The 72,089-nt window shown below is 37.0% G+C and overlaps 2 protein-coding genes across 2 annotated transcripts in view; both read right to left on the reverse strand.

Moving 5' to 3' along the window:
* Window positions 1–2,923: 2,923 nt before the first annotated feature.
* On the reverse strand, window positions 2,924–59,677 carry stard9 (StAR-related lipid transfer (START) domain containing 9). Its single transcript, XM_073826903.1, has 32 exons — window positions 59,631–59,677; window positions 54,896–54,965; window positions 44,146–44,274; window positions 29,829–29,945; window positions 29,717–29,749; window positions 27,899–27,957; window positions 27,661–27,773; window positions 26,218–26,360; window positions 25,678–25,745; window positions 24,926–25,023; window positions 24,650–24,850; window positions 24,471–24,568; window positions 24,298–24,375; window positions 23,160–23,237; window positions 22,379–22,558; window positions 21,662–21,710; window positions 20,979–21,104; window positions 19,479–19,561; window positions 19,016–19,077; window positions 18,522–18,694; window positions 17,552–18,023; window positions 9,935–16,792; window positions 8,529–8,726; window positions 8,261–8,444; window positions 8,016–8,156; window positions 7,834–7,927; window positions 7,583–7,749; window positions 7,436–7,500; window positions 7,155–7,357; window positions 4,794–4,873; window positions 4,544–4,702; window positions 2,924–4,169 (listed from the first exon to the last, which is right to left on the reverse strand). Exons 1-32 carry the CDS (start codon window positions 59,675–59,677, stop codon window positions 4,068–4,070), a joined length of 10,728 nt encoding a protein of 3,575 aa, XP_073683004.1. The 3' UTR covers window positions 2,924–4,067.
* A 2,659-nt stretch (window positions 59,678–62,336) lies between these two features.
* Window positions 62,337–72,089, reverse strand: part of cdan1 (codanin 1) — a 22,292-nt gene continuing 12,539 nt past the window's right edge. The window contains exons 12-28 of the mRNA XM_073827098.1: window positions 71,852–71,984; window positions 71,626–71,769; window positions 71,384–71,550; window positions 71,224–71,305; window positions 69,204–69,293; window positions 69,019–69,073; window positions 68,767–68,900; window positions 68,571–68,674; window positions 68,309–68,458; window positions 68,165–68,228; window positions 67,884–67,962; window positions 67,574–67,782; window positions 65,764–65,871; window positions 65,563–65,626; window positions 65,295–65,455; window positions 63,033–63,140; window positions 62,337–62,912 (exon numbers count right to left, since the gene is read on the reverse strand). Of these exons, the coding sequence (XP_073683199.1) occupies window positions 62,817–62,912; window positions 63,033–63,140; window positions 65,295–65,455; window positions 65,563–65,626; window positions 65,764–65,871; window positions 67,574–67,782; window positions 67,884–67,962; window positions 68,165–68,228; window positions 68,309–68,458; window positions 68,571–68,674; window positions 68,767–68,900; window positions 69,019–69,073; window positions 69,204–69,293; window positions 71,224–71,305; window positions 71,384–71,550; window positions 71,626–71,769; window positions 71,852–71,984 (1,948 nt within the window). The 3' untranslated portion in view covers window positions 62,337–62,816. The remainder of the gene's footprint in view (window positions 62,913–63,032; window positions 63,141–65,294; window positions 65,456–65,562; window positions 65,627–65,763; window positions 65,872–67,573; window positions 67,783–67,883; window positions 67,963–68,164; window positions 68,229–68,308; window positions 68,459–68,570; window positions 68,675–68,766; window positions 68,901–69,018; window positions 69,074–69,203; window positions 69,294–71,223; window positions 71,306–71,383; window positions 71,551–71,625; window positions 71,770–71,851; window positions 71,985–72,089) is intronic.

Genomic DNA, 72,089 nt, shown 5'->3' on the forward strand with positions numbered 1-72,089 from the left:
TTAAGGAAACCTTATAAAGCTCAGGACATACTAGCAATGCGTTAAAAAAATGCTAAAACATAATAGAAACATGCTTTGTGGCAGCAAAGTGGTAAAATGTGTTAAAAACATTAAACATGGTAGTAAAGTGCTAAAACATGCTAGCAACATGTGAAAATGTGTTAGAAACTTAAGCATGCTAGCAGCGTGTTAAAACATTTTCTGTCAATGTTAAAATATGCTAGTAACATGTTAAAACACATTTTACCTTGTTCTAGTTTTAAGAATCATTTTGTTAAACTACTAAAAAAGGTTTTAAGGAAATCATGCAAAGCCTTGGAACAAACTTAGAACATACTAGTAACGTTCTAAAACATGCTAACAGTGATAAACCAGTGAGGGAAAGAGGGAGATTGGGATCAGGAAATGATTCAGGCCAGATTCAAACCTGAGTCCCCATCAGCCACAGCTCCCATATGATTACGCCATCAGTCCTGTAATAAAAATCAAACAGACAACAAAAGTAATACGTTTCTATTTAATTAAAAGGCTAAAATTATACTTAACTGCCTGATCACTCACCTCACCTGTTTACCTTTTTTTGTGGCCTTGTTTTTGGAAAGGACAGAAGAGACAGACAGGAAAGTGGGGGAAAAGAGGGGGATTGGGAAATGACTCAGGCCGGATTCGAACCTGAGTCCCCATCAGCCAACTGCTCACATGTGATTAGGCCATTAGTTCTGTAATAAAGAATAAACAGACACCAAAATTATTATATGTTTCTAATTAACATTAATTATGTTTTTTGTGGCCTTGTTTTTGTGGCCTTGTTTTTGGAAAGGACAGAAGAGACAGACAGGAAAGTGGGGGAAAAGAGGGGGATTGGGAAATGACTCAGGCCGGATTCGAACCTGAGTCCCCATCAGCCAACTGCTCACATGTGATTAGGCCATTAGTTCTGTAATAAAGAATAAACAGACACCAAAATTATTATATGTTTCTAATTAACATTAATTATGTTTTTTGTGGCCTTGTTTTTTTGGCCTTGTTTTTGGAAAGGACAGAAGAGACAGACAGGAAAGTGGGGGAAAAGAGGGGGATTGGGAAATGACTCAGGCCGGATTCGAACCTGAGTCCCCGTCAGCCAACTGCTCACATGTGATTAGGCCATTAGTTCTGTAATAAAGAATAAACAGACACCAAAATTATTATATGTTTCTAATTAACATTAATTATGTTTTTTGTGGCCTTGTTTTTTTGGCCTTGTTTTTGGATAGGACAGTAGAGACAAACAGGAAAGTGAGGGAAAGAGGGGGATTGGGATCAGGAAATGATTCAGGCCGGATTCGAACCTGAGTCCCCATCAGTCAACAGCTCCCATGTGATTAGGCCATCCGTTCTGTCTTAAACAAACACCAAAATTAATATATATATATTTGTATTTAACTTTAATTATGTTTTTTGGCCTTGTTTTTGGATAGGACTGTAAAGACAGACAGGCAAGTGAGGGAGCAATGGAATCAGAAACTGACTCAAGCCAGATTCGAACCCAAGTCCCCATCAGCCAACAGCTCGGTCATCAGTCCTGTAATAAAGAATAAACAGATACCTTAATTAATACATGATCTTTCTATGTAGTTACAATGCTAAAATTATACTTACCTGATCACTCACCTCACCTGCTTACCTTTTTTTGAGTTGTTTTTTGAAAAGGATTTATGTTTAGTTACATCAGATCACCACCAGAGGTCAATATCGAACCATTATTGGCCTAAGAAATCATCATCTCATCTGCATTTACCATTTCATTCAAGCTGTCATTCACGTAGTTACTTTCCTGTTTTTTTTCACCACTGGAAAAATCCAGAAAGATCTTAACTTAATTCACTTACACTTATAAGGCTGATTCTTAGACCAGGGGAGTTGCTAGACCTAAAGCTCTACTGGGGCACAGTCCATTACTCGTTAATTCAGTTGTTGCATGTAGTTTAATGTCTTTATTTTGGGATTATCAACGTAAATTATAACTCAAATTTGAGATTTTACTGGGGCACAGCAAGTTTAGAGCATAAAATGTTTTTGTTCTGATATGAATATCACTGTAATTTGTTGAGTGTAGGGCTAATTTTGATCCACATTATTCTCTAACGCGTGAAGTAAACCTATGAGCGAGACTTCCACCAGAACAATAACGTGCAGTAAACAATAAAACTCTAGTAAAAATGTAACTGCACTACGAACCAGTGTGCTCATAATTAAGATAATACATTAAAAAAAACATGGTAAGACACACCAAACTGCACTATCAAGCAGCAAAACGACCTGTTTTTTTCCAGCTAAAAAAGCTGGACATGGATGAGCCAGGAAGCCAGCCATAAAATTGACCAATTCTGCGCACTCACTCTTATGGGAAGAGAAATTAAAAATGTTCTTACATTTCTGAATCTCTTTACACACACACACACACACACACACACACACACACACACACACACACACACACACACACACACACACACACACACACACACGTTGGGTTTACATGTTTTATGGGGACATTCCATAGGCGTAATGGTTTTCATACTGTACAAACCGTACTTTCTATCGCCCTACACCTACCCTACACCTAAACCTAGCCCTCACAGGAGATTGTGCATACTTTTACTTCATCAAAAAAACTCATTGTGCATGATTTATAAGCCTGTTTCCTCATGGGGACCTGAGGAATGTCCCCACAAGGTCAAAATCTACTGGTATTCCTATCCTTGTGGGGACATTTGGTCCCCACAACGTGATGAATACCAGGTACACACACACACACACACACACACACACACACACACACACACACACACAAATACTAAAATAAAGATGAAAAACAAGAAGCATATTTGAAAAATGGCAAATATATTTACTAAAAACATGTTCTGCTTCATAAATTAAAAGTCATTAAGATTTTGGAAACTCCTCCAAACCATAAAAATAGTCAAAAAGAACATTTTAACACAATACAAATGATAAATTATTTTGCATTTAGATAACAGGTTACATAATATAGAATACATTTACAGTATATCAAAACATATAATAAAAAATCAGAAATCATAAAAAAACTGAGATCATAAAAAAAGAAATACCCTTCATTTATACAGTACACTTTTTGTTTCAGTGAAACATTTTACAGATCAGCTGTCTAGATACAAATAAAACCACTGATCTTGTATCATTCTACAGTGCTTAAGCAAGGGCTCTTTTGATCACCACGTCAAAACAATGGGTTTAATGCAAATCTAGATATGTGTATACTCTTTACAAGCTGAAGCCACTGTAGAAAGCGTAATAGTTCATGTTGAAAATGATTAACTTTGTTTGCATTTCATTACACAAATTAAAAGAACATTTTGCATAAACATTTCACAAAAATAACAATTACAATACTGAATGTATCAATATCAACAATAGAATTGCAGTCAACAACAGTCTTATGTTAGTCAGCACAGAACGTGCCATAATTGTCTAAGCAATTGCACAAAAATTTGCACAAACAAAAATGGCCATGTTTATGAAAGGCACTGTATATTACAGAATGAAAGTGAAAAGGTCTCTGCAGCTGATGTAAAGTTTTACATACTAGTTATTTCTGAATGTAGCTTAAGACAATGCAGTGCATTAAAAAAATACTGTAATATAGTTGATTGCTTAGATTTGAATATCCCTTCCTACAAATAACAGAGCTATGCATAGTTTAGCCTTAGTCAAATGATAATCAAGTGATAACTATACACACACACACACACACACACACACACACACACACACACGAAAAATAGCTTTGGGATTTTACTTTGATCAATCAAAGTATTATAATCTTTTCACAATAAGCAATACTTTGGCACATGGGGGGCAAAGTTATCTAACAAAAATCAAGACGAGATAAAATAAGGCAAGATAGTGTTACACAATATAATCATACCATCAGTGCTGTGTAAAAAGAATCAAGTAAAGAGCAAGAACATGAGGTGCAAATCTGAGCAAAACCTTCAGGGTTTTAGTGTAAGTGCTTGTTGCTACATGAGTAACCTGATTTGTCATAAAGAGAAGAAAGAATCGAGGTCTGCTATGACAGCTGCTTGCTTCCTAGACACTGCATTCAGCAATCTAGGCAGCAAGGACGGGCTTCCCAAATCCACCTATAGGGGGAGACAAAGGAAACAATGAGGAAAACTCAGGTCATTTATTATTAAAAACATTATTAAAAACTGTAAAAAAAATAAAATAAAAGTATTCTGGTATCTTCATAAAATCACGGTTGAACCACTGATATCACATAGACTATTTTAACGATGTCCTTACTACCTTTCTGGGCCTTGAACGTGTCAGTTGCATTGCTGTCTATGCATGATCAGGGCTTACGGGTTTGGAACAACATGAGGGTGAGTAATTAATGACAGAATTTTCATTTTTTGGTAAACTATTCTTTTAAGCAAGCATAAAGCTAATGCAAATGCTAATTTATTAAACTCATACATGATGAGGGAAAGGATATAAGCTGAAACCATCTTACTTGTAACAAGTAGATGACAGTGACAACTTCTCGACCGTTACGTTGGCTGGGTTGAAGGATCCACGCACTGGGTAGAATCTCACCACGAATAGTGTCCATACTGGGACGGGGCAGTGTCTCCTCGAATACAGACTGCATGGCCAGCACCCACATATCATCCTGAAGAAAAGAGGATGGATCAAATTGAATGTGTGATTAAGGAAACGTATGTTTGAATAGAGTTAATCACAGAACAGAGTACACAGAACACCTGTTTAGATTCTGTACTGAGGCAGCAGAAGTCCCGCGGCTGTTTAAGCTGGCAGTTGGAGACGTCCGTCAAAAGATAGACTGATTGGAGAGAAAAAACAAAACAATATAATCAGTAAAGGTAAATTTGGCTTTTGCCTATATTTGAACGTAAGTTATTAGGGGTTCAAGCACGTAGCGCTGAAACCCTTTTGTAATTGCTAGGCCAAGGATCAGCAATCTCCACGTAAAACTGACTGTGCAGACCAAACCGTAAGTCATAGAGACTCGAAACTTGGAGGGATGGTAGTACTCACACCGGCAACACCGGCACCAAGGCTCGCCCCAATCGGCCTGACTGGGGAGCTACAGCGATCGAAAGTACGAAAGTACAAAAAGGCCGGACAAAACGCATGCCTCAGATTCGAACGTTAAATCGTTCGTTAAATTATTGAGAATGATGTAAATGATGTAAAAAAATAAAAAAGTACTAGTCCTAGGTTTTTCACTCATTCTGGACTCTCTAGATCAATAATTATAAAAAAAAAACGGTGGTAATTTACTCTTTGGAAATCTATAATGGGGTTGTTTAGAAAAGGGGCTGGTCCAAATTTCACCCAAAATCCTATAAAGCCTAAAGGAAAACTCAAAACTTCACGAAACCTGGTAAGCACATGCAGCAGGTGATTCTAAATAAGCATGCAAAGTTTTAAGGAAATCGGACCTGCGCTATGGCAGTCATAAACATTAAAAAACATAATATTTCTATGTTAAATTATTCTTTAAAAAAAAATTCTTTTTTTTTTTAAATCATTGATTTAGGTGGTTACAGGCTTTAAATACTATATTTTTTATATGTGCTTAAATGCCTTAAATCACTTGAACCTTGGTAATTGCTGATTGCAGCTATATTATTCATTATGTTTATAATGTTTATAATCATTTTTAAACCCCCAGAGCCATGTGGAGTACTTATGATGGATAAATGCATTTTGTTGGACTTCAAAAAATCAACAACCATTCATTGCCATTATAAAGCTTGGAAGAACCAGGACATTTTTAAAAATAACTATGATTGTATTTGTCTGAAAGAAGAAAGGCATATACACCTAGGGTGGCTTGAGGGTGAGTAATCCTTTTTTTTTTTGATTAACTATTCCTTTAATGCCATTAATGACTTTATGAATTTAGGACTTTCTGCTCTGATTTAAGATCTTTGAAGATTTAAGATCTTTTTAGGCCTTAATTTGTGGAAAGGCCAGTTAAGACTTGCAGAAACCTTGCACTAGTTCTTCCGTGCATGAGAGCTTTAAAGGATTTAGTTCACTTCCAGAACAAAAATGTACAAATAATATACTCACCCTATTGTCATCTAAGATGTTCATTCTTTTCTTTCTTCAGTCATAAAGAAATTACGTTTTTCTAGGAAATTTCTCCATATGTGACCCTGGACCACAAAACCAGTCTTAAGTCGCTGGGGTATATTTGTAGCAATAGCCAAAAATACATAGTATGGGTCAAAATTATTGATTTTTCTTTTATGCCAAAAATCATTAGGAAATTAAGTAAAGATCATGTTCCATTAATATTTTTTGTGAAATTCCTTCTATAAATATGTAAAAATGTAATTTTTGATTAGTAATATGCAGTGTTAAGAACTTAATTTGGACAACTTTAAAGATGATTTTCTCAGTATTTTGATTTTTTTGCACCCTCAGGTTCCAGATATTCAAATAGTTGTATATCAGCCAAATATTGTCCTATCCTAACAAACCATATATCAATGGAAAGCTTATTTATTGAGCTTTCATATGATGTATATATCTCAGTTTTGTAAAATTTAACCTTATGACTGGTTTTGTGGTCCAGGGTCACATATAGTGGACTTCAATGGTGCCTGTGAGTTTGACCGTCCAAAATACAGTTTAAATCCAACTTCAAAGGGCTCTAAACAATCCCAGCCAAGGAAGAAGAGTCTTATCTAACAAAACAATCTGTAATTTTCTAAAAAAAAAAAAAAGAAAAGAAAAAAAAAGTATATTCTTTTAAACCTCAAATGCTCGTTTTACTTAGCTCTGCCATGCGCATGTGTACTCTGTGTAATCCTCAAAAAATTTCTTTACGACTAAAGAAAAAAAAACATGAACAAATTTGAATGACAATTTTTGTTCTGGAAGTGAACTAATCCTCTGAGAATGCTTGCACTGTAGGGGTGTAACCCTAATTTTCTGATTCATTGCAAAGACCATTAATTCATCGTTGGTGAACATGTCACACTAGATAATCAAAGATGCACGATTTTGGCCTAAGACAACAGAAATCCTGAACAATTCCAAAAATTTGTCTCAGATTACAAAATCATATCATGTGCACTGAGCTTTACCTAGTTGCGTGCTTTGGTCCAATGGTCGTGTCCAGGCAGATTTAACTGACTCATGGTAAAGGTGAGTCTTTGAGTGATTATGAACTATAGACCACAGACTGGCCAAAGGCCTCTCTAGCTCTACTGCTCCAAGAAATCCATGAGCTGAGGGTCTGGAGGTAGCCTTGTGAAAGACCTGAACACCTCTCTCCACACCTTGATGCCTGGTGAGAAATGGAATGTGAGGACGGAATACATACATCTAAGAGGTTCATACATGCACCATATGCATATTACTATACCTCCAACCAGCAGCCGCCTTCCCAGCCAGCAGATTTCTCGCATCACCACCAGAGGCCAAATACACCTAAAACAGACAAGCAAGTCCATGAAGCATTTGATATTGACTTGCTCTTGCATATTTTGAAATGTGAGTTGCAGTAGCATACTTCTGAAATAGCACTGGCAAGAGTACAGTCAGCGATATCCTGATATGAAGTTGATATAGATGAAGGGGAACCAAAGGAGAGAGTGCGCTGTCGAGCACAGGGAGGAGATGATGGAGTGGAGGAGGACTCAGGCTCATATCCAGTGACAGATGTCTCCAGGCTGACATCTAGAGAGAATAGGGCATCTGATTAATTAAGTGGATTCAAGGCATAGCCTTTGGGTTTCCAATTGTTTACGGGTTATCGCTTACCCTGGACTGACAGCCATCTACGCTGGGCTTTTGAGGTCTGCAATGGGATTACAGGAGGCCGAGTCCTTACTTTGAATTCTGAGACTCCGTTTACCTGAGGAATGAGGTGAAGAGCTTGAAAAATAACATTTTAAATTAAAAGAACATGGTAGCATGTTAAACTTTTTAGTGTGGTTTCTTACCTGTATTAATGGTGAGGTAATGTCTTTCAGTAAGGCAGCATTGCTGCTGTTGTACCCTGAAGTGGGCCCTGAGGACAGACTCAGGTTTGAACCACTACATAAAGTACTGTTACTAATGCGTGTGCGGAACCGCAGGTCATCCTACATAAAAAACAGCGAGAGAAGGAAAGAATGTATTAAAGTATTTTAAAACAAGCAAAGGACAGCTATACTTGCTCATTCTAAAAATGAAAAACGTCAGTGACCTTCACTGCCTGCGAGAGAGCTTGCTGTTGTAGTCGTCTTTTCTCCTGTTCAGTCCTCTCACGGAGTCGGTCTCTTGCACGTGCAATCTCTGCTCTTGCCTCCTCACGTGCTCGGCTGTAGTCACGCAAGAGAAGCTCAATGTCAGATGGACACTGACCCTCCCTTCTTGGTGGATCAGGAACTCTGGGGAAGAGCATCTGGTTGAGTATATAAAATAATAGAATATTACAACGAAATGTAACTTTTGAAATGTAACTTTCAAATAACCTGCTGGTTTCGACAATCTCTTGTCTGATCTGTTGCAGATATTCTCTGCGTCTGCTTGGCAGGTCTGAAACTCTTTGAGATTGCTCCTCGTAACTTGCAGGGATCCGATGCTTACTGGGACTGAGGCTCCGAGCACGACGACACATCTGGAGACGGGCTTCTCTCTCTTTTCTCAAACCTTCAATGCTCTTCCTGTGCCTAATGACAAAATGGAATTCTATTTATAACAAGATCTAAAGACTAAGGGTGCTTTCACACTTGGATTGTCCCGACAAACCAAAAGTGCTAAGGTGAAAGCATCCTAAATTATGGAAGCACGTTTCTGCCACTATATCAAAAATATATTTTTAAAAAAGTTATTGTGACTTATCTCACAATTCAGATTTTTTTCTCAGAATTGACTGCAAGCTATAAAGTCAGAACTGCGTGATATAAACTCACAATAGTTAGTGATGAAGTCAGAATTGTGCGATATAAACTCACTCAATTCTGACTTTTCTCAGAGTTGCATGATATAAACCTGCAATTCTGACTTATTTAATTATTTTGTGATATTTAATTTCTCAGAATTGCGAGATATAAACTCTCAGTTCTGAGAAATAGTCAGAATTACATGATATAAACCTGCAATTATGCAACTGCAAAAAAATGTCTTACGGTGTGTTCACACAGGGTGTAAGCGTCAACGCTTAACGGCAGGCATGGCTGTCGTTTTATGGTCATAGCAGCGTCAGCCAATGAAATGATGCTCTTGAACAGGATGAACGTGATTGGCTGCCGCCTGGCCACCGTATTTGCATAGAGCGATCCTGATTGGCTGACGCTTCCGTCGGCGGCGCTTCACTGGCGTTGCTCACGGCAGAAGTTGAAAAATTCTCAACTTCTGCCACGAGCAACGCTAGTGAAGCGCCGCCGACGGATCCACAATTCTTTGCGGCAATGCTTGATGTCACCCATTCAAAGTCAATGGGAAGCGTTGACGCTTATGCCCCGTGTGAACACACCGTTAGTTTGTATCTCGCAACTTTAACTTTCTCTCAGTATAATCTTGCAATTTTGAGAAATGAGGTCAGAAATGCGAGACATAAACTCGCAATTCTGACTTTTTTTTCCTCAGAATTGCAAGATATATTCACATTTGCGATTTATAAAGTCCAATTTTGAAGGGAAAAAAGACATGTAAACTCAAACTTTGTGTTATAAAGTCAGAATTGTGAGATATAAAATTCAGAAAAAAGTAAGAATTGCGAGTTTGTAATTGCGTGAAAAAAGGTAAAAAAATTGTTGCTATTACCTTTATTTTTAATTCAGTGAAGGAAATATGCTTCCATACTAAATGACTAAAACTTCAAACATGCAGAACTTTGTACTACTTAAAATGATATTCAATCACAGATTATACAGACCTGTTAAGGAGCTCCTGTTTGTTCAAGGCTGAAGATGCCTCTTTAGAACCAGACTTAAGAATTTTAAGCAAAGTGTCTGTTTCTCCTTGGCTGTAGTGTAGCTTGGCCTCTGTGAGTTCAACAGTCAGCTGATGAGGGCTCAGATCCATATGTACAGAGGCTAAAACTCGCTCACGTTCTGTCCTCAGCTTCTTAATTTCTTGTGCTCTCCTGTCTGTTTTCTCTGATGGCTCTTGCCAGTAACTGGGGCTTAGCTTCGTGAAGTGCTGTCCAGTTGGTCCGTGTATTTTACTAAGTGTTGATGTTGGTTGGTGATTGATACCAGACCAGTTAGTAAATTTGTTGTGCATGGGCAGATCATCAGGTATCCACTGATGTTCTTTGAGCAGCATGCTGGTCTCTGCCAGAGGATTGATGCTGACCAGAACATCTGTGTTGCACTCGCTTGGCACCAGAGACATCACGTCATCTTCCTGCTGTTGCACAGCACTTTGATTCAAATGATCGCAACGTTTTATTATATACTCAGATGACCTGTGACTCACAGCTGACAAATGAGGGTTTCTTTCTAGAGTTTCCATTTTAGATTGTCTGACATTATCTGAAGATGCAAGCTGGACACCAGTGGTACTGCTTGGAGGCGAGAGCGACATTCTTTGTGGCTGAGATTGGGAACGTTTAATAGTCAGTTTACTTATTACCCCATCTTCAACTTTATGAGAGTATTCATTTCTCTCATTTTTCATGCATTTGCTGCGGGGACAGATCCTATTCGAGAAGTCATCAGATGCACCAGGATTTGGACAACTAAGGTCACTCAGGTTTTCATTGGTTGACACTGATGTAGATGCTGTTCTTGCATTTGTACTGTTGTACTCCTCTAGTAGCTTATTCCCATGGTTGGACATGTTATAACCTTTCAACGGCACGTTGTACACATTTGAGTATTGTTTCTCTTGTCCCTGGGTTGTTTTTACTTGTTTTTGCTGGGTGTATCTTGCAGCCTTCACTGTAAGGATAGGGGAGCATGCACGATCCATGAGCATAATTTGTTTATTAAAGCAACTTCTCTGGTCTACGTTACTGTGCCAAATCTGCTTCTCCTCTTGCTTTATATGCAAGCCTTTTGCTCCAATGTAGCTGGATGAAGACTTCCCACAAGAATGATCTACTGTGTTACCTTCAAATGCTTCCAAGGTTGGACCATCCTGATTTGGCACAACAGTCTCTAATGACAGAACCTTTTGGGACGGAATAAAAAAATTCTGACTCTCGGTTATCTTTGAAACTTTGGGACGTAAATCAGGCAGGCTTTTAATCTTTTCAAAAGCTTTATTTTTCAAGATCTTGGCATCACCATCAAGCTGGGACACATTACAAATATCTGAACCAATGACTTTAACAATAACATTTACTTCATGGGCCGCAGCGTGCTTTGACACTGAAGCATTCTCTGTCTGGACCCCTATGTCCAATGAAGTTTGTGTAGAACAGTCCCTTTTGTAGTTACTTCCAGGTGAAACCTGGAAACACTGTTTAGGATGGTCATAATTTAGGATGGGCTTTTCCCCTGTTCGCATACACTGTATGTTCCCCAGAAGATCAGAGGTGTTGTGTATCAGGTCAGAGAGATGTTCAGACATGTTCTGTAGACTTGTCCATGTGGTTGGAGCACCATTCCCTGGTTTAGACACTGGTGTCTGGGTGCTGCTTCTTCTATGACGGCTCTTTCTTTTAAGGTCCTTACTAACATCAATGGTTTGTGTGCCACTATCACATCTGCTTGGTCTCGGATGTTCTTGAGATTCATACTCAGAGGAGTAGATCAGCACTATTTCATCAACTTGACCTGAACTGTGGCGTAACTCTTCTGAGGCACCATTGTAAGAGTCACATTTCAAAGCTGTTAGGTTCTGCTTATTCGAACCTCTAGAGGAATAAAAAGCTGCCTTCAGCTGAGGTTCAGAAGAAATTTGATCTCTTGAATATTCATAACTACTCAGTGTGCTAGAGAGGCCTTTGTGATTTACATAAGCACTCAAATGGGAACTGAAAGGGGAGTCCTGAATGTTCAAGCCATTGTCTACACTACAGCACCTTGTCATATTCTTGTTGGAACTATTGAGAGGAGAATGTTTGCAGGAGATATTGGCAGCACTTCCAAAGGCCTGCTTTTTGTGGACTGCTGTGTTAACCGCCACAGTAGTTCTTGAATGTATAAATGGGTTAATATCACTTGAAGCAAAATGCATTGCAGAATCTTTTGTCTGTGGGACAGTCTCCTCAAATGGCTGAGCATGGTCTTCCACACAAACAGAAATGTCATCCTTTGTTTGAGTCATCTCTATCCTGTGCACTTCTTCAGTAGAACTATGATCTCGTTGACATGCAATTGTCTCAATCTCAGCTTTGTTGCGTAAGGTAACTCCAATCATAGAAGGTGGCATACCAGTGCTATGCTGTTGGGTGTATTTCTGTCCTGATTGTGCTTCTAACAACCTTGAACTAATTGCTAAAGGTGAAGGAATGCTTTGTTCATCAAGTGGAGGACTTTTGTATTTGCCAAGAGCATTTTGACTGGTAGGAAGCAGGTTTGTCTGAGAAGCAGGTTTGGTACGAGATGCATGAACTTTGCTGGTGGTACTTTCGTCCAAAGATATTTCAGGTGTAGAATCAGTGGATGAACTTGGAGGTGCTATAAAGTGGGCCTTTCTGTGTCGCTTTTGTTTTCCTTTCCGTCTTTCATCATTACCATTGCCAACAAAATGTTTCGTAGCATCCACTGCTGTGAAATGCTCTCTTTGGTCTGTAGATTTACATCTATTATAATATTCCCTTGTATTTTGACTGCAATGAGTCTGTTTTGCATTGTGATTCACCTCAACAGATTTATCAGGCTCTCTTCTTTGCATACAAGTTGACTGGTGATTTTTAGCCATATTTGGCTCTTGATTCTTCAGCGGTTGGTTATCAAAACTTTGCATTCTTTTGATGCTGCCATCAATATGCTGAGATGTAACCACCATTTCTGTTTTCTCCGATTGTGGATCCTTGTCGATTTTTCCAGTCTCAAAGGTTTTAAGCAAATTGTGCATTTGGGGTCTTTGTGGTGCCTGGCTTAAATCTGAAATAGTGGCATCTTTTCTTAAATCTTCTGAGGAACCATTGTGTATGTGCTCCGCAGGTCTTTCTTTATCTTTATCACAATAACTACTGATAGTAGCAGTTTCCAAGAAATGTTTAGCACAAGTTTTATCGTGGTTTACACAACCATTATGTTTTCCTGGACCAAATTCATAAAATGCAAGATTGCTTAAAGGCCGGGCTTCAGAAGTAGGGAAACTCCCATCTACTGTTGAGTGGTAATCTTCCATACTTAATATTGAAGAGTTACATGAACATGTCTTTTTATTTTGTGCCTCTATGGTTTGCTCAAATGCATCAGCCACATCTTTGGAGTGTACACCTGAGACAATATGTTTAATTGTTGCTTCAGTGGACAATGACACCAGAGGAATGCTGCATTTACTGGAATTTACTTGAGTTGAGACCTTAAGACATTTTTCATTTTCAGTTCCATTCAAAAGTCTTGAATGCTCATGTATTAGTGGTTTATCATCAAAACTGTGCAGTTCCACTGACGTCAGTCCATTTTCATTTGGTTCTGTTTTGTTGTTGACTCCCTGTGCATTCTGGTGCATGCACTGATTCACTTTCTGAACTTTTTCCAGCCCATTTGTCAGCTTAAGAGACAAAGTATCTTGTGCAGATGTGCAGGGAAGCAGTGGTTTTAATACTGTGGCTCTACCATCCTCCAAAACCCCTTCACTGATGCAATCTTTCCTTTGAACAGAGTTTGAAGCATCAACATAATCCTTTCTTAGTTGGGTGCAGACAATAATGTTCTCTCTTGATGTATTCACATCAATAATAGTTTCTTTAACACACAACTTCTGTTCCTCTATAGTGCAGTATAGTACTGATTCCATGTTATCACTAACATTTCCACATTTTGGATATTCTTGTTCAACTCTGTCGTTCTTTCTTAGAATATGATCTTCTGTGCCACTGAAGTTCAAGACTGCCTGATCCTTCATAGTCAAAGAATGTCTTGATTCTGTTTGTGAATCACTGTTCTCTGATTTTGACATACATGAACTATTAATTTCACCATGTCCAGCTTGAGTACTTTTGTAATTAAATTCATGTTTGTTCGTTTTGGACTTCAAATCATCCAGTTTAGCTAAAGAAGTGTTTTCTTTCTTTGTGCATGACGCCTGATATTCACTGTAGTCTTCTCTTAGAGATATCATAAAATGTTCTTTCACCACCTCTGATATTTTATCATTAATTGCAGAGTCGCTCATCTGAAAATATCGGGTATTTCTATCAGTCTTTCTCTCTGCAATCTGGCCTGCATATTTTTTATCTTCTTTACTGTTTTCAATAATGTTTTTAATCTCCGGACTCCGGACACTATTGCATATACTGCTGTGATTTCTAAAAGTATTAATGTGATCTTTGCTGAATAATGTCTTATGATCATCCCTGGCTAGTGATGCATTTTTAATTTCAATTTCTTTCTCGTCTAGGTCTTGATCCGAGTTTTTCATCACATCAGTTGTTAACCAGTTTTCCAAAACAGTTGTATTTTTTACAGATTCTGCATTGATAGTTGAACAAGCAGATGACTGTTCCTGATCCTTATTTAAAAATGCTGTCTCAGTGTCTGAAACATCGTCATCACTTTTCTTTGGAAGCTTCATATTTCCCACAAAGCCTGCATGAGTGTCTTTTATTTTGCACGTTCCAGTGATTGGCTCATTCCCCAACTGTACACCAAAGTATTCACTATTTGTGCCAAATATATTAACTACTTCATCATGCTTCTCTGACTGTTCGATTGTCAGTGCATAATCTTTGGTATCTGTTATGCAAGCCATTTCTGTGCACTGTTTAGTATAGAAATACTTGTTTTCTTCATTACAGTATCCAGTGGTTTTGCCATTGTTAGTGCTGTTTGATTCATCTGGAATCTGTGCTGCTTTAGAGTTCCTATTTTCTGGATCTTCTGCATTGTCACATGTTGAAACCTGATAACCTGCTGTCAGGTTTAAGTTTGACTTCAGAGAACAATCCTCAGGGTACACTGGGTATGATGATGGCTCCTCTCTAACATGTGAATCTTTCCTACTAGAGTTAATCTGAAAGCAAGTGGTACTTTTTGAGATCTCAACATCTTTGGAACAAGAGTTGATCAGCAATGCTTCAGTCACAGTGGGATTCAGTGGTTTACATTCAGTGGTTGGTTTGGTTTTTTCTGCTACCCCATCTGAATTGGTATCTGTGGAGTCGAAGACTGTGTGAGTTGTAGATGGTTCTACATTAGTAGTTAGTTCCTTAAAATCCAACTCCTGCCTTGGGATAAAGCTGAGATCACTCTCTAACAACAGGGTATTTTCAAAAGACGTGTCGTTTTGTTCTTCAAGAGTATTCGCATCTTGAGTGGAGTCAGAACGAGGTGAGCTCTGGCTTTCTGAGACATTCATGTTATCTGACAGATCCAGACTAGTAGAGCTTTGGCATCTACTGCTCTCTATTAGTGTGTGGGGATCCTGTTTGATCAAGTGTCGTGAAGCCCTGATGATTCTGGGACTGTCTGCTGCATCAGTAGATGACCAAGCATCAGTAAGAGCAAGTGGATTCTCCGTCTCCCTGATGCTTGCACCGCTACATGGTCTTGATTCATAGATGTGTGAAGACTCTTTAGCCATGCCTTGGCCATTCTCTGTTTTCAACTTATGACTACCATTAAGGCTCCAGAAAACCTCTGCAGGTACATCTTTGGATATTTTCATCTCCTCTTTATTGCCAGTTGCCTGGGAGCTGCATGAAGCCAGTGTTGTAGGGGTGGTTAAATGGCTTGGAATTTTATTAAACCTCAGCACTGGTTTGGCAGTCACATGCTTCCCACTGCTCTCCATAACAAGAGAATCTTGAGACATCTGGCTGTCTTCACTCACAGCGTCACTGGAATCACATTCCTCCTGCTGAAGTTGCTCAGCCAGAGCTGTAGCATAAGCTGATGACAGTGAATCCAATGAGAAGATACTATCACAATCTGATCCGTTGGGATCCTCCCAACCACTGTGTTCTACCCATCCAGCTGTTTCTTTTTGCCCTGCAACCCATTGTTTGGTACTTGTTAGAACTTCCGCACTACGCCACTTTCTCTGTTGCTTATGCTGTAGTGAGTTAAGTTGCTCCAAATTTTCATAAGACGTTGTTGGCTTGATAGAGCACTTTTCCTGTTTTTGCTCAAAGTCTTTCACAGTCTTGTTTTTGTTCTGACTTGTTGCTCTGTTCATAGATTTTACACTTCTATGTCCACGTAAGCCTGATGGTGGCTTGCGGAAAACTTTCGCCAAGGCGGTTTTGATCCCAGAGCCAACGGAGTGGGAAAATACCCTGCGGATTGACTCTAAACCTTTATTTCCACCTTCAGATAGACTTTTTGTTCCCTTCACAGAACTTTTCTGTTTTATTATTGGTAATACTTTTTTAGTGGCTTTGGGGTTTGAATCCAGACAATGATTGTCTTGGCCACTTGTGCTTTTCTTGACTATCAACCTTGAGGAAGCAGTTTTTAATTCTGTTGCATTTTTCATAGGACTTCTGATGCTGTCTGAAAAACTGGACCAACTTGAGGATCCTTGGTCATATCTTGAGGGCATTGTATTTGAACGTCGTCTTATCTTTTGATCTTGGAGACGTTCATCAGATTCCCATTTAGTGGCAGGAGCAAAGCCAGCAAGAGATGCTGTAAACTCAGAAGATCTATTCCTTTTGAGGAACTGGCTGTTTGGAGACAAAGGAAAATATATTTTTAAAAGTGAAAACAATTCACTGTGCTTGGTTGCAATTATAATGATCGTTACAATAAACATAACACATTGTTTGATAAAACTTACTACTATTCTTTAGACAGGTAAACTCAGGTAAAACATGCATAGTGCAAAATGGGTAGGTTTAGGAGTGGGTTAAGGGGTCTAAAAAATCTAAATCACTTATCGATAAAATGATAAAAATGCATTGATACAAATATCTTATTTATAAATAAAACTGTATATATTCAACTTTTTTTAGCTAAAATATGTATCAGTTTTTACACTGTAAACATTGAAATGTCCAAATTGTAAGTTTCAGCATCATAAACATACAAAAATTTATGTTTTGTGCTTGTAAACATTACATACTAATACCTACGTATAAACAATGAGACTAGGCTGCATATTCACACACAAAGGAGAACGTCTAATAAAAAAAGTCTGCCTAACACATATGTGCGCACTTGGATTAGTTCTTAACTTTGTCCTAATGTTAATAAACATTATTAATAATGGCTTTCCACATCCCTTTTTTGACATCCCTTCCTTTAGAGCCTTTAGTCACTCTCAGCGAACATATGAGGTTCTCTATAGACAAGCTTTTACCTGAGCAATGCCAATCCTCAAATAGAGTTCAAACACAATAAAATATTTTTAATACAGACCTAAGTTACACAGACAAATTATTAGTGAATGAGACTCCATGTTAGTTATTCACATTTGCACCCACCTGAAAATGGGAGTGTGTTGGGGGTACAGTCGGGACAGCAGATCAGCAGAAAACGAATGCCTTCGTAAAGTCATTGGACGTCCCCTGGACCTTAAGGGGTACTCCAGGTCTGAAAATGAGGCTTCATCGCCCCCTTGTAGAAGCTCATTTTCGAGCCTCTGCAGCTCTCGCTTGGCCTCCAGCAGATGGCGCTTTCGTGCAATCTTCTCCAGTTGGTAACGTAACCTTTTGCGGCGCACACGGTTCTCAGCTCTCCGCAACGCATGATGCTTCAGCAGTTCCTCCTGCACCACTCTTTTTCTGTCACCCATTAAAGGTGATGGTGGGACGCTTTCAGCAATGCCTTCCTCCTCAGGTATCTGACTTGATAAACCAGTATGAAGTATGAGATCTGTCTGAACCCCTGACTCCAATGTTGCCTTTTCCCTATGGGCTTCTAGCCGTTGCTTTTCTTGCGAGATCCACTGCTTGACTTTAGGTGCAAAAATAAACAGAGTTTAGAGGTATATAAGGCTGTAAACTATTTAATAACAATTTAAGAGGACCATTTCTTATTGTCAGGTTTTCAATGTTTATTTGTGACCCTTGACCACAAAACCTTAAGTCTTAAGTAGCAGGGGTATATTTGTAGCAACAGCCCAAAATACATTGTATAAGTCAAAATGATTGATTTTTCTTTTATGGAAAAAATCATTAGGATATTAAGTAAAGAACATTTGTATGAAGACATTTTGTTAATTTTTTACTGTAAATATATCAAAACTTATTTTTTGATTAATAATCTGCATAGCTAAGAACTTCATTTGAGCAACTTTAAAGACAGTTTTCTCAGTATTTAGATTTTTTGCACCCTCAGATTCTCAAATGGTTGTATCTCTGCAAAATATCGTCCCATCCTAACATAGATCAAAAAAGATGCTAAAGATGCTAAAAATGCATTTGAGTATAACTTAATGTGTTTTGTACTCACTCTCAGAGTGCTGCTGTCGGAGACGTGCCTGCTCTCTTTCCAGATCTCTCTCCGCTCTTTTCTGCTCCATCTGAATCTCCTCTCGTAGACACTCTATGTACCACTGCTGCTCCTCTAGTCGCTGTCTGGGAGCCATCCCATTGCCATTCTCATGACAACCTGCTCCTGCAACCCTGAGCACGCAACAAATGCAAACTCATACACTGAAGATGATGCACTAGCCAGAAATACAACCACTAGCTCTGAAAAATGAACACAAATTTAAAGAAATAATTCAGTACAATAACACAGCAAACAAACTAATTTACTTCCATCCCTCATTTCTTTTGTTGTTTGCATACTCACTGTAGTAACCAAGCAACACCATGTAAACTCTATAAACAATTGTTTCTCCAGAGGGCTCATTATCAGTTCAACATTTAGAAACAACATCAACTTGTACAATATATCTATGGTTTGAAAATGTACTGCTCTTGAATGAACAAAACATTTACCTTTTGTCAGAACTGGGTGAGTTGAGCTCTGTAGAGTTGCAGACCAGACCTCCATCACTGGTCTGCAAAGATAAAAACAAACAAACAAACAAATCAGCAATCCTAATTAAAGCAATTATCAGCACTAAATTTTGTGTTTTATGTTTTAATATAATGCCTTTAAAAGATAAGAAAATAATTCTGCTATATAACAATGTTTAATCATTATGTTTAATAAGTAAATGATAACAATTGTCATTTCTGTGTGAATTAACCCTTTAAAAAGTTTGTTCTGACAACTTAAAACATTTAAAACATAAATAAGTCACACATAAAAATGTCTGGATATCATAGCACTAGATACAAAATTTCAAAACAAGTGGCATTCACAAACAACTGATGCTATTCCTTTTTCCTGAACTAACTTCCATCTAATCTTAAGCTCATTTTAGTTAACATGTGCATTGGAAAGTATGGACTGTACCCGTCTTCTCTCCCTCAAAACAGCTGCCTCTGCAGGGTGGTTGAACCTGAACTTATGGAGTCCTCCTAAGGTAATCACTGCACCTTTGGAGAAACAGAGATGCACAATAATACATCAAGATGATCCCAATATACAGCGCTTTGCGAAATTATTCATACCCCTTCATTTTTTCACGTTTTATGTTGCTGCTTTATGTTATACTGCTTTAAATTACTTTTTTACCACATCAATCTACACTCCATACACCATAAAACAAGTTTAGCACATCTGCGTTTGGCAATTATCTGCCATGCCTCTCCTCACCTCTTCACCTCTCAAGCTCTGTCAGCTTTGATACAGACACACATTTTCAGGTTTTCCCAGAAATGTTTGATTGGGTTCAAACCCAGGCTTTGGCTGGGCCACTCAAGGACATTCACAGAGTTGTCTATAAGCCACTCTTGCTCTGTGCACAGGGTCATTGTTGGAAGGTGAACCTTCAACTCAGCCAGATTATCTGAATGCTCTGGACTGGGTTTTCATTAATGCCATCTCAATATTTTGGTGCATTGAGATTTTATTTTACTTTGGCTAGTTCCTCAGTCCATGCCAATGAAAAACAGCTCCACAGCATGAGGATGGTACTCTGTAGATGATTAGCAGTGCTGGTTTTCTTCAAACATGAGGTTCAACAGACCAGAGAATTTTGTTTCTCACAGTCTGAGGGTCCTTTAGGTGCTTTTTTTGATAATTCTTCACTAAGGAGAAGATTGAGTCTTGCCACACTGCCATAAAGCCCAGATCGGAGTGTTGCAGTGATGTTTGTCCTTCTGTAGGTTTCTCCTATCCTCACATATGATCATGGAGCTCAACTAGAGTGACCATCAGGTTCTTGGTCACCAGTCTAACCAAAGCCCTTCTCTATCAATTTCTAAGCTTGTCCAGGAGGCCAGCTCTAAGAAGAGTCCCGGTTGTTTAAAACTTCTTCCATTAAGAGTAACGGAAGCTACATGCTTTTGTGAACCTTCAATGCAGCAGAATTTTTTCTGAACTCTTCCAGTGTGGCTTGACACAATCTTGTTTCTGATCTCTACAGGCAGTTTTTTTTTTTACCTCAGGGTTTGGTTTTTGCTCTGATATGCATTTTCAGCTGTTAGACCTTTTATTAAGATGGGTGTGCCTTTCCAAATCATATCCATTCAATTGAACTTGCCACAGGTTAACTTCACTCGAAGTGTAGTAACATCTACAAGCAATATGAATTCTCCTGAGCTAAATTTCAACGTTTTTTTGATGTTAAAAACGTGTTTTTTGCTTTGTCATTATGGTGTATGGAGTGTAGATTGATGTAAAGAAAAAGTAGTTTAACATAAGGCAGCAACATAACAAAACGTGAAAAAAAAAATGAAGGGGTATGAATACTTTCGCAAGGCACTGTACATTAATGTATTTATTTTGTTTATTTTCATCTTGTTTACATGAAACTGGTATAATGGGTTGTATTCTGTACATTGCGTTTACCTTGTGCAAGTCTGCAGGGCTCCTTGATCTCTCTTTCATTGACCATGCAGATGTTCCCAGAGACTGGCTTCAGAGACACCACCCCGTTCTTATTCTCAATCTCGCATGAGGAACCTTCTGGCAAGACTGAAGAGTTCAGGTGCAAGTTAATCACTGCTGTCCACTTAAAATATAAGAGAATACTTTTTGTGCAGCGGAGACTGACACAGAAAAGAAGAAATTGTTGAATAAACAAAATAAATTCTTTGTGCACTAAAAGCATTCTCGTAGCTTCATAAAATTACGGTTGAACCACTGATGTCTCTTGGACTATTTTATCAATGTCCTTACTAACTTTCTGGGCTTTAAATATGTCAGTTGTATTGCTGTCTATGTAGGGTCAGAATGCTCTCGGATTTCATCAAAAATATCTTAATTTGCATTCGGAAGGTGAACCAAGGTCTTACGGGTTTGGAACGACATGAGGGTTCATTTTTGGGTGTACTATCTCTTTAAGACAAGTACAAGCTTTTTAAAAGGGGGTCTTAGCATAAAATTAACCAAACACCCATTCAAAAAAGAAGATTAAAAGAAGATAGAACTGGAAGTGCAGAACTGCTAATTGTTTCTGGATTTTGGCCTACAAAAATATGTTAACCCTGCAGCACTCAACAGACAAATATGCTGAGTTGAATATGAAATACCTATGTGAGTCTCTTCCTCTTCCTGAGGTCCGATTCTTGTCACCCCTTCCTGTAGAACCAAAATAAAACAAACATTAATAGAAGTCAATGTGAGGATTTAGTATATGCCACTCTCTGTTACATCCAAAACAAAACTTATTCCATGTCTAACTTTTTGTTCCTTTTATACCTTAAAGCCAAGCAAGGCCTTGAAACTTTTTATCCTTCATTGCCTACTGTTTATGAAGGATAAAATGCCTGCTTATATAAGCCTGGACACATGGGTGCACAATCATTCCCAGGTGGCTTTAGCTTTAAAAGCAAGGAAACTGCTGAAATTGCACAGCCGTGAGCCTTTTACGGGCTATCGAAAAGCTCTAACCTCTTAGCACAGATTTACGTAAACACCACTGGGTAACTCTCGCTAAAACATTCCTGTACAATCACACAAAAGTACGACAAAGGAAACTGAAAAGAAGAGGGAGGAGGGAATGTCTGGACCACATGACTAAAGCTCTGGGCTGTTTTACCTTCCTGAGAGAGGTATCTGCATAGAGAACAAAAGTAAAAAAGATAGAAGAGAAGTGAAGGTAAAATCTATTGGAGGGAAAAGAGAAAGAATCATTGGTTAATTACAAGAAAGAACAAAGGATTTTGCAGAGAGAAAACTAGCTAAAGGCTACTTGGATACGATAGGAAAAAGCAAAGTATTGCATATAACTAGCTGAATAGTTTTACCCGAAGGTGGTAGATGGTGACCCCTGTGCTGAGGACGTCTGGCTCTAGAGCGATGAGGTGGGGCAAAAGCGAGTGAATGAGAACTCCTGCTCTGTCCTTGTTAATGTCCACACTGTAGCGCTCTAACAGGGCTCGCTTATCACACCAACTGTCAGACCAGTCTTTAGTCAGCTGCTCCACCTGCAGAGAAAACATGAGCCATTGAAAACTGGCAGGTGAAAAGTTAAAGGGATAGATCACTCAAAACAATTCTGTCGTTAATTACTCACCCTCATGTCACTCCAAACCTGTAAGACCTTCGATTATCTTTGGAACACAAATGAAGATATTTTTGATTAAATCCGAAAGCTTTCTGACCAGGCATAGACATTAACGCAACTGACACATTTAACGCCCAGAAAGATAGTAAGCACATCATTAAAATAGTCCATATGACATCAGTGGTTCAAACTTAATATTACGAAGTTATCAGAACACTTGTTGTGCGCAAAGAAAACTGAGAAAAGAAAAAAAAAAAACGACTTGTAGCTTCAACATTAAGTTAAACCACTGACGTCACATGGACTATTTTAATGATGTTCTTCTTACTTCCTTTCTGGGCCTTGAACATGTCAGTTCAGGGTCAGAAAACTCTCAGATTTTATCAAAAATATCTTCATTTGTGTTCCAAAGATTAACAACAGTCTTACTGGTTTAGAACGACATGAGGGCGAGTAATTAATTAAACTAGTAAATTATCCCTTTAATATTAGACTCCTGTGTTTAAAGTAAGTTGACTAACCTTCAGTTCATTCTGTAGTACTATATCAGACAAGCTACCTTCTCTCTCATCACTGAGAGATGGACTGGGATTCCTCTGCTGTGAATGGATAAGACAATTATCAGCCAGCAGCACAACTTTTGTCTCATATGAATATGGAAATCATTGGTTTTGTAACATCAGGTTTTAACCCGGCATCTGCCAAGTGTCCATTCTATTTTAATCTTAACCCAGCTGCAATGGTTAAACAGCACAGGACAACAAGACTTGGTTTCTGTTATTGATGATGGTACCAAGCAGTCCTGTCCACATCGAAATCTCATGTGTCCAATTATCACTCCATATAGGTCCTTATGCTATATGGAGTAAGATTTAATGTCTGTTTTTTCAGTCGAAAAGTTTTTGAGGAAAACATTCCAGAATTTTTCTCCATATAGTAGACTTTTAATGGGGATCAGCGGGTTGAAGGTCCAAATTGCAATTTTAATGCAGCTTCAAAGAACTCTACACGATCATAGCCGTGGAATAAGGGTCTTATCTAGCGAAACAATCAATCATTTTCCAAAAAAAAAAAACATTTATATACTTTTTAAACACAAACGCCCAACTTCACATTTTACATAGTCATGTTTTAAAGGTCATTCATGAAATTGGCAGAAGTATCAACCCAGTGTTTACAAAGCAAACGTGCAAAGAAAGTCAAAAAAAGTAAAACAATGATGTTAGATTTTGAAGTTGGAGGAGAAAATTTGTTTTTTTACCCTACCCTACCTTTTTGAACCAAAGTATACAAAGAACTAACTACACGTGACCTTTCCAACGTGATTACGTAATGCATGAAGATGCGGATGTTCATCACAGAGCTATTGCAAGACAAGCATTTGTGGTTAAAAAGTATATAGATTTTTTTTTTTTTTAGAAAATGACCAATTCTTTCGCTAGATAAGACCCTTTGTAACTGTACTGAAACGGCAATTTGGACCTTCAATCATCTGATCCTGTCCGTTATATGGAGAAAAATCCTGGAATGTTTTCCTCATGACCTTAATTTCTTTTCGACTGAAGAAAGAAAGACATGAACATCTTGGATGACATGGGGGTGAGTAAATTATCAGGACATTTTAATTCAGGAGTGGCTTAATTTTTTAAAGTCTCGTACCATCTCAAAACTGAGCAACATGCTCTTTAGGCGATCAATTTCCTCTCGCAGTTCTCTGATCAACCTCACGTTGGCATCCTGTGATAAAACAAAATGTTTTATTTTAGTTTCATTATCATAATTTTCAGTTAATACAGCAAGTTCAACAGACAATTTGACCCATTTGAACACACCTCATTGACTCTTGGCTTGTTGACAATGTTTCTGGCGTGAGCTGCGTAGCGGAGGGTGCTCAGAGTCTCATTGTAGTTGCTGCTGGATGGTGAGACAGCTGGAAGAAAATTCATCTCAGCATCAACTCCACTAGCACTGAAACCGATGCAACAAACAGTCTTCCTTCTGAATGACTTACTTGCAATCATGATGGTTTTGGAGTTGCCACCTAGACTGTCTTTGAGAAGCCAGGTGAGGACAGAGTCCCTGTAGGGAATGAAGCATTGCCTGCGCCCGCTGCCCGACAGAGAGCTGGACTGGCTACCCACAGTGCTTCCTTCACCCTCACTGAGCACACTGTTAATGCTCTGACTGCTGCTGAACATCTGAGAGTTCTGGGCTAGAAGAACAAAGTGTAACATCATGACAAGGAGGATAAGAGATGATAGTAAAAATAAAGAAGGCCAGTGCCTACCAAGAGCGGAGATGACGATGCCAAGGGTGACGAGAGATTTGTTAATGTTGGCTCCTTCTGTTATTCTGTCTCTGCAGTATTGAGGGTCGGCTCGTTCACTGCCACAGCACAAAGAGTGATATTTCAAGTCAAGTTAGCACTTTACTGTTCACAATTTTGTGGTCATCCACTAGAGTGCAACATATCAAGGTTTGATTATATAAGGGATAGTTCACCCAAAAATGAAAATTACCCCATGATTTACTCACACTCAAGGCATCCTAGGTGTATAGGACTCTATTCTTTCAGACGAATACAATTGGAGTTATATTAAACAAACCTGTGTTTTCCAAGCTTTATAATGGCAGTGAATGGCTATTGATTTTTTTAAAAATCCAATAAAGTGCATCCATCCATCATAAAAAAGTATTCCACGCGGCTCCGGGGGGTTAATAAAGGCCTTCCGAAGTGAATGAATGCATTTGTGTAAGAAAAATATTCATATTTAAAATCTCATAAACCATAATCCATAAACTGTGTGGAGTACTTTTTATGATAGATGGGCGCACTTTATTTTGCTTCAAAATCTTAAGAAACCATTCACTGCCATTATAAAGCTTGGAAGAGCCAGAACATTTGTAATATAATGCCTTTTGTCTTCACCTGAAAGAATAAAGTCATATTCACCTAGGATGGCATGATGGTGAATAAATCATGGGGTCATTGTCATTTTTGGGTGATTTATCCCTTTAAGTTCAAACAAAGACACTAACCTGCCAGCCAGGTCCACCAAGTTGATCTTGCTCACTATTTCTGAAGGGAGGTTATTTTCTAGAATAGCCTATAAAAAGAAAATACTGTTCTAATAAGAATATACTTGTACACTATTATTCAAAGGTTTGGAACTGGAAAGATTTTTTCAGTAATACTGTTTAAAAAAACTATTATTACAATTTAAATGAAGAGTTTTCTATTTTAATATATTTGAAAAAGTATTTTTTCCTGTGATGCAAAGCTTAATTTTCAACAGCCATTACTTCAATCTTTACTGTCACATGAACCTTCAAAAATTATTCTTATATGCTGATTTGGTGGTCAACTTTTTTAAAAACTCATTAAAAACAGTTGTGCTGTTTATTTGATCAATTTAATGAATCCTTGCTGAACAAAAGTAATTAATTCATTCCAAACAAAAAATCTTACTAACTTCAAACCTTTGAATGGGAGTTAAGAGGTGATTTAATAAAATGTTTTAACTACAATAGTCTTATGCCGTTTGTAATACAAAAAATACTGACAGAAGATCGTCAAACCTGTGTGTATTGAATGGTAAAGATGGCATGAGAGCGACTGCTAGCATCATGGACGTGTGTAGCGGCTGTGATACGGTTAGCAATGCCCTCCTCAAGCAGATCCACTGCTTGTTTGTAGTCAGTCACTACATGCTGAGAAAGACCTACGATAAACACACAAAAGCATCATCATCCTTTCCAAGATTTGAGTCACAGACACTCTCTTCCTGCTAAAGAATAGAAATGGTAAAAAAAAATCAGGAAGAGATGATTCTAAATCATGTTTCTGTATGCAATGTGCCTGTGGTGCTAAAACTTAGGGTATAACTGGGCCTGAATTTAGTTGCTGTGTGCATTTCTTTACATCTAGTTGTTAGGTTTTAAATTATATTACTAAATATATTTTAGTATTTGGACACTTCCTGGTTGCCCAGCTGCTTGCTAATCTGTCAGATTCTAAACAGAACTGTGACCCTGGACCACAAAACCAGTCTTAAGTATCACAGGTATATTTGTAGCTATAGCCAAAAATACTTTGTATGGGTCAAAATTATCAAAAATCATTAGGATATTAAGTAAACATCAAGTTCCATGAAGTTATTTTGTAAATTTCCTACCGTAAATATATGAAAACTTAATTTTTGATTAGTAATATGCATTGCTAAGAACTTAATTTAAACTTAAAAAGGTGATTAACTTAATTTTTGATTAGTAATATGCATTGCTAAGAACTTAATTTAAACTTAAAAAGGTGATTTTCTCAATATTTAGATTTTTTTGCACCCTCTGATTCCAGATTTTCAAACAGCTGTATCTCGACTAAATATTGTCATATCCTAACAAACCATACATCAATGGAAAGCTTATTTATTCAGGTTTTATGTATAAATAAATTTCAGAAAATTGACCCTTGTGACTGGTTTTGTGGTCCAGGGTCACAATTGTTAAAAATAAGAAAAAATGATATATTTTGGTATCTAATGCTAAGAAAATTCACATATTTTAAGTGTCTCAAGAGTTCAAAAACTTTTTAAGGTCACTGTTCACATGTGTGAGAAACATCTTGATCAATACACAATCCCTCTCTACTCAGCTTCGAGCAGCCGCATGGAAGTGCGGTCACTTCCTTAGCTGCACTGGGCTTTCTCCTAACACACACAATGACTGGATGTTGGACAAGAAAGGAGAGCGAGAGAGCAAAAGAAAGAGGAGGAGCTGATTCAGTCATACATCCTGGCTGCTCTCAGCACAAACTGTGGTGGGAATTGAGTTACAAATGCAAACAGTCAGGAACGAATAACTTATGTACACAATTACCTCTTTAACAAAAATACACAACCATTCATCAAACGCTACACTACAGTAAGAACTTCCCTCATGTTTTCATTAGTACTGGTTATGCAAGGTAATATGACTTTGTTTGAAGGGCTTCACCAGGCCTTTTTTTTTAAAAGTTTGGCTTACCCTGCACATAAGGCCCCTTCTCTGGGTGTTCTCGAACCCTCAGGGGTGCTGGCTTCTTCTGCTCCGCACCTCTCAGGAGATCACGCACACGCTCATTATAGATCTCTAAAAAACTGAGAGGGAAAATGAGGTTGTGATTTGCTTTTGCTTACTGGCTTCTTGCTTCATTCTCAGGGTAGGCTTGCTGATACTGTTGCGAAAGAGTCAAAGAAAAAGAAACAGAGGGGTTCCTTCTCACCTTATTTCAACTCTACAGCTCTGTCCATCTGCAGATTCAACTCCAGACCTAAAAAGACCCTTTAATAAAGGGTAAAAGAGAGGCTTATTAATACATTATTATATGTAACCCCATGGACAAAATGAAAAGTGTCAAAGAGCTGGTTTCAATGCAGCTTCAAAGAGTTCTACAAGATCCCAGTCGAGGAATATAGGTCTTGTCAAGTGAAACAATCGGTCATTTGTTGTTTGAACATTAATGTGTGTTGGCAGTTTGTGTACACAACCACCCTACAATGATAAAAATCCACCCAGTGGTATTTTTCTTATCTTTAAAAGTAATATCCCCTTTTTAAACTCAGGTCATTCTCAGCTTCTTGTCGATGTGACGACACATTGACAGAGGCCGCTCCCACGATAGTTGATTGATATGAGCGCCTTACCTTAGACCCGCCCTTACCGAGCTGAAACAATCCAATTCGCCATTGTGTCGACTCAGGTGCAGGGGAAGACAACAATCTCTCAGATCGAGTGATTGAGGTGTTCTGTTGTTGGATGTAATAATGAACATAGCAGTTTTCATTTACTTCTGACATCTGAGCCGCTGAAGATGCAGAGGATTAATTTTACTTTCATTTTTGAAAGGAAAGCGTTGATCCCGATTTACATATCTATGTTTGTGTGAATCATTCTTGATGCAGCTTCACCCACAGCAGGAGTATAAGGGTTTTCTATGCATCTTTGCAAATGGCCTTTCTTAATAATGTTGTTAACAAGTTTCGCAGCTAAACATTACGGCTCTATTCCACGGCAGAGAGGGGCGGGGCGGCAGAGCAGAGCTCATTAGCATTTAAAGGAACATGCAACAGAATAGCTCGCTCTAAAAAGGGCTGATTTTGACAAGGTAAAAAGAGTGTTTTTTACACTACCATTGAGAAATTTTAACCAAAGTATGTTATAGACTTCCCATTAAGATCTTAAAGAATTATATCAACTTATGGAAAATGGGCATCCGATGACCCCTTTAAAAAAAAAAATTATATACTTTTTAACCACAAATGCTTGTCTTGCATTGTGACACTCGACTTCACACATTATGTAATCATGTTGGAAAACTCACATGTGGTTAGATCTTCATCTGTGTAGTTTGGTTCAAAAAGAAAGAGTTGGACAAAAAAAAAACATCTTATTTTCTCCTCCAACTTCAAAATCATCCAGGCTTTTTTAACTTTCTTTGTAAAGGACGTTTGACTGTGTATGCATTTTCGCTTTGTAAACACTTGGTAGATACTTCCACCTATGTCAACGTAATGTAAAATGAACAATTGATTCACTAGATAAGATCCTTATTCCTCAGCTAGGATCGTGTAGAGCCCTTTAAAGCTGCTTTGAAACTGCAATTTGGACCTTCAACTTGTTGATCCCCATTGAAGTCCACTATATAGAGAAAAATCCTGGAACGTTTTCCTTTAAAAATCTTAATTCCTTTTAAACTGAAAAAAGAAAGACATGAACATCTTGGATGACATGGGGGTGAGTAAATTAAATTATCTGGAAATTTGCATTCTGGAAGTTAACTAATCCTTTAACCATACTTGAGTGATGCATGTGTGTTGGCAAGCATCTTCCATATTCTGTTTAAATTGATTGTTTCCCTTCAGAAGACTTGAATTAAACTTCATAAGTTTACAGTTATAATGTCTTATGAACCTTTTGAAGTAGTTTGGTTGTAGACTTGGTGTGCAGACTTTTAATGGAGGCACAGAAATCATGAAAGTTGTATGGCTTTGGAATGACAAACGGGTGAGTAACCGAAGACAGAATTTTAATTTTGACTTACTTGACAGATCCTTGGTGTCAGTCCAATAGAGTCCTGCAAAGAGGACACATAATAATTAGTTTGAAATAATGCTTTACAAATGACTTTTTTCTCAAACAATACTGTTACTCACTGGAGTACCCATCATGGTGTATGTTTTCCCTGAGCCTGTCTGTCCATATGCAAACAGACACACATTATACCCCTCTAAAGCTCCAGATAGAACACACACGCCCAGGTCCTGAAACACCTAGAAGAGGATAAAGCATACTCATGAGGACACTCATACTGACTATAAGTCAATTTCCAAGTTTTCTGAAGAAAATGATGTCATGATGTCAGATGTTCTGACACACAGGTGACCTTCTTGTTTTGTGCTCTTTGAATGGGTTTGTTGAGAAAACGAGACTATTGATCAGTGTTTATTTGAGAGAAAGCGAGCGAGCCTGGTCTCTGAAGGTATAGAGCAAAGAGAATGTGCTGCGCTTGTGTTCGGCTGAGTGTGTGGAGATCAAACTTCTGCTGCTCTCACTGTAAGGAGAGGAGAAATGAAAACACAGAGACCTACTGCTTTCTCACCAGCCCCACTTGGACTTCTTTATTTTCTTTTTTCTCTTTTCTATTTTCTTCAGAATTATTGAACCCCTGTGTCTTAACAAAATCGCTCTGAAAGAATGTTCCACTACGCTGGCATTTACAGTGTGTTTGTATTACACTTCATCTTGGCTAAGACACAGGCTTGACACATATCTGGTGAGGGGAAACTTCTCATTCAAATTTGCTGTTTCTAAAGAGTAGTGATGCACCAAATTTGCAACAACCAAAAATATCTGACAGGTTCAATTACCCAAATTTAACAGAGGCAAGCATCACTATTGCTACTGCTCATCAGTGTTGGGGAAAGTTACTTTCATCATGTTGAAAAGACGCTGTGTTTTGCACAGTGAAAGCAAGGTTTTTGGGGGGGTTTTTATTGCCAAAAGATGATGAGGATGTGAAGAATCAGTGGTTAAAATTTATTTTTTCCACAATACCAAAGAAATACAATTCAAACCTTTCATTGTGTTCTCGTCATTTTACAGAGGACATCAAGTTTTTGTGCATATGTGATGTATACCTAGTGCAGCTTTAGGTTTCCTCAAATAGTTCTGATAATTCGCTGTGAACCCACTATTTCTTAAGAATGTGTTGATTAATGTAGACTGTTGTAATAAAGAATGTAGACCTATTTTGGTTTACAAATGTTAGCACTCGGTGAAGTGTTCTGTTTCCGACACGCATTGTATACAGAAAGACCAAACACAACAGACTTGGCCAGCTGATGAATAAGAGCAGAGGCTTATAGAAGGGATGGGTTTACAGACCTTAAGCTCAGAACTGCTCCGAACAAATCATTTCAATATCATTGCAAAATTATCATAACCTCTGTAGAGGACACTAGGACTCAATTTTTCAAAAAATAAAATAAAATAAAATAAAACGGCATGAATAGACATTAAAAAGGCAAAACAATTTTTTTTTTAATCACCAATCAATTTTTAGGTTTCAGGATTTTTTTTATACCAAACTTTGTTTAAGGATGATTCTCAAAAATGATTTGATATACCATTTAGTTTCATGCAGTATGTGTGTAAAAATGTCCATAAACTGGTTTTCCCATTAAACAGTGTATCTATACACGGTATCTAATTTGCAGATTAATGCGTTGCTGTTGGGACAGGATGTTGAAAAAAGAATGGTAATAATGGGAGTAATAATTAGCCAGACATTCATAATAATATCTAATATTTCATAAGAATATTGGTATATTATTTATTTTCCTATTCAATTGTTATGTTTCCCAAAATGCATAATAATAATGATTTTAGTCCTGGTGTCCTCTGCAGTGGACATGTATGAAATGATGTCCTGTTTCATAAAAGGAAGTCATATTTGGATTTGAAAACCCATAACATTTTCCTGAGATGTAGCTTCATGATAAACAATTTGAAAATTATTCAGATTTAAATGACAATTACAAAATATTATCATATTTCCATAAGGATGTACAATTTTTCACTAAATACATTTTTATCATCCAGGCTTAAAATTGTGACATGTGAGTTCTCATAGAAATTCACTAAAATATAATGTCCACTACAGAGGTAAAAACTCTACAGCTGGGTCTCAGAAGGGTATTAAAAAAAAAAAACAGGTTATTGCCCAACAACTAAATGTTTGTTTTTCCACACACCTTTGTCTATATTTATGAACTTTCAAAAGCATTCACAAAAACTAAACACATAAAAGACAGTCCTTCTTATTTCTTATTATAGACAATCTTTCTTATCTTATTATATCTTAAAGACAATTGTTCTTATTGTATACTACAGGTGTGTGAGAAAGAAAGTAATTTGACCTTCAGGTCCATTGAAAACCCAGTGAGTCAGCAAAACAAGAGACTCTCTCAGGGTATTGTAACCCAGGTATGTATTCGGCTGAGATGAGAAGAGTCCTGGGGCCGTTGCGGTCTCTGTGTAGGGTGTGAATAGAGGCTAATTTGGATGCTGTCTGCAGGGAGAGCGGATCAGCATCTAGCAGCCGCTTCTGTCTGACTCAGTCTAATTAGCCTGAGCTCCAAACTTCTTCAACTGAAAGAATCAGAGAGGGAGCTTGTTAAAGGAGTATATCTCAACTCACTCTCCATTGAACTCTGCTCACGTAAGATGCTTTTCACTGTCACAGTCCTTACTTTTTCATTTGCTCTTCCTGTCGCCAATCTAGCAACTTCTTAAACAGCAATTAATGAGAGCTTTCTGACCCTGCATAGACAGTAATGCAACTGACACGTTCAAGGACTAAAAGCGGAGTAAGGACATTGTTAAAATAGTCCATGTGACATCAGCGATCACACTAGAATTAAATCCACTCCACGATTATGTTTGTGCATGTGATTTTAAATGTGCACATATGTATAACCCAAGGGCGTAGATTTGCTCTGGACATTGGTGGGGACCTATGACAACAACCCCTACCCCCCCTATGCCCCGCCCACCAACCCCCCCACCCCAACTCCGTCCACGGAATGCATGTTTTTTTTAATATGCTGCAAAATGCAAAATCACTTTACATTAATACTAGCAATGCTTCGATTGATATTAATCCACTCGAAATGCAATTCATTAAGTTAAATTAAGGAATAGTGTAATGTTAAAGGAATGTTTAATAACTGACAAAAAGATAGTTTAATAAAGATAAACATGCCATTTAAACAGCAATCATTTTATTTCATTTTTTCTGAGTCTTAGTGTGCAAATCTCGAATCAAATCATTAATGTTTGCCAAGTCAGTGAATGCATTTTTAAAACTATTTGTGCGAAGTGGTTTGTCTATTGGTGAACTGCAATAGACAATTGCATGGCAATATTAGTATGTAGCATATCAGTTTCTATCACAAGACTAATTTCTGACAAATAGTCGTCATTAGATTAGGAGAACTGATAGGGATCATATTTATACTTTTACATTTAGCTGTTTAATCTGCTGTTAGTTTTAAGCCGTATTCACAGACTATAGATTGCCCTGCTATAATGAATGTGCGTCAAAGCTGTAAAAAAAAACACTTGCATTAACGTTAACTGTTGTTGTTACTTTGATGGACTTTGATGGATTCACTAGCGAACTTGAAGTGACTTACACTTTTCTTTGAAAAAAAGCTCCTTATGTCCAGCTTCTTTTTTTTGCTGCCGCCATCCTCACATGTATGTCACACAACACACCTACTTGCACGGGAAAAAAATCCATTGCATTTTTGGCGCTGCTTGTATCTGAATGCAGCCATAGCCTCTCACATGATAGCAAGGAAAGGCACAGCCAATCAAAATGTTCATATGTGTTTTGGGGGCGGGAGGACTCAAGGAGAGAACGTATCCCTTTCTGCGTGTCTAGGTTAATGTTGCAATTTTTTATTTTTATTTTTTTAAGTGGATTAAATTATTGGTGGGGACATTTCAATGGTCGGAGGATATTGGTGGGGACACATCCCCACCGTCCACCCTAAATCTACGCCCCTGGTATAACCATAGGAAACCTTGGACAAAAGCATCTGATGTTTGCTTTCCTCCATTTCCCTCCTCATACCACAAACAAAAACAAATGGGCTTTTGGTCACAATGCAAGAGGAAAGCTGAATATAGAGTTGATTCTGGACAGGAAGTTGTCCAGAAGGTTAGTGCTTCGGGCAACGTGATCCCAAAGACCCTTTTGAGGAGACGCTCGATCAGGGAGGAGCAAACTCAAAAGTGGAGCACTGGAAAGGAAAGGAGTCAGGCGGTCTAAATTAAGAGAGATGACGTCTTTTAATAACAAACAACACTATCGCTGGTACAGTCTTGGCTTCTCAGTGAAGGAGTTTAAATGCTGTAGTAAGAGTGGCTGATAGCAGGACGCTTCAGGATGAATTATGCAAGTAGGAAAGAGGGATGGGTATGAAAGGCAGAGGGAAATTCGCTCTATTAATGAACTGTTAGTGCGTAATACACCCACTTTAAAATCTTAAGGCCTGTAATCAGTGTGTGGAACGCTACAATGGGGAGAGCCTCTTTAATGTGGCTTACTTAATAGCCACCTCTGAAAAACTCCTTGTTTCTTGTGAGATCTCATGGGGAGTGCCAACTGAAGCCTATCCAAGGCAAGGGCCAGACCACAGACCAATACGTCAGCTCCTCTTTTATATACTGTACAGGGACAAAAATACTAAAACACATGGTTTACATTGCAGGGACAAAATTAATTAAATCAAAAAGTCAGTATTAAAACATGTACACTGCCATTCAAAAGTTTGGGATCAGTTTTTTAAGTTTTTTTTTTTTTTTTTTAAGAAGTCTCTTATGCATATCAAAGTTCTTTTTATTTAATAAAAAATACAGAAATATTATTGCAATTTAAAATAACAGTTTATACTTTAATATACTTTAAAGTATAATTTATTTTTTTGATGCAAAGCTGAATTTTCATCAGCCATTACTCCAGTCTTCAGTGTCACGTGATCCTTCAGAAAGCATTCTAATATGCTTATTAATTATCAATGTGGTTCTTAGTATTTGTTGGAACCTGTGATTTTTTTTTATAAAAAGAACAACATTTATTCAAAATAGAAATATTTTCGAACTCTTTATCAATTTAACACATCCTTGCTGAATAAAAGTATTAATTTCTTTCAAAGAAAAAACATGTACCGACCCCCAACTTTGAACAGTAGTGCATATTGTTACAAAAGAGTTCTATTTTAAATAAATGCTGTTCTTTTTAATGTTTTATTTATCAAAAAATCCTAAAAAAAAAGTATCACAGGTTCCAAAAAAAATATTAAGCAGCACAACTGTTGCCAACATTTATAATAAAAAGGATCATGAGACACTAAAGACTGGAAAATGATGCTGAAAATTCAGCTTTTTTGCATAAATTATATTTTAAAAGTATATTAAAATTAAAAAAACTGTATTTTAAATTGCAATAGTATTTTTCTGTATTTTTACTCAAATAAATACACCCTTAATGAACAGAAAAGGACTTCTTTAAGAACCATTAAAAATCGCACTGATTCCAAACTTTTCAAACGCAGTGTATACAAAAATTTGTTTCCCCCCAAATTCCGTTTTTTCAGTATTAACTTTTTGGATTGTTTTTTTCCATTTGAGTTTTTTTGGACTCCATTGTAATGGTTAAATTAAGGTTTATTAATCATAAAGCATGTTTTGACACCATGAAATGTACACAATTTAACAGCAATTTTTTTTTTTAAGTTAAACAAAAATTAAATTTTTAGGGCTTTATGAAATATGTTTTACTTTAAGATTTATTTCTGGTAATCAAATGAAGGTATATAACATCAAGTTGACTTTTCTTGTAATCCAATGAATTAAACCCTTTCCATTTTTTTTGCCAAACAAAGTGCTGCACAAGCACAACAGTTGGAACATGGAAGAAAAACTGTGATTATTCCTTAAAAAATAAAAAGACGTACATTGTACTGTACAAAAGTAATACATTTTGTCACAACTTCTTCATGTGTAACCAGACTTTTATCTTGACGGGCTGCCAGGAAGAATTTAGTTTGTGTGTATATGATCAGATAAATCATAAAGTGACTCTCAAAGCAGCTCTGGAGACGATGTTTATGAGTTTACATCCTCATTTTGTAAGACAGCAGACGATGAAAACACATTAAGTGTCGCACATACTTCATTATGTGTAGTAGACGAAACTGCGTGTCTGTGCCATTCATTCACACAGAGATACGCAGAACATCTAGGATTCATAGTTTTTTTGCGGCTTAATTTTCAAAGACAATAGCCCATATCGCAATCTGATATATGTGAACTGACCTACTTTTATTGGATTTATTCTGTGTTATACAGCAAATTCCATATTTATGACTGGATTCTGTGATTCTGGCAGTGTTTTTATGTATTTATGGCACAAAAGAGTTCTATACAAATACAAATATCACAAATTCAAATATAAAATCTAGATCATCAATGTAAAAACGAAAACCTAAAAAGTGAATGGTGACCACAGCTGTAAATGATCGACTGTCACTTTATGGTAAAAAAAAAAAGCCGCTTGGAATTTGTGCTAAATATCTTCTTTTGTGATTCATACAAAAGGGAAATGTTTGGAACAAAATAAGCCTACATGAAGACTAAATGAATTTTGACATTTTGTCTCAATGAAACTTTATTGTTGCTAACATACGGTAGAGAATCTAAATGTAGTATGTGAACTTCAAACCTGGTAATAAAAACAACTAGACTTGGTGATAGTGTGATGTTATGATTCTGGGTTCCTGTTTATAGCTGCATGCGACTGTATGGAAAGCTGGGTTAAAGGGGTGGTGGAGGGGACTGTGGGAGAGAGAGAGAACGACACAGAGCTGATTGGCAGGGGTTCAACTCGCTTCTCGTTTGTCATACTTTCACAGACATTATGTGGGTCAAATTTGCAAGGGGAGGGAAAGAGGTCAGGGGATTCTGAGGGCTACACAGAAACAGCCTACAGGAAAAGAAAGAGCTAAAGAACGAGAGAGAGAGAGAGAGAGAGAGACTGGACTGGAGTTTCAGCAGGAATTCCAAGACACCAACTCTTGCTGCAATTAGCCAATGGAGCCAAAAGGAGGCAAACTACAGGATTTAAAAAAGACACAAAACCAGTGTTTTCACCACTCACTCTCCTCCTCCCAATGTAATAAAAGTTGTCCGTATCGCAGCTGTTCTTATTAGGGTAAATGACTTTCACAGTCTACAGTGCAATTTAAAGTCCACACTACAGTTACGGAGAGGTACATATACTAAACATTGGGATCTGTAAGTTTTTTTATTTTCTCTTTTTTTATATATATATATGTTTTTAATGACTCACAAATGCTGCATTTCTTTGATACAAAAAATGAACACTTCAGAAATGCTGTTTTATTTTTCTAAAAGACACGTGTTCATTTGTGCATCATTTAAAAATTTGATGTTGCATGGTCAGTCTGCGTATAAAGACATTTTGTAAAGATTTTCTTCACGCCACTGACACAGAAACCCAGAAATACCAAAAGTCTAATAAAGTCATGCACTGTATCCAAAAGAAAGAGAGGGAAGGGAGAGATAGAGTGATAAAGAGAAAGAGGGAGGGTAAAAAAACACAAAGCTGACTTCACTTGGAAAAGAAAACCAGCATTGTGCTCCAGCTCTGGACAAATGACGTCCTCTCAGTGCAATCTGTCGGTGAAGAATCATTTACTAAAGCAGCTGTGCTGTTGGCAAGTGCTGGGGCTTCAGCTAAAAGTGACCCCAGTGTGCTTCACCTTCCTTTACTTTACACACTCATCTTTGGTTTAATGTCTATGTCTTCTAAAGTCTGTCAAACAATGTCATCATAGATAGAGAATTAAAGGGCACATACAGTTGAGGTCAAAAGTTTACATACACCTTGCAGAATCTGAAAATGTTAATTATTTTACCAAATATCATACAAGCGACGTGTTATTTTTTATTTAGTACTGACCTGAATAAGATATTTTTTACATAAAAGACGTTTACATATCGTTGACAAGAGAAAATAATAGTTGCATTTATAAAAATGACCCTGTTCAAAAGTTTACATACACTTGAATGGTATTTTTTTGTTTGTTTATAGTGATAGTTGTTCATGAGTCCTTTGTTTGTCCTGAACAGTTAAACTGCCCACTGTTCTTCAGAAAAATGCTTCAGGTCCCACAAATTATTTGTTTGTTTTTTTAGCATTTTTTGTGTATTTGAACCCTTTCCAACAATGACTGTATGATTTTGAGATCCATCATTTCGCACTGAGGACAACTGACTCATATGCAACTAGTACAGATGGTTCGAATGCGCACTGATGCTTCAGAAAGAAACACGATGCATTAAGAGCCAGAGGGTAAAAGTTTTTCGAATTTGAAGATCAGGGTAATTAAACTTATTTTGTCTTTTGGGAAACATGTAAGTATCTTCTATAGCCTCTGAAGGGCAGTACAAAATGAAAAAATGTGATATTTAGGCAAAATAAGAAAAATGTACACATCTTCATTCTGTTCAAAAGTTTTCACCCCCATGCATTTTGTATGATCCTCTTATTTTGATAAAATAATTAATATTTTGCAGATTCTGTGTATGTAAACTTTTGACCTCAACTGTGTCATGGAAAACATAATTTCCATAATTTCCTAAACTAAAAAAAGAGTGCTTTTAATATGTAGCACTGCAAATAATGACTTTTGAAATAGTAAAATATATGTGAGTGCCTTTTTTTTCTTATGAGGAAGGATTTTCTTCTTTCAGACGAATACAACTGGAGTTATAAAAAATGTCCTCTTCAAAGTTTTATAATGAAAGTGAATGGCTATTGAGATTTGAAGCCCGAAAAAGTGCATTCATCCATCATAAAATGTGCTCAACACAGCTCCAGGGGGTTAATAAAGTCCTCCTGAAGCAAAGCAATGTGTTTGTGTAAGAAAAATATCCATATTTAAAACTTTACAAACATACTCTCTAGCTTCCGCTAACTGTTGTGCGCACATTCACAAGTGAGTGGCTGCAGCGAATGATGTAGGACGTAGGCATAGCGTAAGCTCGGGTGAGAATATGCTAGTCTCGTGAGAGCCAAGTTTTGTTTACAGCAAAGGAAAACCAGTCTCCTCTGACATTTTTCTTTACAAATCTATGTTTTGTACTTCTAATTTGTGACTGGTGTTTTGTTTTGCTCTCTCTTCTGCACTTCATGATGGATGGATGTACTTTAATGAACTTAAAAACCAATACTCAACACCCATTCACTGCCATTATAAAGCTATTCTTTAAAATAACTGATTGTATTTGTCTGAAAGATAAAAAGTCTATATACACCACGGATGGCTTGAGGGTGAGTAAATCATGTTTGGGTGAACTATCCCTTTAAGATCTGCCTACAACCAATCTGGTGCATTGTTTCAACTGGTTCATTAAAGGAGTACTTAACTTTCAGAACAAAAATTTACAGATAAAGTACTCACCCCCTTGTCATCCAAGATGTTCATGTCTTTCTTTCTTCAGTCATTAAGAAATGACGTTTTTTGAGGAAAACATTTCACGATTTGTCTCCATATAACGGACTTCTATGGTGCCCCCGAGTTTGAACTTCCAAAATGCAGTTTAAATGCAGCTTCAAAGGGCTCTAAATGATCCCAGCCGAGGAAGAAGTGGCTTATCTAGCAAAATAATTGGTTATTTTCCAAAAAAAAAAAAAGAGATAAGACCTTTATTCTTTCCTCGGCTGTGATCATTTAGAGCATTTGAAGCTGCATTTTGGAAGTTCAAACTTGAGGGCACCATAGAAGTCCATTATATGCAGAGAAATCCTGAAATGTTTTCCTCAAAAAACATAATTTCCTTACAACTGAAGAAAGAAAGACACGAACATCTTGGATGACAAGGGGGTGAGTACATTATCTGTACATTTTTGTTCTGAAAGTGAACTACTCCTTTAAAAAGAACTCAAAAGAACAGTTTTTCTCACAAATGATTATTCTGTTACAAAAAAGTGTACACTTAAAGCATCACGGTTAGTTTAGATGCTGTTTAACTCAATACCCAATAATAAATTCAGGATGTGATCCAACCTTGCCCTCACAACAGCTGGCTTCCATTACCCATCTTTATCTATTCTGCTCCAAGGCCTGATCCACTTCTCCATCCTGCTCTCAGCACTCTGTGCTCTGCTTTCTCTTCAGACATGGACATATACAGATACATATGTTCCTCCAGAGACAACCACCAATCTTTTAGCCACTAAAAAAAAAACAGAAAGTATGTTCCCACATGCACAGAGAGAAGCGCAAGGAGGGGCAGCTGGCTCCTAAAGGGAAGGAGTGGGGGAGAAGTTGGAAAGAAGGAGCGAGGCTGGTTTCCCCTCCACTGAGGCGTCTCTGGAGACCCCACAGGAAGGAGAGGCTCCAGTCTCATTCTGTTGCTTGCAGCCACAGAAAACAGCAGTTTACAGGAAGATCCAATTAAGGAGCAACATGTGAGACTTCATGAGACTCTTTTCACTAAAAAACAATTTAAATAAATTGAATGAAATGATTCAGACGTCAGAGACGTGTGTATTTAGGCTGAAATCTGCACAGTGAGGAAGTTAATATTAAATTATTTATGTTTAATTTAAAAAAAGATAAAAGAGAGCTGAACAGAGAAAAGCATTTATCCTGTCTGTCATGTGGTCAAACTTACTCTTGCAAAATTTATATGCCAACCAAAGTTTCATTCAAAATCCCACAGCTACTACAGTAAAACTGTTATTAACGGTATTAAAAAAAATAAAGTCTGCATGAAAAGAGTTTCAACTGACTTCAGTATTGTGACATTTTTCGAAATGTACCAGAATATTGAATGATAAAAAAATAGAGGGGAAAAAAATCTCTCACAGCAAACTGCCGTTTTGAGGGAAGTGGTTCAAGGATGTTTGTCCACAGAGTCAAACTGACGTCACCAGAGGAGAAACATCATTCCAGAGGGGAAGCAAATTTTCAGATTTTGATTCAAGTTTATAATCACAAACATATTTTTTTCTGTGAACAAACTTGCATGGATGAACTGTTCACCAAAAGACTAGTAATGTACACTAAAGTCTAAAGAATACCTCAATTTTGACGCAAACACTTACCTTCACCAAAAAATGAAAATGACCCCCCGTGATTTACTAACTCTCAAGCCATCCTAGATTTATATGACTTTTTCCTTTCAGACAAATACAATTGGAGTCATATAAAAAAAAATAGCCTGGCTATTCCGCATCCTGCACTCTTAAAAATAAAGGTGCTTTAAAAGGTTCTTTACAACGATGCCATAGATAGAAGAACCATTTTTGGTTCCACAAAGAACCATTCACTCAAAGGTTCTTTAAAGAACCATCCCTTTCTTACCTTTTTATAATTTGAAGAACCTTCTTTCACCACAAAGAACCTTTGGTGAAACAGAAAGGTTATTCAGATGTTAAACGTTCTATATGAAAACAATTTAGACAAAAAAGGTTCTTCTATGGCATCGTGAAGCACCTTTATTTTTAAGAGTTTGCATCATCTGCTGGAATGCCACTCTCTTGAACGCGCATACAACAGTTAGCAAAAGCTATAAATTATAGTTTATAAAGTTTTAAATATGGATATTTTTCTTACACAAACACATTGCTATAATTCATAAGGTCTTTATTAACCCCGCGGAGCTGTGTGGAGTACTTTTTATGATGGATGGATGCACTTTATTCACTCTCATTACAAAGCTTGAAAGAGCCAGGACCATTTTTAAAATAACTTCGGTTGCATTCATCTGAGAGAAGAAAGTCATATACACCTATGATGACTTGAGAATGATTAAATCATGAGGTAATTTTCATTTTTAGGTGAACTATTTCAAAGTATGCTGTACTTTATTATTCTGCAAGTTTCTACACTCTTTTAAGAAAGAGTAATGCTCACAAGATGCTTTTTGAATTGACTTTGAGTTGATCACAACGCACACATGATGACGTGACTCTGTCTGGACATTTTTTTGCTTCAGATGGGACTCTGTCCCACAGGACTTCAAAAAGAGGTCAGTTTCTCTCTCTCTGACCAGACTTTGCTGCAGGCTGCCCAAGGAATGCAAGCTTCAGGCTTCTGCCGTAAAGCTCTGACTGGGCAAAATTGAAAGAGAGGAAGCGAAAGAAGCAAAAGAAGAGAAAGAAAAGCGTTGTGCAGACAAGGTCATCCTCTGTGCGTGGGCCATCACAGCTCAGTCTTTCATACAGTGTGGACAAAGACACTCTGAAGGAAAAACCAGGGCGTGACTGAGGAGAAGATTCACTGACTGTTTTAAATGGACAAAGGAATAATAAAGTTCACTTGTTTAACAGTGAACTTGGTTAACTGGGAATACTGTGTATGAGATTGTTGGTCTAAAGTTTGTGAGGATTTGTGGTTTTTGCAGTAGTCAAACAGTTTCAATTATTGTTGCATCAATGAAATCTCATTGTTTCAATATCCCACTTTAAAAAATGTCATTATGCAAAAAACTTTCATAAGTTTTTTCTAGCCAATGAATAATAAAAAAAACTTTGACAGCCATTTAGAAACCAATCGGAAACCCAACTTTAAAGACCATAATCATTTAAAGAGTAAGTTTTGGCGAGTTCAATGCAGGATTTGCTAAGTCCGTACCTTCTTCTATTGGATCAACAACCATCTGCGAACCACAACCTGTAAGTATGTTTATTACATTATGTGTACATTTTCAGCTGAGTGCTCGAAATATCAAGTTTTTTGTGCTAATATGTAATGTATACCTAGTGCAGCTTTAGGTTTCCAGGTAAACCACGATAATTCTGATAATTAGCTGTGAAGCCACTATTTCCTTAGAATGTGTCGATTAATGTAGACTGTTGTTGTTCTAATTACTTTGTTTAATAATAAAGAATGTAGACATATTTTGGTTTACAACTGTATTGTTTCATCAGTCACATTAGCACTCTGCATCATTGTTTTGTGAAGTTTTTCTGAACAGTTTAACAGCTAAACTTTAGCATTTAATACGAAAAGACCAATCACAACAGACTTGGCCAGCTGACCAATTACAGCAGAGTAGGCTTATAGAAGGGAGAGGTTCACAGACCTTAAAGGAGTAGTTCACTTTCAGAGCAAAAATTGACAGATAATGTACTCACCTCCTTGTCATCCAAGATGTTCATGTCTTCTTTAGCCGTAAGGAAATTATGTATTTTGAGGAAAACATTTCAGGATTTGTCTCTATATAATGGACTTCTATGGTGCCCCTGAGTTTGAACTTCTAAAATGCAGCTTCAAAGGACTCTAAACGATCACAGCCGAGTAAAGAAGGGTCTTATCTAGAAAAATGATTGGTTATTTTCTAAAAAAAATTACAATTTATATACTTTTTAACCTCACATGCTCGTCTTGTCTAGCTCTGTGTGTACTCTGTTAGAGATTATAAAGTATATAAATTGTAAATGTTTTTAGAAAATAACTGATCGTTTCACTAGATAAGACCCTTCTTCCTCAGCTTGGATCATTTAGAGCCCTTTGAAGCTGCATTTAAACTGCATTTTCAAACCATAGAAACACCATAGAAGTCCATTATATGGAGAGAAATCCTGAAATGTTTTTCTCAAAAAACATAATTTCTTTACGACTGAAGAAAGAAAGACACGAACATCTTGGATGACAAGGGGGTGAGTACATTACCGGTAAATTTTTGTTCTGAAAGTGAACTACTCCTTTAAGGTCTGTAAACCCCTCCCTTCTATAAGCCTACTCTGCTCTGATTGGTCAGCTGGCCAAGTCTGTTGTGATTGGTCTTTTCGTATTCAATACTAAAGTTTAGCTGCTAAACTGTTCAGAAACTACTCCTTTAAGCTCATAACTGCTTTGAACGATCGTTTTAAAATCACTGCAGAATTATTCTAATATTAAATGTATATTCTGAGAACATTACAAATGTTTTCTGACCTTAGATGCATTTAAACCTGTTGTAGGGGACTATATTAGGAAACTTTGAAATACCATATGATTTGCTCTTTAAAATAGCTGCTGACATAACATGTATAGGAGTAGGTTTCTGTCCATAATCGTCCAGCCAACTTTGCGCACCCACATACAGGTTGAAATCAACTAAATCTTAGATAATGTAGGGAGGGAAGACTCCCTTCACAGAGATGATGTAATATCTTCTACTGAGCAGTGTTTTGATTCTGCTGAGAGATAATATTTCCTCAGACCTTTTCCTGGTGGGTCAAAGGTTTTCATTAAGCTATCTTCCTGCAGTCCTCCGATTATCATGCACCAGCCTCCACCCAGGACACAGGAGATACACAAGCTCATCAGTGTGGCATCAACATCAGCGCAGATACACTAAACAGGCGTCAGAGTGGAAGCTTACCTCCTCTTGTGACGCATAGTTGGGAGCTGCTGGATCCACGGACCAGTAGCAGAAATCAAAACCAAACTCCATAAATTTCTCCCTGGAGTCAGGCAGATTCTCAGATCGCCCATCCAAACGCCCCTCCAACTACAAAGAGAAAAAAAAAGAAAGATGGTTAGGAAAATAAACTAGATTTGTTTACATTTTGGTGCTTTTAAAGGGGACCTCAAATACAAAATTGACTTTTACATGGTGTTTGCATATAAACATGTCTTAGCATTGTTTAGACAGAACCACCCTACAATGATAAAAATCCATTTACTCCTTTTTTTTAATCCCAATTATTAAGCGTTTAGATTTTTTGAGAAGTATGATGTCATACTGCTCAAGCCCCGCCCACAACCGCTGACAGACTGTTCTGTATTAGCATATCTCCGCCATTTTCTTCACATTCAAGCAGCTGTAGCAACAATATCTCGTAAAAATGCAGGTGTTTTGTAATTAGATGTAAAAGTGAACATTTGAGTCTTAAAGGAGAACTCCGGTGTGATATTGACCTAAAGTGTATTGAATCATGATACCGAGTGTGAACGTACCTTGCATATTTCATCTCGGTTTGTGTCCAGCTGTCTGAAATCTGGGGTCAGTTAGCCGATGCTCACAACAGGCTGTCTATGAGAGTGAACAGGGCATCGGAAAAGCCATGTAAATAAATCACTGTTTTACGCCATTTACGAGGCACAAAGTAGCTCCACACTTCATCGGTAGACTTCCTAGGACCCTGACATTTAAAACGAGACATTGAGAACTCAGAAAAAGCACCGGTAGTTTATTTACAAGAAGATTTATACAGACAGTACCTGGGAAAGAAAATCCGGTCGCCGCCATCCTGAACTTAGTCACGATAAGTCGAGTGTCGAGCACCAATGAATTTATCAGGTTATCAACGTATCAGGTTGTAGTTTCCTTCGTGCTCGACACTCGACTTATTGTGACTACATTTAAGATGGCGGCCACCGCTCTGTTCCTGGTGGAAGATGTCTGTATAAATCTTCTTGTAAATAAACTACCGGTGCTTTTTCTGAGTTCTCAATGTCTCGTTTTAAATATCAGGGCCCTAGAAAGTCTACCGATGAAGTGTGGAGCTACTTTGTGCCTCGTAAATGGTGTAAAACAGTGATTTATTTACATGGCTTTTCCGATGCCCTGTTCACTCTCATAGACAGCCTGTTGTGAGCATCGGCTAACTGACCCCAGATTTCGGACAGCTGGACACAAACCGAGATGAAATATGCAAGGTACGTTCACACTCGGTATCATGATTCAATACACTTTAGGTCAATATCACACCGGAGTTCTCCTTTAATTTTCTCCTAATATCAGAGCGGAAAACAGAAGAGGGGGTGGAGTCAACATTAGCTCATTATCATTTAAAGAGCTTTACACCAAATCTGGTCGCTGTGAACAGAGCTGTTTTTGGATTGATAAAAAGGGTGTTGTTTTACATGACCACTGAGAAATTTTAACCAAAGTATGTTGCGGATATTTCATGAAGAACCTAAGGAATTATACCAACTTGTGAAAAATGGCCGTCTGATGTCCTTTTTATTTCTGTAAATAACGAACATGGCATCTGAGGACCACTTCACTATTTTCTCTGTTCTTTTGCTTCTTTAGGGTCTCATTCTTAAGTTACATACTGGAGTTTAATGTTCAGGGTTAGCGGTTTGCTGAAATCCCCAAGTATTAGCAGCAGTAGTGATATTTAACAACTTCAGTAAAACACAAATCATATTACATCACATAACTACTCACTGGCGCCAGTGATATCATGTTTTCTGTTGAAATGATTGAAGACATTTCAAATACTTCGTTATCCGGCCAGCCAAGTTTTACATGATATTTTCTTATACAACACTCATAACAGCCGATAACCGTTCATTATGATTCTTTCTGCCACAAACTACATTAGACTTTATTGAGAAAAGTGATATTCCATTGAGAAACTATTTAGTCCATTTAATCAGTTACTGGGAGACCAGCCCTTTATGTGCTCAATTTTTCCACTAATAATGTTACAGCTCACTGATGCCAAGAAGCAAGGCTGTGTGCCTGTAGCTTAGCTTACGCCTGGGATACTCTTCAGTGGGCTCAAAAGCAACAATTAGGAAGTTGTTAGGCTGGGAGACAAATGACTTGAGCATCCGAGCATGACCCGACCCGACCCGACTGTCAGCATCAAGTTATTACCCAGATCTCAGCAAAGAGAGATCATGTATATCTCAGCTCATTATCCACCCAGTCAAACAGATCTTCACGGCACAGCATGTGATTTTGGAGGAGCGTGCAGAAACATGTCTGGGCATTGCCAACCTGTCACCCAGACAACATTATATTTGCAGCTCTGGTGTGTAATTATTCACACAATTGCAATCCCACAGCTGATTTAATGACCTCACAATATGGCCCACAGCTTTACTAATGAGCCCTAACATCGCACTCAGCACCGTTATATTTAGACCATGCTCAAATAGGTCTGGCTCTCCAAAACAATATGAATCATGAGTACTTGTCCTTATTTTTTAATAATTTAATATTTTAATTTTACCTGTTCCAAAAGCATTGTTCCCAATTACACATATGTGACCCTGGACCACAAAACCAGTCATAAGTGTAAATTCATCTGAAAGCTGAGTAAATAAGCTTTCCATTGATATATTGTTTGTTAAAATAGGACAATGTTTGTCTGAGATGCAACTATTTGAAAACCTGGAATGGGTGCAAAAAAATCTAATTATTGAGAAAATTGCCTTAAAAGTTGTCCAAATGAAGTTCTCAGCAATGCATATTACTAATCAAAAATCAAGTTTTTATATATTTATGGTAGAAAATTTACAAAATATCTTCATGGAACATGATCTTTACTTAATATGCTAATGATTTTTAGCATAAAAGAAAAATCTATAATTTTGACCCATACAATGTATTTTTGGCTATTGCTACAAATATACCCGTGCTTCCTTAAGACTGGTTTTGTGGTCCAGGGTCACATATATTTTTAAGTGTGACTTAAAGGGATAGTTCACTCCAAAATTAAAATTGTGTCATTAATTACTCACCCTCATGTCATTATAAATCTGTAAGACCTTCGTTCATCAACACAAATGAAGATATTGTTGATGTAGTATAAAAACTTTCTCTGACCGTTCATAGACAGCAACACGACTGACACATTCAAGGCCCGGAAAGGTAGTAAGGACATCATTAAAACAGTCCATGTGACAGCAGTGGCTCAGTCAAAATGTTATGCAGCTATGAGAATACTTTTTGTGTGCAAAGAAAACAAAAATAATGACTTTATTTTCTTCAAAGGTCCTTGACGCACATTCACAAGAGTAACATGATGCATATCTTAATTTGTGTTCCAAAGATGAACGAAGGTCTTACGAGTTTGGAAAGACATGAGAGTGAGTAATTAATGACAGAATTTTCATTTTGAGTGAACTTTCCATTTAAACGTCTAAATATTTTATACAACCGCGTCACAAAAAAATGGCAAAAGATTTAGCATTGATTCACTCCTCTTGGATCCTCTAAAATCTCACTTAAAAGGATAACTTATCCCAATTTTTTTTACTCACCTTCATGTTATTGCAAACCTTTATGCAGCATTGTTTTTGTTAACTAAAATGATTGAAACTAATTTTCATTAAGACAATGAATTAAAATATAAATATTACATGAAAAACTAGAAATGCTGCCTAAACTAAAATAAGTGTAATTTGACATACTAAAATGATTACAAGTAAAACTGAAATAAAATAAAATTAAGAAATATCTCAGCATAAGAAAAAAATAAAATATCATAAAAATAAATCTTTTTCAAAATACAAAAAATTACTATAATGCTATCTAAAAATACTAGGGGTGGGCATAGATTAATTTTTTTAATCTAGATTAATCTAGATTAAATCTTGGAATTAATCTAGATTAATCTAGATTAAAATGGCTAATTTGAATTCTGCTGAAGGCATTCAGAATATGTGTGCTACCCAAATAATGACTTAAAGTCTTTGAGAATGGATCATAAAGCTCATAAAGCTGTTCTTTGATAATTTGTTGATGAAAATAAATTATGTTCAATTAGATGTACTTGTGTTTACTAACTAACAATGAAATTATTTTTTCTCCCTATTAGATTGTGTTTTTTTTAGGGGTGGGCATAGATTAATTTTTTTAATCTAGATTAATCTAGATTAAATCTTGGAATTAATCTAGATTAATCTAGATTAAAATGGCTAATTTGAATTCTGCTGAAGGCATTCAGAATATGTGTGCTACCCAAATAATGACTTAAAGTCTTTGAGAATGGATCATAAAGCTCATAAAGCTGTTCTTTGATAATTTGTTGATGAAAATAAATTATGTTCAATTAGATGTACTTGTGTTTACTAACTAACAATGAAATTATTTTTTCTCCCTATTAGATTGTGTTTTTTTTAACGTCAACACCTACCCAGCCCATTAGATGTTACACCGTACTTTTATTTTGACAGGTTGCCGTGAAGTTTCTGTGTCATACAGTATGATATGATGCTAGTTTTCTCAAATGAAACGGTAAAAGTGACACTCACAGCAGTTTGGGAGATTGAGTTTATCTGTTCATGTGAGATGAAAATGCCAAAAATTACCGGGAGCGTCACGTGTGTTTCAGTATGCGTGTAGTAAAAGCGCGTCTCCACCATTCATAAATACAGCTAGGCAAACGGAACATATCGGATTCATATTAAAACGGTCTTTTTGCATTTCAGTTTTCACATACACTAGTCCATATCGCGATTTGAATTAAGTGACTGACCAACATTTGATTTATGAATCCAAAAAACGACGAATTTATGTGGCATTTCGCTATAGTAGATTCGGTTTTTATGAATGGAGGACGACGCGATCCCGTCTGTGTTTTGGCGGAGGAGACTTAAACGCGCGACCATATTCTACAGTCTTCGGTATACATCCGCGTTAAACTATCAAGGTGAACGTCATCATAGCTTGCGTAGTTTAGACCCAGCTCCCAACCCAAACTTTAAGAGTTTCACGTTAACGCAGCACGTTAACGCCGATAACGGCCCACCACTAAAAAATACTAAAATTATTTTGCGTGAACATATTTGGCAAAATGTTTCTTTTTTAGTCGGGGGAACTGTTTGACTGACAATGTTTTAAAATTCCTTCTTTTTTGTTCCACAGAAGAAAGAAAGTTATACAGGTTTAGAACATGGTTTAATGACATGAGGGTGAGTAAATTATTACAGTGTTCATTTTTTGTTTGCACTATTCAACTATTTTAACAATTTTATTTTACTTTATAACAAACAATCTACTGGGAAACATGCGCTAATTTAGTTCTTAACTTAAATTATCACATTATTGTACATGAAGCTCTAGTATAGTCAATGTGTCAAAGCATCTGCGTTAACAGCTAGGCCATGGCTCTGATAAAATTATGATTGCTTCAAGATGGTGATATAAAACCAGCTCCTAACCTTTAGCCGAACAAAGGAAAAAGATATAAAAATGCAACTTTAATACTTCCTTGGACCACTGGATTCTCATTCACTCTAAATAAGATTCTGTCGACTGACATGCTGGGCTCATGTCATTCATCACTCAGTTAAAATGATAGTTCAGCCAAAGCCGTAAGCCATGGACTATTTTATTGATGTCCTTACTACCTTTCTGGGACTGGAAATATTTTAGTTACGTTGCTGTCTTTGCAGGGTTTAAAAGCTCTCGGATTTCATCAAAAATATCTTAATTTGTGTTCCAAAGATGAATGAAGGTCTTACGGGTTTAGAACAACATGAGGGTGAACAATTAATGACAGAATTTTCATTTTTGGGTGAAGTATCCCTTTAATGTGACTGCTCTAGCCCCAAGCCACTAGTATCAAAAAGAACAATGATCTGATCATAAACCACTTATCCTCTAATGCGTTTTTATTGTCAGCCTTCCACGTCTGTCTTTATGTCAGCACATCTTTTCCCTTGAAAACCATCCTGGTGGAAAGTAAGGCTTTATCTTCCTCTCATACTCACAGCAGGTGACCAGATGTGGCTTCTGCCATTTCATTAATCCATTAATCAAGCGCTGAATGCAAGAGAGTATTTCCTGCTTCAGAAGTAGGAATGTAGGCCATTAGTCTTAGACACACAGTTACACTAAAAACAATTACTCCAGTCTTCATTGTCCCATGATCCTTCATAAATCATTGTAATATGCTGATTTGGTGCTCAAGAAACAGTTCTTATTGAATGCAGGGTGTCTACAGGTTTGACCAAGTTAAATTTAAGACATTTTAAGACTTTTTAATACCATTTTCAAACAAAATTTAAGACCAAATTGAAAGTCCCGCAAAAGTCTAGCACAAAACTATGAAGATATTTTAAATTATTATTTTATTTAACTGATTATTCTTGGGAATATTCAACAGAAAACACTATTCGAGAAGAAGAAATTATTTTCTATTCCATGACAAAGTCAAGGCTCTCACACACTTTGAAGCCAATGTAACAGTGTAACAAACACGGATTTTGAGTCATGGATCGGATCATTTTTCGGATCAGCAAAAAAAAAAAAAAAAAAAGTTTGTTTTTTCCTAATTACTGAATGCTTACTTTAGGTAGGCTACTTCTCATCCACAGCAAAAAACTACTATCTGAACTAAAGTTCAGTAACAAAACAAGAACAATTACACAAATGACAAGTGTAAATGAATACAACATAAAGTTAGTAATAAAATCAATAACACTAGTATTCAGGAGGGGAAATTTAATAATTAATTGTAAAATAACTAGTGTTTCTCACTGCAGGTATTTATAGGACGCTGTCTCTTTAAGGCCAAATGCCCAAACCGAATACTGGCACGCATCTCTTTCTCAGCTGTTTCGGTTCACTGAAGACATAAACGACTGTTAAACAGAATACCAAAACGGGTATTAAGACATGACTTGGTATGTACGTTTCCGTTCAAATAGCAGTTAAAGAGGAATCAATCTGTGTGAATCGCGCCGCGCGCCTCTCTCTCCTCTCTCTCTCTCTGCGCGTGCCAGTTGTGTGCGGCAACGTAAAAACATGTGCTAATTATAAACTTTTACTCTATGATGGTTAAACTTAACAGCTAATCTGCGATTCAAATGCGTGTAGTTGGGCGGAAACCCGCTAAATCTGGCAACACTGAGGCGTTGTCAAGCAAGCGCGTGTCTAGCAACAGAACAGATTTAGAACCTGCGCAGGAGATTCTCCTCAAAACGATAAACTTTTCCTTTTCAAAGTGTAAAAAATTTAAGACCCTTGGATTTAGATTTAAGACAAATTAAGACATTTAAAGGCCTTATTTTAGGACAACGGAATTTAAGACTTTTTAAGACTTTTTAAGGATCCGCGGCCACCCTGTGAATGGTTGTGCTGACTAATATTTTTGTTAACACCATGATACACTTTTTCAGGATTCTCTGATAAATACTTTTTTTTTTTTTTTAAATAGATTTTTTGTAATAGTGTACTTAATGCATTCTTGCTAAATAAAAGTATTAGGCTTAGTTTCTTTTAATGAAAAACAACCTTAATGATCCCAAACTTTCAAACAACATTTATTTTTTATATTTTAGGCCTGTAGTGCATGTATAGTCATCTCTACACTATTTTGTCCAGAAGCAGTGAACATCCCACCAATCAGGTTTTGAAGCTCTCAGTTTAGTCAAGAATGAGGTGTGGAGTGATTTTAGAAAGTGTAAGGTACGTGTGCTGCTTGTTTAGGAGTTTGGGGTTTTCATGTGTAAAGAGGAAGGCGATAATGGCATGTTGCTTCTGCAATCCAATATGTTTATGCAGTTCACACACGAAATAAATAAACAAGTGAGTAATCCAACAGGAAGAGAATCATTTTCACTATAAACTTCCTGTTGATAAGATACTGCAAGTAGCCATGCAACCCTGACACCGCCTCCTCTTTGAACTCTTACAACAATGGCAACAACTCCCAATTTCTGGTGCAAAAAACAGGTACTTTCTGGAACCATAAAATTGAATAAGCTAAAGGATTTTCATAAATATTAATAGAGAAGGGCGATATATCAGTGGTTAACCGGTAGAAATTTGTCAACCGGTAGAGATTTTCAACTATCGTCTCTATCGTGGTGCTCTATGGTCACGGAAATGTATCGTTTGCATGAGTTTTAAGCATTGCGGTTTAAAAACAATTGATTTTAGGCCGTTAAAACACAATCAGCAGCGAAAGAGAACTCCTTTTGGTATATGCGCACACTGTCTGAGAGACTGTTTCTGAGCACTGTCAGAGAGGCGCGTGCATGTGAAGATTGTGCTCATAAAGCGCCGGAGTATTAAAGTTATTTTTTGCCGTTTATACACTCTCAGGGTTCCCACACCTTGGTTAACTTCAAATTCAAGGACCTTTCAAGGACTATCTAGGTTAAATACCCTCAAATTCAAGGACTTAATTTGGGGACACATTTCAAGTGAGAGCAAGGTTGCATTGTGTATTTTTTTGGCATTTATTTTTGGCCATATGACAGATATCTGTTATTCTATTTGTCGTGCTAACATGCAAAGGCCACAAAGTGTTAGCGAAATAACTCATTAGCGGACCGGAGGGAATAATCTGGAATTTTTTCCAGAAAACTTCTTGCAAAAAAATACATTTAAGCACTTTCAAGGACCTATATCTATGTATGTTCATTTTCAAAAACTTTTCAGGGCCTTGAATTTTTTTTTTCTCAAATTCACAAACTTTCCAGGATTCAAGGACCCGTAAGAACCCTGACTCTATAAAATGCAGTTTTTTTAACCCAAATGCTGGGTTCAGCCTGCTTGGTCATTTTATTGGGTTGTTTTTAATATTTTTACCCAGGGTAGTTTTTCTGCATTCTGCAAAATGCTGGGTTATTTTTTTTAACCTAAATGCTGGGTTTAGCTTGTTGGGTCATTTTATTGGGTTATTTTTTTCTACCCAACCACTAGGTTGATCCTGTCTCCGACAAAACAATCCAGCTGCTGAGTTACAGTCAGAGCGCTGGCTTTTTTGCATCCTCTACAGGAGAGGGTGGTTCTCAACGCTGATTTAGCGAAATATAGGTTTGTATACATTTTATTTCATTTATAAAGTCTTTACTGTGCTGTAAATTATATTATTTTACGCAACACAACATTCAAGGATGAGATGTCAGTCAACTGCGTCAGCAGCGGTTGTTTCGCATGATAGAAATGCCTTTTGCCTTGCATAACTTAAATAGATTTAATTCGTTATAATACTAAATTTAATTTAATTTGACGATAAAATATGTTAATATCAGTACTGTTTATGGGCAGGTTATGGAGTCAGTCACAGCATCTTTCAGCTATGAGTGAAACGAGAGGTAGTGGTCTTACATTCATAGTTTTCCCTGCAAACAGCAAACCATCAACAGCTTAGATTTCACAAACACACCAGCACAAGAATTAGCACTAATTTCAGTAAAAAGTGATTACAGAGAATGGTTGAATACACTTAAATTAAAATTTTTAGATGCATTTTAAATAGTTCTTTTTAATTTCTAAAATGCTTGTTAAACAAGTTTTAATGTATGTAACATAGTAAACTATGCTGTATTCACACAAATAAATTCAATTTGTCTTGTGTTTTTGTCTATGAATAAATAAATCTTTTGATTAGTACTGTTGCCTCTATAATTCTGTGTGTGTGATTTTTTATTTCTAGCCCATTTCAAGCCAGCAATATAATCATTTTTAAACAATAGTTGGCTTAAATAAAACAACCCAGCATGTTAGGTAAAAACATTTAACCCAACCAGCTGGGCCAAAATAACCCAGCATGTGTTCTGTCCAATATTTACCCAGCATTGGGCTGCCATATAACCCAAATTGGGTAGTTTTTATGCTGCATTCCAGGCAGGTTTTTGAGCCCGTAAGTCACAACTTCAAACCAAGACTCATGACTTTGTAGCATTCCAGGCAAGTTCCAGGCAAGTCACACTAAACTCCTTGCTTATTTGATTGAAACGGAGGAGAAAAAATGCCGCATAAGGCAAGAGAAGCTGTTATATCATCCTAAAGTCTACTTCTCACTGTATACCACTTGCATATACACTGCATCCATAGGGGCTGCCATTGTTGTTTCACGTGTTATGTGACGTCAGAGCATAGAACTGAAAGTACATTGATCTAGTACGAGCTTACGGGTGGGAAGTCATGGGTCTGACTGCCATTCCAGTGCACTTTCACAGGTAGAAGGTTGGAAAAACACTGGATATGGGTTGCCTGGAACGCGGCATTAATCCAGCATTTTTAGAGTGTAGGCCTTGAACGGTTAAATACACACACCTGTATGTGTCAAAATGCCAATTTTTTCAAGTACCCTCGTAAACAGTAACTTAGGTCTTAAAAGAAATCAAAGATCTGCAAAAGAAAACACACGTGTAACAGTATATTGGATCCGGGCAGCTCTTAAAGTGATAGCAGTCTAATATTCCTGATGTCTGTCATTCATGTTAATCAAACAACAACAGAGAGAACATTTCTAACTGCTCTTGAATAAATCACTTTTGTAACTTTAATAAGAAGAAACACATTTAATTTACACAGTGAAACATATGCTTTAATATAATGTTAAAGCATTTCTTATTTAGTTTTTGAAATCATAAATACCTTGTTTAAATGAACTAATATTTTTTAAAAATAACAAAAAATGGCCTACCTTCACATTTCGGACCCTCACCACTTTGTCCTCCACTTGTACAGCTAATCGTCCTCCATCCAGACTCTCCCTGCAGAACAAAAACAAACAGACTGACATTCAAGACACTGTACAGAGCACTACTAAGTAAACATTTACAGTACAACCACATTAATTACTTTTTATATAAACTAGTGCCTTATTAAAAATTGATGACTGTTAAAACAGGCTAAACTCTCATTCAGGACTGAATGTTATGTTCAGAATAACAAGTTACCAGGGTCAGAAATTAACCAAGGCTTGAGGGGACAAGGCCACTCAAAGTGTCAAATATGACCTAGATATTTGAAATATGCAGGCAAAAATGCCCAAGTTGAATTCCTTTTTTGTTTTTTACATTATCGTTTAAAAGTTTGGGCTGTGTATGATTTTTTTTAAAAGACATTAATACTGTTATTTAGCAATGATCGATTAAACCGATCAAAAGTGGTGGTAAAGACATTTACAATGTTGCAATAGATTTCTATTTCAAATAAATGCTGTTCTTTTAAACTTTTCATTCATCAATGAATCCTAAAAAAAAAGTATCAAGTGCTGTGTGGCAAAACTTCTTGATATTTTACTTTTTTTGTTTTTATATTGCATGGTTTGATTTGCTCCAGGTTAACCATAAACCTTCTAAAATCCTCAGAGGCATGTTTATTTGGCTGTGATCAAATCCAGACCCATATTCAGTCAGGGCAGTGGAGTGAGAGGCCGGGGGTCTGGAGGCTTCATCTGCTGCATGAGAAGGTCAGATTCAAATGAAAACAGACAGCTGAAAACTCCTCCATGAGCCGCACAGCTGAGCTGAAGCAGGTGTGTGCGTGAGCGTGCAGGATATGTGTGTCAGTGTGTGAGAGAGCAGCGAGGACAGCTGTGCAATCTCTCCAGTATCGGGTTCCAGATAAAACTGATGCAAGAGAATGAAATCCAGTGTACAAATCTAAACTCTGACAATCCGAACAGGCTGGGAAAGGCCTTGTTGCCTAAACTTCATCTTACAGTGTGTCATTTTTTATTATCAAAATATGTTTTCCTATCTAGTGGGAACACACAACTAGAAGTAAGCCATTCGTATAGTATGTGGACTTTCACACTGTGGCTCCGAGGTGATTTCAAAACAATGTCAACGTCAACTTCTAGCTTAACCAATGGTGTGAGTTTTGGCGGGAATACCTGTTTGTTGTTGAAGTCAGGTTTTATGGCACTGAAAAGGCTTTGTATGAATTGGACCAAAGATGATCAAACATCATGGGTTATGTGCTAAGCATAAAATTAATAATAAATAATACATCATTTTCAAAATAATTATTTTTATTTATTATTATTATTATTATTATACAAACATTTCATCTTAATTATTAATATCAATTTTTGCTACGTAATATTTTTGTAGAAAGCTTGATACACTACCATTCAAAAAAAAAATATTAAACAAGGATGCATTAAATTGATTCAAAGTGATAATAAAGACATTAAATGTTGAAAAAGATTCCTATTTCAAATACATGCTGTTCTTTTGAATATTTTATTCAATAAGAACAAAAAGTATGAACGACTGAGGCCCCTGGAGCTCACATCTCCAATAACTTGATTAACAAACCACGTATTTGAAGTCTAAACAAGTACATTCTTGTCTAAAAAAAACTCTTAAAACTACATTCCGTGATACAAAAACAGTATTATTTACAAAATGATGGTGGATTTGGGACTCGCTGTAAGAAACAGTGAAAAGGTTAGAGTTCTGTTATTACTAAAATAATCACACTCCACTCAGCCAATCAGATCTGAGGACCAGAAAGAACTGTTGTATAAATATATCAATATATGTGACCCTGGACCACAAAACCAGTCTTAAGTCGCTGGGGTAAATTTGTAGCAATGGCCAAAAATACATTGTATGGGTCAAAATTATTGATTTTTCTTTTATGCCAAAAATCATTAGGAAATTAAGTAAAGATCATGTTCCATGAAAATTTTTTTGTAAAATTCCTACTATGAATATATCAAAATGTAATTTTTGATTAGTAATATGTATTGTTAAGAACTTAATTTGGACAACTTTAAAGGTGATTTTCTCAGTATTTTTAATTTTTTGCACCCTCAGATTCCAGATTTTCAAATAGATGTATCTCGGACAAATATTGTCCTATCCTAACAAACCATATATCAATAGAAAGCTTATTTATTGAGCTTTCATATGATGTATACATCTCAGTTTTGTAAAATTTAACCTTATGACTGGTTTTGTGGTCACATATACAGTTGAAGTCAAAAGTTTACATTTTGCAGAATCTGCAAACAAAGGGGGATCATACAAAATGGCATGTTATTTTTTTATTTAGTACTGACCTGAATAAGACATATTTTACATAAAAGATGTTTACATATAGTCCACAAAAGAAAATAATAGTTGATTATGCAACTATTACAAAAGGTTCTAATGCTCACTGATGCTTCACTTTTTTATTTTTTTATTTGAGGATCAGAGTAAATTTAACTTACGGTATTGTCTGGGTAAACAACAAGTAGTATCTGTAGTATCTGAAGGGCAGTACTAAATAAAAAATATGATATTTAGGCAAAATAAGAAAAATGTATATCTTCACTCTGTTCAAAAGTATACACCCCCCGGCTCCTAATGGATCGTGTTTCCTTCAGAAGCATCAGTGAGCATTAGAACCTTTTGTAATAGTTGCATAGACTCCCTCAGTTGTCCTCAGTGCGAAAAGTTGGATCTCAAAATCATAGTCATTGTTGAATAGGGTTCAAATACACAAAAATGCTGAAAAACCAAAGCATTTCTGGGACCTGAAAGATTTTTCTGAAGAACAGCAGGCAGTTAAACTGTTCAGGACAAACAAGGGACTCATGAACAACCATCACTAAACAAAAAATATATCTGTGGATCATGTAGGTAACAACACAGTATCACGAATGTACGGATGTAAACTATTGAATGGGGTCATTTTTATAAATTCAACTATTATTTTCTCTTGTGGACTATATGTAAACATCCGTTTTGTGAAATATCTTATTCAGGTCAGTACTAAATAAACAATGACATGCATTTTGTATGACCCCTTTTATTTTGGTAAAATAATTAACATTCTGCAGATTCTGCAAGGTGTATGTAAAGTTTTGACTTCAAATGTAAATGTATTTTGTTAATGTATAAAATGCTACATGTTTGAGGATGGGTTCCTTTAACTTTGATTTGAACCAGTAAGCATCCACTCAGAAAAGCATCCAAAACAGCCTAGCAACTACATGGAAGTAAAAACTATTTTGGAACACCATTCACAATTCCCTAGTATCATGGCAGCAAGTTTAGCAAAGACAATTATAACTCGCTTTTTTTTTTTTTTTTTGCTCAACGTGCTCAAAATCAAGCTATTTTCAAATTCTGTTTGGTGCTGATAATGCCACAGATGTCACACACCTTCATGCAATGGACTCATTCACTGAATGCTGGGAGCTTGTTATGAAGCTCTTAGCTTGTGTAGAACCATGTGAGTCTGTTTTACTCTGCCAATGATGAATTTCGGCCCTACCCACAACCACAACAGCCTGCTTCGCCTGTCAGTGTGTGTATGTGTGTACATACTTTTGCCTAGAAACGGTGCATTTTATAACATAACCAATGGAAAGAAAAAATAACTTTCGTAATGAGGAGAACATGTTTACAAACATGTTCCTCTACCATTCCCACACAATTCCTGCAATCTGCGGCAATTAGCATTAGTTAGTTTCCAGCTAAAACTCTGAAGTCAAAAAGAAGTCAAGAAAATGGCATTTGACAAAAAGAACAAAATGCATAAAGTCACGTATTTATTATGCGCATACTCATAAAACCAGCGTCTGCCTATTAAAAAACCGTCTTCATTTGCACAATAGAGATGCAAAGCCATGAAGTCGTCCTTTGTGATGCACGCTTCAGGGAGACTCTTTAAATGTCAAGAATAGCAGCTATGGCCAAACACTCGCACACAGCTTTGTGTGTCAGTCTGGGAGGAGTTTCTTTACCCCCCTGTCCAGCACCCACATACTGTAGTAATTTGGCTAATGCTGGAGGGTGGGGCAGTGGGCTCTCATGGGACAAACTCTGTGTTCAGATAGATGGATACCCCGCTTCTTAAAAAAGTTAAAGACAAACATCCCTTATTTTTTAGTAATAACACATGCATAACATTTGTAATGCAATTCTGTAAAAGTGACACAAACAAGATATTTAAATTATACAGTACCAGTACCTTTGGGAAAAGAGGTTTTAAAGGGATTCAAGGAGATTTCCAAGATTATAGTACATTTATCGTTCACCAAAACCTAGTTTTGTTAAACACAACTTCACATGCAATACTTTTGCATTATTTTAATGTATGCACTGCTTATGAATGAAGCATTTTAATACATGCTTATGCACTGTTTTCGAATATATTTTTTTTTATCTCTAGATTGACATGTTAAAAGTGAAAATGTCATATATATATATATTACATCATAGACTTGCAATATAATAAGATGAGACATAGTTTTTCTGAATGGCAGCTTATTTGTTTCAGTTGGCTGTCAGCGCAGGTCTATTCCCAGACGTAGCAACAGTACCAACAACTCAAGACTGTTTATGAACTCCATATGGCACAATTCAGCAGTTTCTATCATGTGCTTTTGCAGTTAATTAATGTAATACAAGATTCATGAAAGCTTATCGTACCTGGAGTTGAGCGGACGGACTCGAATCGCGACTTTTACGTTTGCCATTCGTTTGACACCGGGCGGAGAGAAATGATGAATTGAAGTTCAGCTGTCCGTTAGAGTCCATTTATTAAATCCCTCCAGAGCACTGAATTGTCCCGAGGAGAGTGTGGAAACCGATAGCAAGTTTTTCGGGCCATGTTATTGATATCGTCTAGACAATCACAGAGCACATCATAAAGCCGCGGCCACAGTTGAACTGAGCTGAAACTTCCTGCCGTTTCTACTGGAGGGGCGGTTACGAATCTTACTATGGCGAAGGCGTGGTCATGAATATTAATTAGACAGCATGACGTTAGTTCCAAAAGTACTTACTGATTTGCTGAACGAATCGAGTATTTTCAATAAGGCGGGGGTCAAATATTAATTAGGAGTTGTTACTGGATAGATCCTAATAAACGTCGGTACGTCTTTAATATTCATGAGCCAAGCCATCGCCATAGTAGAAAACTTGGGAAACAGAAACAAAGGCGAAGTTTTCGCCTGAGGGCACGCTTTAACTGCATGTCTCTGCTTTATTAGAATCTCGTGTACGCTAATTAGGACAATTGTTTTTCCGCTTGTAAAAGCATATACACGAATGTTTAAAATTATTGACGTTATCTCTTTCAAATAAATGCGTTATTGTTGAATGCTGTTCGTTATCAATATTTCCACAAAATTAAAGAATTAGTTCACTTCGAGAATAAATAAGTCAAGATAATTAACTCATTGGCATGCCCTCCAAGATGTTTATGTCTTTCTTTCTTCAGTCAAAATTTTAAAAATAAGGTTTTTGAGGAAAACATTCCAGGATTTTAACACAATCCCATCTGGGGAATAAGGATCTTATGTGGCAAAACGATCTCTCTTTTTCTAATAAGTATATATAAATAAATAAAAATGTATATACTTTTTAACCACAAATGGTCGACTTAATGCATTACGTAGTCACGTTGGAAAGGTCACAATTGATGTAGGCGGAAGTAGGGACCCAGTGTTTACAAAGCGAAAGTGCAAAGAAAGTCAAATGCCCTTTACAAAAAAAAAAAAAGGTAAAACAAGATGTTGAACAATTTTCAAGTTAGGAAAATGAGGGAGTTTTTCAGCCTACCCTACCTTTCTGAAACTGTTGTAAACTGGCAAGTTGGCTTGATGTTGGACGTTTGATATTCGCAAATTTAGGGACCATCTCTAAAGTTACATACGACATTGGTATGCACGTTTCTAACTTCAATAGCATTTGAAGCTAATGACTTACAGTCGCACAACCACTGTAAAGTATTCATGTAAGTGTCAACTATAATGCACACCTTTTATATTTTTGACATTTAAATAAACTGTTAAATCATCAAGTAAATATTGTTACTTTTTCAGTACTGAATGGGCTCAAATGCAAAATATGCCATAATTTAAAGCTCAATAACATTTGAGGAGAATCAGTTACAGTCATTAAAACAACTGTAAAGTGTTAATGCCTAGGTGTCAGGTATGATGAACACCTTTTAGATTTTTAAAATTTATTCAAATAAACTGCAAATCATATGTAAATATTCAAACACAAAATATATAATCATTTACAGCTCAATATTAAAAAATCTAAAAGGTGTGTATTACAGTTGACACCTACATGAACACTTTACACCTACATGAACACTTTGCAGTGGTTTTATGACTGTAAGTGATTCTCCTCAAATGCTGTTGAGCTACAAATTATGCCATATTTCACGTTTGAGCCCATTCGGTAGTGGAAAAAATAGTAATATTTACATGATTTGACAGTTTATTTAAATAAATGTTAAAAATGTAAAAGGTGTGCATGTAGGTTAACACCTACATGAATACTTTACAGGTGGTTATGAATCTAAGTCATTTGCTTCAAATGCTATTGAAAAGTGTATACCAATGTCATATGTAACTTTAGAGATGGTCCCTAGATTTGCAAATATCTAACATCCAATGTCAAGTCAACTTGATGCCAGGATTACATAATGCATGACACTGCAGACACACATAGCTATAGCAAGACGAGCATTTGTGGTTAAAAAGTGTATATTGTTTGTTTTTTTTTTTATAGAAAATGACAGATCATTTCACTAGATAAGACTCTTATTCTTCGGCTGGGATCATGTAGTAGAACCTTTTCAGGCTGCATTGAAACTGCAATTTGCACCTTCAACCTGTTGGCTCCCATCGAAGTCCACTATGGAGAAAAATCCTGCAATGTTTTGCTCAAAAATCTAAATTTGTCTTCAACTGAAAAACGAAAGGCATGAACATCTTGCATGAAATGAGGGTGAGTAAATTATCAGAAAATATTTATTCTGGAAGTGAACTAACCCTTTAAGCACCACAATAATTTTCATTCAGCATATTAGAGTGATTTCTGAAGGATCATGTGACACTAAAAAAAACTAGTAAGTAATGGCAGCTGAAAATTCAGCTATTCCACTAGAGGAGTGATCCATTACATAGAGAGTCATTATTTGTAGTGAAACATTAATATTCTCTATAAAAATGTTCATTTTAAAACAGTCAATTCCCATGAAACTTGTCAGAAGTGCAACCTTGCTGCATATGGAGCCCAGCCGAGCTATAAATCCAATGATAACACATGAAAGACACTTACACATATTCACAAAATTACATTTTATTACATTAGATTTAGCATTAAACAGATGAAAACATTGTCCAACATGAACAAAGTGCAAATTTGCAGATATAGACTAAGAAACGCATACGAACAGACACTCACCAATCAGTCAGCCAACCAACAAGCAGAAAAAACATTTACATACACTTAAAACAAATAAATAGGATTTCATAAATGACAAGAAAGCACAGTGAAAGGTCTCTATCCTGTTCTGTTGTAGGCCGCATGAGTGAAAACTGGCAAAGCCCTGCTAAAATGTCCCCACAAAATGTTTTAAAGGTTTATAAACAATCAATGACTGGTCTATCAACTCAGCATTTTAAGCAGCAAATATTCTCCTTGCAACTAACACTAAATCAGACTTTAAAATATTTTTAAAATCATACATATTGCAGGTTTAAACATTCATTCTTTTGCTCAAATATGCATTACTTGTTGCTTGTTAATACAATAGTGTTTGGCTGGGATTCATTTTTACAGTTGGTAATGTGGACTCATGTGTCCCCCTAGCGGTCATTGAGAGACCTGCAGTATGTCCCTGTGGTTTGGCAGTGAAGGCAATGGGAACTGGGTGGCCAGAGAGAGCTGCTGAAACTTCTCTACAGACTCCTACAAGAGCAAATGAGAACAGCCATCAAGACAGTGATTTGTGAGAATTCCAGCCTCAGAACGTAATGTTTTGCTATCTACAAAATGTGTTAACACACATCATGTGTACGAAGCAATTACCTCTGGCCAAGATAGCACTGACAGCTTCGGCCAGTTGGTCCCCACTTCCTCCTCTCCTAAAAGACCCCTCTCTATTAGCTGTCTTATCAGGAACAGGTAGTCAGTTCTCTGTGATATTAAAGGATAAAGCACAGTTTAACCACAGAATAAGGGTTATAGTTGAGGTCAAAACTGTACCAAAATAAGAGGGATCATACAAAATGCATGTTATTGTTTATTTAGTACCAGTGTTGGGCACGTACCTTTAAAAATGTAATTAGTTATAGTTACTAGTTACTTCTCACAAATAGTAACTGAGTTAGTAACTGACTTACATCATTATAAAAGTAACTAATTACCAGGCAAAGTAACTATTGCGTTACTTTAAAAAAATCGAATTTAATATAACTATGAAATAAATATAAAACATTGTACACTAATCTACACTATTTTAATGTTGTTGTGGGACAACGTGAGAGACAACTATCAAATTCAACATATTATTATAAATATTATCATTACTATAGTGGAACAATAAAGCACAGATGGTTTAGAACTTTAAATATTTATTGCACAGACCGACGCAAAGAGACTCTTTTTTTTCCTGGGCATAAGTTGCACGTTACATAAACATTTTTGCCTTTCACCTCAGCGAGGGAAAAGTAGTTCCAGTTTGCGAAAGCTACCTTTGAACTTGTTGGACTTGCCATCGTTGTAACTTCTGTTGGTGTGTGAGACTGATCGTGCGCGTGCTTGTGTGTGAACACCCGCACTACTCTGCCTCTGATTGGCAAACAATGGAAAATTACTTAATCTAAGCCAATCATTGCGTTCTCAGTTACACCACGTTTACAGCCACACCAATCATCATCACTGGTTATGTGTCCCGCCTCAGCCCCGAACATACACAAACACACACACCCCAGAGAAAGAGAGGTCCTATGGCTGAGAGAGACGCTGCTCGCATGAAAACCGCTTCAGTGATCTCAGTTATAGTAACGCGCATTTTATTGTCAGTAATGGTAACGGCGTTGTAACGGGGGAAACAGTAATTCGTTTGATTACTCGTTACTGAAAAACGTATCGCCGTTAGTAACGCCGTTTATTTATAGCGCCGCTATTCCCATCACTGTTTAGTACTGACCTGAATAAGATATTTCACATAAAAGACATTTACACAGTTTACATAAGAGGAAAGTTGAATTTATAATAAAAGACCCCGTTCATCTCCTTGATTCACTTACTGTGTTCTTACCTGAATGATCCACAGCTGTTTTTTGTTTAGTGATGGTTGTTCATGAGTCCCTTGTTTGTCCTGAAAAGTTAAACTGCCTGCTGTTCTTCAGAAAAATCCTTCAGGTCCCACAAATTCTTTGGTTTTCCAGCCCTTTTGTGTATTTGAACCCTTTCCAACAATGACTGTATGATTTTAAGATCCATCTTTTTACACTGAGAACAACTGAGGGATTCATATGCAACTATTACAGAAGGTTCAAACGCTCACTGATGCTCCAGAAGGAAAAACTATGCATTAATAGACGAGGGGTGAAAACTTTTGAACAGAATGGAGGTGTACATTTTTCTTATTTTGCCTAAATATTTTTTTTTTTTCATTTAGTACTGACCCTCAGAGGCTACAGAAGATACTTACATGTTCCCAGAAGACAAAAATAAGTTAAATTTACCCTGATCTTCAAATTTAAAAGTTTTCACCCCCTAGCTCTTAATGCATGTTTTTTTTCTTTCTGAGGCATCAGTGAGTATTTGAACCTTCTGTAATAGTTGCAGTTGTTCTCAGTGTAAAAAGATGGATCTTAAAATCATCCAGTCATTACTGGAAAAGGTTCAAATACACAGAAATGCTGGAAAACAAAAGATTTTGTGGGATCGAGAGATTTTTCTAAAAAAAAAAAAAAACAGCAGGCAGTTTAGCTGTTCAGGACAAACAAGGAACTCATAAGCAACTATCACTTAAAAGAAAAAAAAAACAGCGCTGGACCATTCAGCTAAGAACACAGTATTAAGAATTAAAGAGAAACTCATAAACAGGGTAATTTTTATAAATTCAACCACTATTTTCTCTTGTGGAATATATGTTAGCATCTTTTATGCTATATCTTATTCAGCTCAGTACTAAATAAACAATAACATGCATTATGTATGATCCCTTCTATTTTGCTAAAATAATTAACATTTAGCAGATTCTGAAGATGGGATGTTAACTTTTGACCTCAACTGTATATTCACAAGCAAACTACATCAAGTTTTAATAAGTGGTTTTACCTCATTATCTGTGGCACTAAGAATGGCAGTCAAAGTAGGTTCACTGAGGAGAAGGTGCAGAGGCGGAGAGGGAGTCCGAGCCCACAGTACTACAAGTTTTTCCAGAAGAGTTGGTCTCTTGTTGCCCTCATCTAAAGGCACAAGTGGCAGTTCCCCAGATACTGCACATGGAAACAAACCCAAACAGACACAATAGGATATTAATCATGTTCAGCATTGAGTTCATCTTCATGTACTGTTCTCAACTTTCCATTAATTGCTGTCTCACCAAGTTTGCAGGCCAGCTGAACAGTACAACGCAACAACATCTGCTCAACCACTGGAGAGAGGAGCTAAAAACAGACCAGGACAAAGGAGAGAATGTGCATGTTAAGTAAACTGTTCAAAACAAAGTATTAAAAAGAGAATTACGAGGATTATAAACTTCTTAATCAAGTAGACTGAAGGAGAGGTATGGGTGTCTGATTACCTTTCTGCATCCAAGTGTTTGTTCCACTCTGTCCAGCAGAGACTCAATCTGATGAACAGTGAAAACCTCCTCATCAGATCTAGGTCCTACAGCAACACTCAGAACCTCCTGAAACATTAGATAACATGGTTTGTGAGCTGACTCACTCGTATTTAAAAACAATTGCTAATTGCTTTACCCATGTGCTTTTTTGTTATAAGTAGCAAATAAGATTATTTTAACTATTTAAAGTCATGAAAATGATTTCTGTGGATGTCTCATTTCTCACAATTAAATTTTATTTTGTATAAATTATATCAGCTATCCACCTGTCTTTAAGGTAACCCTGGGTATTAAGACGTATATGGCTTAATATAACATAAATGTCTCTTACTGAAATATGTAGTAGAAAAACCATGAAAGACTTTATTTGAAAAAAATCCACATCGTTTTATACATATTTTGGACTATAACGTGAAATGGCTGCACTCTGTGAGCTACTGGCGCTACCTACTGCTATTTTTACCACAACACAATTCAGAAAATAAAATACTGATACACCACATTGTGCAGCTTTTGGTTGAATTTTCAGACACGGGCAACAAGAGAAGTGATATAAGTGTTCACAGCTTTCCTAGTGATAAGAAGAGGAAAAAAGAAAAGGCCTATGAATTAATAAAACTTCCTGTTCTCTCCACTTTAACCCTGAGGCTTTTAGTAGACCACAGCTACCGAAAGAGCTTACAAATGGCAGGGACAAGAAAGAAATGTTAGATGCCATCCTGGCAGGATGTAAACATTCCAACGCTGGTCATGACGCCACAGCCACTGAAGGAGTTTCTCAGTGTGGATTTCACTTGATATTTGGGGCGCTTAGACTCCTGATGGTATGGCATTTAGGGCATTGCGACTTTCTCTCACAATTCTAGCAATTACGTCTTGCAATTATGACTTTTTTCTCAGAAATGTGTGATACAAACTAGCAATTCTCACTTTTTTCCTTAGAATTATGAGATATAAACTCACAATTATGAAGTCAGAATTGCAAGACATAAACTCAAAATTCTGAGAAAAATTGAGAATTGTGAGATATAAACTCTGAACTGTGACTTTTTTCTCAGAATTGCAAGTCTCGTAATACTGACTTTATAACACAGAAAAAGTCAAAATTGTAAAGAATCGTGAAGAAATAGTTTGTTGAAGAAAACATTTTAGGAATTCTCTCCATATAGTGGACTTTTAGGGTGCAGCTTAAAAGGGCTCTAAATGATCCCAGCCAAGGAAGAAGGGTCTTATTTTTTTTTTTTTTGACAATTTAGATACTTTTTAACCTCAAATGCCCGTCTTGTCTAGCTCTGCGTGTACTTTCTGTATTCCGGTTCAAGGCAGTTAGGGTATGCCAAAAAACTCTTTTTCGACGTACCCTAACTGTCTTGAACCGGAATACAGAGTACATGCAGAGCTAGACAAGATGAGCATTTGAGGTTAAAAAGTAAATAAATTGTCTTTTTTTGTTTTTTGAAAATAGCCAATCGTTTTGTTAGAGAAGAAGCTGCATTTAAATTGCATTTTGGAAGTTCAAACTTGCAGGCACCACAGAAGTCCACTATATGGAGAGAAATTCTGAAATGTTTTCATCAAAAAACAATTTCTTTATGACTGAAGAAAGAAAGACATGAACATCTTGGATGACAAGGGGGTGAGTACATTATCTGTAAATTTTGGTTCTGGAAGTAAGCCATACAAGTCTTAACACCCTGGGTTCCCTTTTAAATTAATCTGTTTTAACTAATTTGCACAACTTTTCTGACACCGTATTAGCAGTATTCACCTTTATTTCAATCATGACTTCTGATCCCAGTGGAACTTTATGGGTGCAGTCTGAAACACAAGCGGACCCAGCACTGAGCCCTGTCTTACTCCTCTGGACCTGTTGACTCTTGCTCGATCCCTCGCCCTCTTCAGCGTCCAAACTGACAGATGAGGGCACACTCTTCTTCACCCTCTCAAACGCACTCTTCCACTCCCTTTTCATCAGTGCTGAGGGATAAATTCAAACAGGAATATATCAGGAAACATACTACAAAATAAGTAAGGAGCATTTGCCATTTTAAAATGTCAGTAAAATTAGGCTTTATTACTTGTGATGTTGGAGGAGAGCCAGCTGCAGGCCTTTTCTGTAGCCAAACGAGTGGTAATGCTCTCAGCAGTGGTCAGGACCTAAACCACACCACAAAACATGAAATAAATCACCATAAAGTTACATAAATGAACTTGAATGGTTTTTCTAAAATTAATCAGGAAATAAGATGACCAAAAAAAGCAATACTGTACAACACTGTACACCCAAGACAAACACTGTTTGAACATATCTCTATTTTGCAACAGGCCTGAATTGATGAATAGTAACTGTTTTACTCACAGAAGGAGAGGTTTCCAGAGGAAGAAGTACTCTGACAGCTCCAGGGGCATTCTCACTGCAGAACCTATCATGAGAGGATGTGAACATGTCCAAAACATGTCCAACAACATGATATATAAGTAACGAGAGAAGAGAGCTGCTGACCTGGTTGCTTTCTCTAGAGCCTGCATGCCTGCGTCACACAGCTGAGCACAGATAGAATCGTTTAGCTTGGCCGTGTTGACACCCTCCAAACCCAAACTATCTCTCAGAGTTTTCTCTCCACCCTTCACAAGCTCCAACACAAGCGTAGCCCTACCACACAGAGTTAAGAAAATATGAAATGATGAAAAGCAAATCTTAATCGATTTACATGAACTAACACATGGTAAAAGCCAAAAAACTGACTAAACGGTGGGAGACTGACTTGATGTGTTTGACACAGTTGGAACCAACTCTTTCAGCAACAAACTCTACAGTCCGTCTGAGAGATGGGGGCTGGTTGTGAAAGAAGGCCTGCTCCAGGTCAACCTATGTTCAAACATGGAAAAACATGAACGCTCGCACATGGACGACATGCCCTCAAATCTTCGACAGATGGAAGGCATTTGCTGGCAGCGTACCTGAAGTTTCTGCTGTGAACGGGTGGTAGACGGTCCCCTCGGTTCTGCAGATGTGGGGGTGATCTTGCGAATTAAGCCTCCGCTCTTAGATGTACTACCAGCCACAAAAGCAGCAAGAAGTTTACGGAACTCCCCTGGCAAAAGAATGACGTAAAGATACCTCTATCACCCTCAGCTAGAATTTATTCCAGCCGAAGCTTGATAAAATACATAATTTCATGCCACATTTTTTTCTGAAGAGTTCACTCTCACCTAAATATGGACAGCAAGTGTAGAGAAGCTGTTGGTCCACTAATGGGAGGGTGTCCTGAAAAATAAACAGACAGTATTATACAAAAAATCTTTAAAAGAAAAGATGAATAAACACTTCTTCCCTCCTTAAAGGAAAAAGTTAATATATCCAGAGCAAAAAAAAAAAAAATCTGTGATCCGCTTACCAGCCCCTGAGAGCTTGTAATATTCTCCAATTCCTTAACTTCTTCCTTTACATCTGTGCTGAAGAAGAGATCTTCAGGGAAGATAGGAATCTAAAAAAAAACAAAAAAAAAAACAGGCAGTTACAGAAAGATTTGACAGGTTTATAACCCATCTCTTTGTCCAGGCTGCATGATTTGGTAAATTGCGATATGATAAATTCCCCCCTATAATGCATTAGAAAAAAAAAAAGTTGCTCTCATCTTTAACAGTGTATACAAAAACAAACTATTAAATAATGTCTTAAATAAATATTAAATAAGTAATGTTTAACCCATGTTTAGTTCTTTTTTAACCAAAGAACAGTTATCTTTCCATTCACAAAGCTTTGACTGTAAAAATAGATTCAGATGGATATTTGCCAAAAATACATTGTATGAGTCAAAATTATAGTTTTCATTTTCACTTCAAGTTCACTTACAAAAAATTTACAGATAATGTACTCACCCCCTTGTCATCCAAGATGTTCATGTCTTTCTTTTTTCAGACGTAAAGAAATTGTTTTTTGGAGGAAAACATTTTAGGATTTCTCTCCATATAATGGACTTCTATGGTGCCCCTGAGTTTGAACTTCCAAAATGCAGTTTAAATGCAGCTTCAAAGGACTCTAAATGATCCCAGCCGAAGAAGATTACCTAGTGAAACGATTGGTTGTTTTCTAATAACATACACAATTTATATACTTTTTAATCTCTACACAGAGTACACACCAGAGCTAGACAAGATGAGCATTTGAGATTAAAAAGCATATAAATTAGGGATGCACCGGTTGACCGGCCGTAAATCGGTTTTCGTTTTTATCCCGGCCGGTTTTTTTCCGGAAGTGTGTACGCGGGCCGCGGCATTCGATTCATTCAGAATCATGTCACTTGTGTGGCGGTTTTTCGAAATCTGTGAGCAGGACGTGAAGATTGCAATCTGCAATGTCTGCAAAGGACAGCCGCTTTTCTGTGCTCGCTGAAGTTGCGCAAGCGTACCTGTCCTCGCCCTGCACAAGCGCAGACAGCGAACGTTTGTTCAGCTCAGCTTCTCACATGACAGATGAAAAAAGAAACAGACTCACTTGTGACAAAGCTGAGATGCTTATTTTTGTAAAAAGCATTACTTTACTTTTGAAAAGCCAAAATTAAAAGTCTGTTCTGTTAAGAATGATTATTATTATTTTACATTAAAATGCCTGTTGGCTTGCTGTTTTACTTTACTAAAAGCATGTTTTACTTATTAAACTGTATTTACTTTCATATTTTTTATTTATTATTTAATTTCAGATGTCAGATGCTATTGATTCAATAGCCAAAGCCAGATTGGCCTGTTAAATACTAAATAAACATGTTGTTTATGTTGTTTACTTGCATAACTTCTTGTTTTTGAAAAAATCGGAAATCGGTATCGGAATCGGCCAGCTTGCTTGTAAAAAATCGGTATCGGAATCGGCCATGAAAAATCATGATCGGTGCATCCCTAATATAAATTGTAATTTTTTTTTAGAAAATAACCGATCGTTTTGCTAGATAAGACCCTTCTTTTCACAGCTGTGACCGTTTAGAGCCATTTAAAGCTGCATTTTGGAAGTTCAAACTCTGGGGCATCCATTATATGGAGAGAAATCCTGAAATGTTTTCCTCAACAAAAAAAAAAAAAAAAAAAAAAAAAATTTCCTTACGACTGAAGAAAGACATGAATATCTTGAATGACAAGGGGGTGAGTACATTATCTGTAAATTTTTGTTCTGAAAGCGAACTACTCCTTTAAGTTTTATATATTAATATTTTCTCTAGAAAAAAAAATGCAAAAAGCCATGTGATGTACTTTTTATGTACGCATGCACTTTTATTGGACTTTGTCACAGGGATATTTTTGGGTTCACTCACAACAGACTTCTTTTGGACTGTTGAACAGAAACATCTGCCCACTGCCATTATTAAGCTCGGAAGGACCATTTTTTATTTTTGGGTGAACTAACCCTTTAACCTGAGATCTCACCTGGAACAGCCAACCCAAAACTGCCACCATAAGCAGCTGATTCATGTAACACAGCTCCCCTCCTCGTCCCAATACCATCCTCCTGAAACACACACACATACATAATTAACAGCACAATCACACGCAGAGATCATCTTTGACATGTATGTGATAAACTCACTTGTAGATCTGGAGCAGAAGGCACAGAGCAGTCCTGTAACAAGGAAGAAATGGCCCTACATAATCTAGCATGGACAGAAACTCCACCATCCAGGGCACTGTCAGAATGGTGCGTCTCCGAAGCACTGAACTCCTCAACACTGCACACACATCCAGCACTGGAGAACTCTGACAATACACACATATAAAACAAATTAGGTTGTGAAATAAAATAATAAAATCATGTCCCTATACAATGCACACCTTGCTTCGCAGAGTGATTGCAGCATCTTGTATGTCTCTTGATGGCAGCTCAGAGGACTGGTAAGGCAAGAAAGAGACGAAGCCCAAAAACTTGGCGAGAAGGCGAGCCGTGAGAAGCACAGAGGAGAAACGCTGCTTCTCATCCTAAAACAAAGACCACAGATGTATTTTGAACCCATTCAAAGCCTCTTATGTCTTCAGAGCGTGTCAATGTTTTGCTTCTAACCTGCTGCTCCATGTCTCCATCACCTGTCTCTTCTCTACGGGCAGGGCTGGCGTCTGGACCGAGGATGGACACCTCATCCAACTTCAGCAGCTGCTGACACAGACCATCTTTCAGGTGCTGGTTTAGCTGACAGCTAGAATAAAGATGATAGGAATTAGAGCCAAGCATCAAAACACAAAGTAAAAATCTTAAAGAATCCATTAAAAAGATAGTTCTCCCAAAAATGAAAATTCTGACC

The sequence above is a fragment of the Garra rufa genome, chromosome 21, assembly GCF_049309525.1.
Source record: "Garra rufa chromosome 21, GarRuf1.0, whole genome shotgun sequence".
NCBI lineage: Eukaryota > Metazoa > Chordata > Actinopteri > Cypriniformes > Cyprinidae > Garra > Garra rufa.

Coding starts and splice junctions, on each gene's coding strand:
- stard9 (XM_073826903.1), bottom strand. CDS start 59,677: ATGGCAAACGTAAAAGTCGCGATTCGAGTCCGTCCGCTCAACTCCAG. Junction 23,238..24,297: donor TGTTGCTCAGTTTTGAGATG/GTACGAGACTTT, acceptor ATCCATTCACAG/CAGAGGAATCCCAGTCCATC. Junction 8,157..8,260: donor CTCTCTCGCAGGCAGTGAAG/GTCACTGACGTT, acceptor TTTTTTATGTAG/GATGACCTGCGGTTCCGCAC.